Below are 62286 nucleotides of genomic sequence, written 5' to 3'. Positions count from 1 at the left end.
GGGGGGGGGTTAAATAAAGATGACCCTCGGGTTTATAACTCCCAAGGGAAAGGTATAGGTTGTTAGGCAAATGGAAAACCAAGGTTGGGCCTTGCTGGAGGATTTTTATTCAAAGCAAACTGTCAAGAGGGTCCCATACCCCTCACCGTTTTAGGGATGCAAAATCAAGGAACATAACACCGGTATGACGGAAACTAGGGCGGCAAGAGTGGAACAAAACACCAGGCATAAGGCCGAGCCTTCCACCCGTTACCAAGTATATAGATGCATTAATTAAATAAGAGATATTGTGATATCCCAACATAATCATGTTCCAACATGGAGCAATCTTCAACTTCACTTGCAACTAAAAACGCTATAAGAGGGGCTGAGTAAAAGCAGTAACATAACCAAACAACGGTTTGCTATGAAGGGTGAAAAGGTTAGAGGCTGACATGGCAATTTGGGAGGCTTGATCAACAAGTGATAGGTAGCACAGCATAGCGATAGAACAAAGCAACTAGCATAGCAATGATAATAGTGAGATCTAGGGTAACGATCATCTTGCCTGAAATTCCGCTAGGAAGAAGAACCAGTCCATGAAGAAGACGAACGGGCGTAGTCGAATGAATCCTCACAATCGCAACATTACCGAAACTATTAAGAAGAAGCAACACCAAAAAGAAGCAAACAACATGGTAAACGAACAAGCATAAACATGGCATGATGCATAATCAAGTATGATGCATGTCCATTTTAATGAGGCATGGCATGGCAAAGTGCAACAAACCACACTACAAGTTAAGTGGAGCTCAATATGCAATGAGGTTGCATATTGACGAAACTTCACAACAATTATTTAGTTCATCTCGTTTAAGCTACTCAACAATATTAAATGTTGTTAAACATGGCAAGAGGTGAAGCATAATAAAACTACCTAGCTAGGCAATTTAAATGAGGCCAGAAATAACAAACAACAATTCCAGAAAATCCTCATATGTTATTTAGCAATTTAAAGCAAACAACAATTTTAAGCATTTTAAATGTTGTTATCATGATGCGGATGACATATAGAAGTATATGCAATTTTATGAAAATGTTAACATGAGCATGTTATGAAGCATTTGGTCACCATGGCGGATCGAAAAGGGGTGCCATGGCAATGACAACGAAAATGGTGCCACGGCAACATTCCGATGATCCGACAACCCGTCGAGATGTTGGTGCAAGAGGAAGTGTGGATGTACGGAACATGCAAAAGATGGTGGGGTGATCCCGGTTACCAGGTTCCCCATGGGTCGACGGCTTGGCAAACGAGGAGGAATGTGCAATGACAACTCGGACACGGTTCAAACATGAGCATCTCATACAACACGCATTCATTCTCGGAAGGTCGTCTCATCGGTTATACCTTTGAAGCGTGCGTTTTCGGGGCGGAACGAGTTCTATGCGGTGTAGATGGAAGTAGACGTTCTCGCAACGGTAGTGGAAGTAGTGGTACACGGTGACGGTAGTGGAAGTAGTGGTTCATGTTTCTTAGATGTTCGGGGTCGTCGGGCTTGCCGGTCTTGTCAACTCGAAGGGGTAATCGGCATTTTGTAGTTCCATATCCAGGGTCGTCACGTAGTCGTTCTCGGCGATGGAGTCAACCTTGAAGTATCCAGGGCTCAGGGCATCGTGGTACTTGGCGAGTCCGCGTAGTCGTAGATGGATCGTAGGGGAACTTGGCGTCAACGGCAACAACAAGCAAAGGTGCATGAAGACAGCGGGTAGCAGGGTTGTCCAGGAGGTGCGCAAGGACAGTAGAGGCCACCGACAGGGGACGGTGGCTTCTGGGGCTGATGTAGGGGACTCGGGTAGGAGGTGAAGAAGAAAGCAGCGGCGTGATCTCTGGCGAGAAGGTGAAGCAGAGGAGGCTGGGGTCGAGCACGACCTAGCAGCGGGCCGATGCGGCTGGAGAGGCGACGTTGCAGGGGACAAGGAGCGTGTCCTTCTCCGCAACTGAAGAAGGGCTTCGATGCAGAGGAAGCCGGCGCACGGGTGTGGTGCAAGACGGCCGCACGGGTCGGAGGAGGAGGTGAGCGGGCGCGGCTCCATGGCGAGGCAGCGACGTAGAGAAGGGTCGGCGAGGCGAATGACGGGGTCGGACGCGGGCGTCGGGGCCCTGCTTCGTCGAGGTAGAAGGAGGCCGGCGAGGTGGCGTCCATGGCAGCGGAAGGGAAGCTGCAGGTTAGCCGTGCAGCGGCGGGCGAGGGACTCCGGGACGGCGCGGAGGTCGAGGATAAGGACGGTGGCAAGGGGAGGCTCGCGAGGCAGGAGGCGCGGCAAGGGAAGAAGGCGCGTGCAGTCGAGCTCGCCGGAGGGCGCAGGGAGGAGGAAGATGGGGATCGAGCCGAGGCTCCCCCTGGCGGCGCGGTCGGGAGGAGGACGAGGTGGATCGAGAGAGATGAGAGGTGGCGGCGCTGGGGATCGGGCGCAGGGAGCTCCTCTCCCTGGCTCGATGTGTGCGAGTGGCGGCGGTCAGGAGGGAGATGGGGATCGAGAGGAGAGTGAGGGATCGGGCTAGGGTTGAAGGGCGCGCTCTGGGCCTTGGGAAGCAAAAGGCCGGAGCAGCTCCCGCTGCTGGCATTTCTCCCCCCTCTCTCTAATTCTCTTTAACAGAAGAATAAAGAGAAGAAAAGAAAGGCTACGAGGTTTCAAAAAAAAAACAATGGCATTGATGCAACATAGCAAGCAGTAACATAGCCAAACCTTATTTTCAAGTTAAGATGCACCATGATGATCTACACGAAATTCTAGTTAAGTTACATATAAAGTTCATTTAATTCGGAACTATGGCCTAGAAGATATGAGCAACACAAGTTAAACATGGCATTGATGCAAAAATACATTCAAACATCAAGCACACACCTCAAAACAAGGATGTAACAAGATAATATGAAACTACATGCAATTCTAAGCAAGTTTCATATAGAGCATGCTCTAAATGGAGCAACAGTGCAACACATACACTCCAAACAAGATATAACAACAATCTGCCCAAAACAGCAAATAGGCACGTCGCAATCATCAAAACAACATGCTATAGGAATCATATGAGCACAAACTTTACATGCACTTCATTTATAGATAGCAAACTTCAACTAACATTAAGTTTCAGGTTCATGGGCATCAATATTAAACCAATATGATCAATGCAAAAAACATCTTTATAACACAGGAGCATATGCATGAGCGGAGTTAATATGATGGCATGTTGGAGGCATGAAACAAAGATGCTACAAAAACTATACATGGCAACCAAGGGTATTGTATCAAACTACACATAACAAATAGAAAATAACATCATGGCATCATATACATATCGCTCATGGATTAGTAGGAACCAACAAGACAAGTTTGAATATTGAAACAATTTCAGCAAGTGTAAAACAGCAACATCATGATAGCATGTTTGCAAGCATGGAACAGAGTCATGTGAAGTCCAAAATTAACAACCATGGCATGTGAACAAAGTGCTCATAGCATATCAAAACATTTAGTTGGAGCATCTCCAGAATATGCATGTATTAACTAATATCAAGCTCACAACATGGCATCATGAAGTTAACAGAAAATTGGAACAACATGTAAGCATGTTCATGGCAATGAAACCATACTCTACAAGACATATATGAGGCATAAAAAGGCATGGAATGATAGAGCATAACATGTACAACAAAACATGTCAACTAAGCATCTCCAGATTATGCACGGATTAATTGATAGCATCAAGCAAAGATAGCATCATGATATGACAGAAACAGACTTGACAGAAAGTTAACAACAAGTAACCCATTTCACAAGCTTGATGCACTCACTATAGGGAAATATCAAAATACATGGATTGCACCCCTATAAAGACAGCACGATTATTCTCCTAAAACATGTAGACATGATGCTCAAAAGAAAATCACACAAAAAGATATAAAAATGATAAATAGGCAAGTTACAACAGTTTTTAGCAGTTAACAGCAACATGCACTTTTTCAACAGAGATTAACATGTCAGGATGTACCCTAACATGAATGCAAAGCACACCAACATGTAGATCATGAAGAGCAGAACATGTGCGTATCAAGATCATCATCATAGGATCAACAAGTACAAAGTTACACCACTCACAAGATGCATACATGATGTTAACAATCAGCAGATTCCAGCAGTTTATATCACATCGCAGTTTTGCAACAAAGATTAAGACATGAATATGGACAGTAACATGAACGCAAATGCAACTATCATGAAGAGCATCAAGTAGTGAACATTTTGACATATCATATGCGTAAATCGGAGCTATATGCATGGAGATATGGCATGATGAACAAGTGCACATGAAGTAGAATATTTCGGGACAGAAGAAAATTTCACCTCCGGGTCTAGGGTTGACCTAGGCACGGAAATCGAGGCAATGACCGAGCTCGCCGGAGACAAGGGAGATGACCGGTGACGGCGTGGCTCCGGCGACGTGGTGGCCGGGGACAGGCGTGGACGTCGAGGAGGTGGATCCGGGGCCGGATCGGCCGGATCTGAGGCACGGGGAGGCGAACTCCGGCGGGGAGGCGGTGGCCGGAGCTGGCGCAAGCGGGCGCGGTAGCGAAGGCGATGGAGGTCAGCGACGCTGCATGGGTGCGGCAGAAGGCGGTGCAGCGGCGAAGGCGAGCGAGACGGCGGCGGCAGCGGGGCGCTCGGGCGCAGGCGTAGGAGGCCAGCGGCGCGGACGGGCCGGGAGGGCATGGCTCGAGCTTCGGCGGGCCCGGGCGGCGCACGGTGGAGGGTGACGGTGAGGCGACACATGGCGGCGGAGGATTGGGCGCGGGGCGGCGGAGGCTGAGGTGGCGGCGCGCGATTGGTCCGCCCGCGGCATGAGGGGAGATGGACTAGGGTTTGCACCTCAAAAAATGGAGGGGAAGGTTTTTATATAGGTAGAGGGAGCTAGGAGAGTCCAAATGAGGTGCGGTTTTCGCCCACATGATCGTGATCCAACGAAGGAGAGCATGGCGAGGGGTTAGATGGGCTAGTGGGCTGTGAGGAGGGGTGCTGGGCTACAAAGAGAAAGGGGTCTAACGGTTAACGCGGTTAACTGTTGGGGCATCAAACGACCTTTTAATGGAACGAATTTTGACAAGCGGTCTACCGGTGATGTACCAAGACCACTCATCAACTCTCGGCCCATTCTGAGAATGTTATTCTGCGTCTCACAAAACGAGATCTGAGAGGTGCCGCGGGCGCGTACGAGTGTGTCTGTGCTCAGAACGTACAACAGAGAGAACAGGGGAAAACCGAACGGATGCAAGTTTTCAAAAACATGCAGATGAAATGTAGATGGTGACATGGCAAGATGCCACACGCAAGAAAACGACATGGCAACAACGACAAAGAAATGGAAGACACCTGGCGCATCGGTCTCGGGGCGTTACAATGGGTAAGCACTGTGCTCATGCGTCGTGCTAGCTCACACTTCCCTTCTCTTGTACGTTTCCTAAACAGGCTACCGTTTCCCGCCACTCCTCTCATCGGTTTCTATAGGTTGTTTTTTCTGTAAAATCACCACGACTGCGCAAGCGCGAGAAAAATGGTGCAGGTACTGGTTTAACCGTGTGCGATGCAAGTGCGCTGTAAAATCACCACGACTGCACAAGCGCGAGCAAATGGTGGAGGTAATGGTTTAACCGTGTGTGATGCAAGTGCGCCGTAAATCACCACGACTGCGCAAGCACAAGCAAAATGGTGCAGGTACTGGTTTAACCGTGTGCGATGTAAGTGCGCTGTAAAATCACCACGACTGCGCAACCGCGAGCAAATGGTGGAGGTACTGGCTTGACCATGTGTGATGCAAGTGCAGTATAAAATCACCATGACTGCACAAGCTAAAGGCGGGTGAGTTAATTTAGAAATTAGGATGAACCATGTGCGATATACCAGCTAGCTAGAAATATAAAAACAAACTACCCGCCTTGAGCGTTGCAAAAATCGGTGGTTCCGCCACTTTTCCTTATTATCATACACACATATTCTTATTGGGCCGTGCACGATCTTGGGCACTCCTGCCCTGCATCAATTCCTTTACCCAAATTTTAGTAGCCACCGTACTTCAACCGTCGCCCACACTCCTCCATCACTGACCTTATAGTAAATTTGCAGTAGCCAAGGCATTTGAACCGTCACCCTCCCTCGTCCACCACCATCTCCACCCACCATTACTAAATTTTTTAGTAGCCATGGCGTATCCTCAAGCACCACTTCCCACAACCCCCCACCACAGTCCCCCCACTCGCCCCCTCCCCCCTCGAATTCTAGCTCGTGGCCGGCGCCGCCGCCAACCCATGCCGGTCTGCTCATTCCTCCTAGCTTAGATAATAAAGTTCAGGTTACCTAGCGATTCCCATACCGTCGCCCCACTCCCCTGAGTTTTTAGATGAAGCATGCGGTGTCCCTCCCCACCAGATCCACATCCCCTTCTCCAGAATGTCGCAGCCTAAGCTCGACCACGTATCCCAGGGAGCCCGTCAAGCGTTTGGCCAAGAAGTGGTTTATCATGGCCTCTCCGGCGGATGTTGGCAAGGTGGCCGCCGTTCGCCCCGACCTGTCGATCCCGGAGCAACACGTTAGCGTGGAAGCCGGCGAAGATGTTGACCTTGTTGCCATGTCGAAGGCTTCATGTCAGCAGGCTTGCGTATTACCGTATCTCGGGAAAGCTGGCTACGACATCAAGCTCGTCGATAGCTACAGCTTCATGCGGGCCATGCCACAGGTTATGTGGTCCATCCCCAACCCCTCTGGTTCAACCGCCATTGATCTCTTCGACGACCCTGCCGCTGATCTCCTCCGCGAAGCGGTCAAGGATGTGGGATCCTTATACGCCATCGTGCCCGTTTTATCATTTTTGAAGGACACGTTCTACGTCGGCGGCTTGGAATCCTCAATTGCGAAGTCAGATCTCATCGACCATGACCACGACCACGAGGAGGGCACCCACAAAGGTTCTTCCACCATGGGTCTGTGCTCTTCCAACTGGAAGGATCCCGTCCATGAAATGTGAGGCAACATCCTATCAGCAAATCTTTCCTTTTCTAGCTTGCCAACCCATACCCTTTGTTGTAGTAGCATTTGCCGTGCGGTTCTATAACCGTGCCATGTTTAATTATTTCAGTTATGCAAAAATGTATTGTTCAATAGGGTTGTGTGATGTTTAAGTATGAATTGTCCACTTCAGTTTCACAAATGGCTATATTTGGTTGTCTATAGTGAGTAGATGCCTTGTTTATCTGTGTTTGGTTGTTAGGTTGGCTGCAGTGATTATTTTTCCAGCTATCGAGTCGATGCCTTGTCTATATGTATTTGGTTCTTAGTTTGGTTGCTGTGAGCATTTGTCCAGTTATCAAACAGATGCCTTATTTATCTGTATTTGGTTGTTAGGTTGCTTTTTTTAGCATTTGTCCAGTTTTTAAGCAGATGCCTTGTTTATCTGTATTTGCTTGTTAGGTTGGTTAAAGTGAGCATTTGTCTAGTTTTCAAGCATATGCCCTGTTTATCTGTATTTGCTTGTTAGGTTGGTTCTAGTGAGACTCTGTCCAGTTTTCAATGGCTATATTTGGTTCTTATATTGATCATTTATGCCTTGTTTATTTCAGTCATTCACAATATGTTGTTCATTATGTGCAAGTCGGAACTATGCCGCTCGATTACATCAATACCAATTTGAACGGCTATATTTGGTTCCAGTTATGCCTCGTGTAGTTAACACATGCCCTTTATTTCAGTTTTACATATTTATCCAGTGATGTTTAAGCATTATCTACGTTCTATTGATTTTCAACAATACCAGTTTGAATTGCAATATTTGATGCCTGTTAAGCCTGATGTTGGTAACATTGCCTTCCATTTTATATATGCTTTAACAGCATGCTATGTTTGTAATGACAGGTTTGAACTCTGAGGGACAAAATCGGGTGGTGGATCTTATCGGTAATTAAAACTAGTCTCTGACCATCTGTTTCCAGTTTCTAAAGAACATATCTGATGATATACATTTTTCTGCTGTTCCTTTGCTTCTGAAACTCACTTCGATTATGTTCTGATAAAATCACGTGATAATATTTAGAGGAATGTTTAAAAGCGGGTACAGTTGTGGAGCTCGATCAAGGGCACCTATTTCAGTCAAGTGCGATGGCAGGTAATTAATTCACAGTTGTGACCAGCTTTCCATCTCTCCTTCCATTTGAACTTCAGTCGCACTTTTCATATGGGTTTTTGGGATGCCCCGTCCCACTTTGATTCCTTATACTCTCTTGATTTACTAGTAGTTTGCTGCACTTCCATCCTTGTTACAGACCACTTAGCTGCTCTTACTGGACGGATTTTATCAAATTGCTCGGCTAGGTTTATGATTGGGTTATTCCATCGATGAGGCTCATACACCATGTAGTACTTCTCATGCTACCCCCCCCCCCATGGTTTGCCCTAAGGCATTGTTTGACCCTCTGCTTTTCATCTTAATAAGCTGCGTTTAAGAATGTAGGGTGGAAACAACTTTCCCCTGTGTTCCCTATTATATTCTTCTTCTGTTGGTTGCTTACATTTTGTACATGTTATATGTACATCGTAATTCATAAAAGGCATCAAGTTGGGTGTTGTTCTTTGCACATTATCAATGCCTGGCTACCTGCTGTCATTTCTAACTGCTCAACTCGAATAATCTAGGAAAATGTACGTTTTCAGAAATGCACAAATGCACCGTTAACAATAGTATGCCATTGATTGATGGCATGTTATGTGTAAAAGATCTACACTAGAAACATCTTCCCGTTGAAGTTTTCTGTTGCCATTTTAACTTAACGTCACCTATTGTATTTTTGCCTGGGTACCTGATGCCTCTTCTATGTTCTAACTACCAAACTGGCTGCAGGTGCTTTTAGTACTCCATTCTCACAGACCATGTTCGGTACGACAGGTCCTACTAAAAACAGTGAAACTTCATTCGTGACAAATACAGGTAAATTAGTTGAACACTGAGTGCTTGGCTTTGGCTACCTGCCACCAGTTCTAATAACTGCAAAACTCTTTTCAGGTGCTCCAACTTTCACAGGTCTGCCTAATTATCTCTGTTACTACCCATCAGTTGCAAATTCGGATTAAGTATTTTAAATTCGTTGAACACCTGCATTCGTTTTCAAACCTAGACAAATCTACATCTTTTAAGATTGATGATCCCTAGTATGGTTCATTGTTAGAGAACACCAAATAAACTAATGAAGGGGCTATAATCATCATTTTAACATTTCACAGGTGATTCAGTCTCACGGCCTGCTAAAATCCCTTGGATCATATCTTCCACAAATGCAGGTAAATGAACTGAACACTCTCAACCGTTTTCATACCATATAGAAAGTCCATCTGCGCATATTGATACCTGAAATTCTTAGTTGTCACCTGGCAGAGAAACTCCATCACCGATAGTAATATTCTGCCTGCCATGTTTTATAATTCAGCAGGTTGATATATATATCTGTTCTCGTCATACCTCTAGGTTTCTATGGCAAACTATTTCCCAAAACCGAGGAATTTTCCCCCTCTTGCATTTATCAGCTGCTTTCTTTTTTCTACTTGTTTTATACCCACAATAGTTGCAGGATTGCACTGGCATCTGGAAGCTGATAAGCATACACACCACAAATCATATAATACACCTAGTTGGTTACATGCACATGCTCATTTTTGTGGGCTTGTTGGGCAGGTGCTTTTAGCACTCCATCTTCGCAGATAATGCTTCATACGACAGGTTCAACTAAAAACATTGAGACTTCATCAGTGACAAGTGCAGGTAAATAGTTGAACACTGAGTCCTTGGCTTTGGCTACCTACTATCTGTTTTAACTGCAAAACTCCTTTCAGGTGCTCCAACTTTCACAGGTTTGCCTAATTATCTTCATTGGAACCCATCAGTTGCAAATTCAGGTTAAGTATTTTTTAAATTCGTTGAACAGCTGCATTCATTCATCATAGAGAACATAAGGAACTAATCAACGGGCTATATGCATAATATCTAACTGTCAAACTCTTCACAGGTGATTCAGTCTCACAGCCTGCTAAAATGAAAATCCCTTGGATCATATCTGCCACAAATGCAGGTAAATTAACTGAACACTCAACCGTTTTCGTAAGCATGAGCTACGTCTACACATATTGATACCTGAAATTGTTTGTCAGAGAAATTCCATTACCGATAATAGTGTTCTTCTACCCATATTGATTTCTCCTGTCCTCATACCACTTGGTTGCTTCGGCAAGCTATTTCGAAACTGTGGTGGATATCCTTTTCTGCCTCTTGCATTTGTTGGCTGCTTTCTTTCTTCTACCTGTTTTAGGCCTATAACAGTTGCATGATTTTACTTGCACGGTGGGTTGCCTGTACATGTTCATTTTTACGGTTATAGGTCTTCGCTAAGAACTCCAGGATCTCATTCAAAAATGTTAGTCTGAGTTTAGGCTCTTGATTTCCAATCTGCACTAGCCCTTCCCTCGCATTTTTAAATGTTTTGACTGTTAAGAGGACATTATACATAAAAGGTGAATAAATGAATGTTAATACTAATACTTATTTGGGTGATACTAAAGGGTGTTAATACTTGGCAGACCCAGTCGATCTAAGAGAGAGGCTGACAACTGCTGAGGAAGACGATCGCGATAAAAAAGGCAACGGACTAATAGATTGGTAATGCTTGGTATAACTGGCTTTCTGCTCAGTCACGCATTTCCTAAGAAGTACGTACAATATTAACTGGTGGAGTACTTGTTGGAATGCAGGAGCTAGCGTCTGAAACTGAAGCTGGTACTGGCGCCATGAACTTGATAGCCTGATTGAGTCGGGCCTTACTCGCTGTGCTCCTTCAAGTCGAATAGTTGCAATTGTGTTGGAGGATACCATTAAGGAGGTGTTTGGATTAGAGAGTGGTAACGTCAATGGTAAAGGAATTAGATCACGCTGGTATCGGGACGTAATGGATAAATCCTTGTTTTGTTTGGTTCATGCCTGTAAATGAATCTAGTTAGACTTCATGATTGTTGCGGCCGGTGGCTGAAAAAGGAGAGCAGACAAGGGAGAGGCCGGAGGATCAAGGACAGAAGGAGGGAGGACTAGCCGGCCATCGGAGACGGGAAGGCACATCTGATTGATTTCTGATTGTAAGACCGAGACTTGTGATCCATCGGCTCGATTGCAGTAGTTGAAGAAACAGAGGGAACCGAAAGCAACTCTCAAGTTCAGAGGGTGAGCAAATCAGAAATCTAATTTTGTTCATATATATATAAGTAATGAGCTGCAGAGTGAACATCTACTGCTGCACAATCTATTTTTTGTGAAAACACACAGTGCCTCGTCAAAATGAAACAGCGACAAGCAATTGAAACCATAGGCTTAACTTGTCATTAGCTTTGGAGTGCATGACTGACACAGGTTTAGTGCATTAACTTTGATAGCTGAATGCCTGAATGGCCCGGGAACCATTCAGGAGTTATCTACGAGTGCATCACTTACAGCCATATATAAAGCTACCACACACTGAAAAACAACACCTAAGATAATCGGATGAAGCAACAAAGCAAAATTTTAAGACCAGGTAACAGAGTTGGTTGTTCTTAGAAAGGATAATCATGTCGACGAGCACCGCGGATCCAGGCATAACCATGGCAATCATGCTGAGGGGGAGTTTTGGCTGCTGAGCATTAACCCTGCAGAGATTGCAAATTGAAAAACTCTGGTAAGCATCGTAATGTGCTGCAAATGTATAGTCATTGTATGAGTAAATTTGTTGCCGTTGGAAGATAAAACGTAATACATAGTAAAGGCAGAGAAAAAAAAACAAAGTACTCCTCGAACATAATTTAACCTAGAAACTATCTTTATGACAGTGTAATTCAGATGGGACAACTAACTTTACATAAACTAGAAACTATCTTTTTGCTACGCACTGGATACAGATGCAAAATACAAGGGCATAGTCAGCAATTTTTTTGATAAAAACTGCATAAAAAGGGCAACTTAGGTAAGTAAGCTTGCATAAAAACATTCAAACTGTTTATCACCCACTACACCATTAAGCTCCTATTTGATACAGATATGAGGGTTTGCCCATACAAATTCACTGTTAAGCATATTTAGCTAATAACCGGGATGCGTATGCATCAGATAGTTGGCCTATCAATGCCACATTTGAACCACACTAGAGAGTTTGCACAACATGAAAAAGCTGACGACTTGACTTTAGTATGAAACTTTACAAGGATTAGTAGTTATGTCCTTGTTGCATCTACTCCCTCCGTTCCTAAATATTTGTCTTTCTAGTGATTTCGACAAGTGACTACATACGGAGCAAAATTAGTGAATCTACACTTTAAAATATGTCTATATACATCCGTATGTGGTAGTCATTTAAAATCTCTAAAAAAACAAATATTTAGGAACGGAGGGAGTACAAAGCATGCTAATTAGGCGTGTACAACATACTCACCAGAGCTAAGATAAACAGAGTTCCACGGAAGAATAAGCCTTGAAAATGTTGTATATGTTTGTGCATCCATCGTCACTTGATGAGGCCCCGCCATCTGACAGCTTCACAATCATTTTTTTGAGCCTTGGCGCACATTTGAGTATCAGTTTCAAGAAATCAATGTCATGATCGTCTCCTCCACAACCACTGATCTCCACTTCTTCGATTCGAGTCAAGGAGATAGTTTGGGATCTCCACCCCGTGGACTCACATGGACAATGAGGTGAGCATCCTTCTTTCACCTAAAACCAAATATAATATATATGTGAACTTCTTTTTTCGGGAAAAATATCGTATGTGATTTTTTGTGAGAAAAAACATTATATGTGATTAATACACAATGTATCATTAGAGTATGTAATCAGAGCAGAAAATTACCGATGATCTCTGTAGAATGACCTTAAGCTTCTGCATAGCACTACAAATTCTATTCATCCCTAGGACATGAAACGCGAGCGCTCCAAACACATGTCCATTTGTTTCGAGATGTAGCTCCAAAACAGAAAACTCGGCAAACATATGCTTCTCTATCTCGTGCATAAATGTCTCCTCTTCACTGACAAAAATAGGATTCTGGAAAAACAATTTGGTACGATATGTATCATTCACACATTTAGTTTGGTCAGAGCTTGCTATAAGTTGAGTGGGAGAAGGACGTACGGCGCTGGCATGAATCTGCAGCGAAGGCAGCTGTCCTGGTCTCTCAGCCGTCTGCAGAGTCACCTGCTCGAGTCGCCAAACACCGAACACGATGGACAGCTCGAAGTAGCAGCATCTCCACGCGACCATCTCCACCATTGGTGCCAAGACCGAGATGCTGACCTTCTCCATTGCCGGAAAAGACACGGTCAATTGCCTAAGCGTGGGGGCAACGATGTTGACGCCATCCATCCAGTCGGTTTGAAGCAGGACAAGCTCCTGCAGCGACGCCGAGCTGACCGCAAGCGTGGCGCTCACAGCGAGGTCGTCGTTGTCGGAATAAACGTTACTCAGGCAGAGCGTGCGCAAGCGCGGGGAGCAGGAGGGCAAGGCGTCAATGTCGGCGGTGCATGCCCACAGGTGCAGCTCCTCGAGTGCGGGGAACTCGACGCCGGTTGGCACGTGGAGGATGACGTCGACGGGGTGAAGGTCCAGCAGGATGGAGGTGGCGCGGTGGAAGCAAGGCAGGTCGACGATGAGCGGACCGTCGAGTAAGTTCGTGGGGAGCTCAAACTCGAACTCCTCCGGCTCGAGCCGCGCGGCGGCGCGGAGCAACGAGTTGACGCTGGCAGCGTCGACCAGGCGCTCCTCGGGGATCGGCCATGGTAGCCGCTCGTTGGGGAAGCGGATTTTGATGAGGGAAACCACGGGCAGGGGTCGAGGTAAGCGGTCGAGCACCGCTTCGAGCGAGTGGAACGGGACGTCGCTGAAGACGATCTGGCGGAGGCTGGGCCAGAGGCTGCGCCACCGGCGGGAGAGGACCCCGGTGCGCGCGGCAGCGCTGACGCAGGGTAGGCCGGCGAGGACGAGGAGGAGGAGGTCGTCGGGGAGGTCACTGATGAGATCCGGTCCGCCGCCTTGGGCTAGCAGCCGGGGGGAACGCCGACGAGGTCCCCACCTTAGATGCATCGAAGCTCCGGAAAACCCCACCGTTCCCCTCCCACCAATTAGCTACTACCTGTCAAAAAAAAACAATATTAGCTATCAATGGAGGAAATGGACCATGAACATTGGTGTTAGGTACTATAGTTCTCTCTCTTTCGTTTACACACACCAGGTCTCGAATACGACTCGGAAAGAAGAAAGAAACACAAAGTAAAGCAGTCGTGCCGTTTCTGATCCAAGGATGGTTCACTCCTTCACCGCCCTGCTTTTTATAGCGTTAACCCATTTTGGGCCCACGAACCTGCTAGCTGGCTCGCGAATCCGAGTTGGACGTTCGATGACGCGCCCTTCCCCTTGATTGGTCAATGTGGCACCATCGGCTGCCATGACAACACTTTCCCTTGATGTCGTTGCATCTTCAATCGGTGTGGCTGCTTTCCAGCCGTGTCGTTTCTAATCCGGGGATGCTTTGCTCGTTCCACGCCTTGTGTTTTATGTCATTACCCCATTATGGGCACGAACTTGCGAGCTGGCTCGCAAATCTGAGTTGGACGTTCGATGACGCGCCCTTCCCCTTGATTGGTCCATGTGGCACCTTCGGTTGCCATGGCATCACTTTTCCTTGATGTCGTTGCATCTTCAGTTGGTGGCACTTGTTTTCAGCCGTGTCATTTCTGATCCAAGGATGCTTCACTCCTTCCATGCCTTGCTTATAATGGCATTATCCCATATTTGGCCCACGAACCTGCGAGCTGGTTGGCGAATCCGAGTTGGACGTTCGATGACGCACTCTTCCCCTTTGATTGGTCCATGTGGCACCTTCGGCTGCCATGGCAGCAGTTTTCCTTATGTCGTTGCATCTTCAATTGGTGGCGCATGTTTCCAGCCGTGCCGTTTCTAATCCAAGGATGCTTTGAAAGCGCAGGTTAACTCCCATAGGGGGGGGGTGAATGGGAGATTTTTAGAAATTTGTCAAACTCTGAAGAATTTGACGAAGATTAGAGTGAAAGGGAAGCTAAGACATCACAGAATCAGAGTACATGCAATCAGGATATGTGAGAGTGAAGAACATGCAATCATATATTCATACACGCTTGAAGAAAATGAACTGAGGAAATGAAAGATAGCGTGATGAAACTCTTCATTTCAAATTCGTCAGAACACAGATCACAAATTCTTTAGCAGCGGAATAAAGTAAAGAGAGGGTTGAGGAATTTAAAACCAGGTTGGCTCGGTGAGGACAATGAAATTTGGTAGACCGGTTCCAGTTGCTGCATCAACTGTACGTCTGGGTGAGGCGGTTGATGTTGGGAATAAACATAACAGGTAAACAGTCAGAGTCTCGCGGGCTACACCCTATGGGTGCGCTGATCGTGCACCCACAGAACAAAATTTCTAGTAATCAGTTACTCGGTGCAGGACTAGCTCCAGATCACTCAAAAAATTGCTATAAGGTGAGTTTAACACTCCTCTATGGACCCGTTTCGAGCCTTCTTCTAGGAATTGAAGGGTGAAACCCATAAGTTTGGATCTAGAGCCGACTCGTATTGACGTTCCTCCAGGATAAGAATGGCATATCTCCGAGAGAGCGGTCCATGCATCAATCTGGTTGCCCAGATTTAATGACACTTCCATACTCGGATCATGAGTATACCTCTTCCGAGAGATGAACGATTGTCACCATGTTTCTCCTCGCGCCCACTTACCCCAGATCGGTCAGGAAGAGCATTGCCAGAATCCATTGAGATTTTGTTCAAACCTTGGTTGTTTGAAAGGACGATGATGGGTATCGAGTATTACCGTAATGACTCGGGCCAAATTGTGTCTTTCACAAACTCATTCTGCAAAATCGCAATCGATTCGGGGGCTAATGTTGGGGATACACATAACAGGTAGGCCCACAAAGGGTAAAAATATCATAAAGCATGGGGTCCACACATGAGGTGTGGGTCCAGATAAATCTCATTCAGACATACTATCCACTCGGACGTACCGATGTACCATCCACTCGGATGACATGCAACCACTCGGCAGTATGACTCACTCGGATATGCAAAGACTAACAGTCGTCAAGGCAGTCGAAGCATCATCCTAGTAGTATTATGACATTATGGCATCAATGCCCCACTTTGTAATATAAGAGATGAGGGGGGTGGCGTACTCTATATAACCCACCCCCACTATGTAGCTAGGATGGCCCTAGCTCTCATCTCTCTTCCCCTCACCAATAGTCTCAGGACTTAGCTCAGACATGGAGATCTGTTCTCCCCCCTCTCTCTCAAATACACAATGTAACCCGGTGTTCTTGACAGATAAAAGAAAGCCTCTCTGGAGCATGATACGTAGGGTTGTTATCTCCACCATGAGAGGCCTGAAGTCGCTAAAATCATTCGTGTCACCTGTTTGCATCTCGATAGATCATTCACCTTTACCCTACCCCTTACTATTTTCGAAAGTTCCCACGACAGCTGAGTCCCAACTCAGAGGACACACAGTCCTCATCGTATTCCTCTTGAACTAAGACATGCAGATCTCGTCCAATCAATCATGGTAAGTCTTCAAGGTAGACTTCCAAAACATTCACAAACTTATTCACCGGCACACCACAATGACTCTTGGTGTACTCAGAACTTGACGTCTAACCATCTGGAAGAATAACTGTCTTCAAAGGTAACAGGCGTTGGATCACATAGATCAATCTTTTCAGTGATGCTCAATCACTTTGGCTCTGGGTTTTTCCTCTCTTAGGATTCTCCCAAAATCGTCAGAGGATGGGTTGCTCTCTTATGACAAGTGTCAAGTTCTCTCGGGCAGCGAACGAACAAGTGGTTGTAGGGGGAGGCTATTTATAGCCAGGGGCAGCCCGACATGAATTGTCATAAATGTCCTTCTCTCATTCGACCGTTGTTAGGATAAGGATCCACTCGACAGCTGGCACGCGGCGCAACAACAGTCGAAATTTGAACTCTCAAATTCAGGGCACTCAGTTTCCTCACTTTTAGGCAGAACACACTGGCATACTCCTAACTCCCCGGCGTGACCAAATTCTTCAATGGCCAGATGAACTTCATCACTATCGCTAGCAAATGCAGCAGCTGTACTAGAGATTTCCAAATGCTTCACTCGAAGCAGTTTTTGTGTACAAGTTTGAATAGGTTTGAGCATCACTTTGGAAATGTGAAATATATCTCACCTAGACCCCCTTCGATAGTACGGTTTTTCCTACGACTCAAATAATAAGAAAAGAAACTACGAAAACAAAGTCTTCAAGCTTCAAAGTCTTCACACCAATTTCTTCAAAGGCCGTACCAATTTCATCACCAAATTCTTCACTTGAAGAAATCCATTTTAGGGGTCGACTTTCATGTCTTAAACCAAATCTTTTGGAACTATATTACCTGTGTATACTCACAAATACATTAGTTCCTCAACCTATTTGTCTTCAATATTCCAAAACCACTAAGGGGATACTTGATGCACTTACAATATCCCCCATATTGGTGATTGATGAGAAATTGGTTAGGTGTCAATGGGAGTATAAATAATTGAAGTGCAAGTACAGAGTTTAAAGAAATTGGTTACAAGATATTGAGGAACTCCCACTGAAGATGTGTAAATGAGGAATTTTCTTTGGATTGCAAATGCACATGGCAGATTGGAATTGTGGAGATCTCCCCCTATATCTTGGAAACCAATCATGCATCACTACTGCAGGATGCTGCTAACGCGACACTACGATCAGAGACCCTTCGACGAAACTATGTGCGACACAATAATCACAAACAGTGGTGTAAAACAAAAAGGTGCAAAAAGTTTGCGATGGTGGAGACATCAAACACGCTTTAGATTTTACTTGCGTGTGCGATGCTGGGCATACGGTTGATCCAGCAGAACTGTTTGCGATGAGGAAGAACAACAAAAACGGGCAGCCATATCAATGTGTGTGTGCGATATACGACATACAGTTCACTCCGATAAACTGTGTGCTATTAGGGAATGCAATAGAAACGGTTAGCTAGATCAAGGTGCGTGTGATATACAGCATACGGTTCACTTGGACAAACTGTTTTCGATTAGGCAAGAGAATCGAAACGGTTGATCTTAACGAGATGTGTGTGATATGCAACATTTGCGATGAGCCAAAAGAACACAAACGATTCGTGTAAACCAGATGTGTGTGATACGCAGTAAACAGACCACTCGGATGAACTGTTTGCAATGAGAAATTATAACACAGATGATTACTATAGTAAGTTCGTGTGCGATTCTGTTCGTACAAAAAACTTTGAAAAATGCAAACTAGTTTCTTGTGGTGGCTAGGAGTATCGCATACGATGCGTCTGCGATTACTCGTGTGCGATGATTAGTAAGGTACACATAATGAACGGTCGCAAGGGTGATATGCTGATCATGGAGTTCGAGAAGACCCTGGTCGGAAGGCCGCCAGCTCAGCTTTTTAGCCTATATTTTATAATAATTGTATGCATAAGTAGGTCATGAGTGTTTTGTGCCTTGCCGCATGTGGCATTTTAAATTATCCTGAATATGTAAGACAATTATTAACCGTTGCCATTGTAAATTTGCCTCAATGGCGAGCAGAGCGCACGCAGGGACGCCACGCGAGCAACCACGTGGTCAACCTTCTAGCACCCAGTGGGAGACGCGACGACGCATCCATAGGACACGATGGTGATATCATGACCGTGTTTGATAATGGGTAGACACATACACGTACATCCGAGAACAAGGGCCCATGTTTCGGGCTTCCGATGCGTGGCATATGGTTGATCCAAAAGAATGATTTGCGATGAGGCAGAACAACAAAAACGGGGCTTTTTAGGCCCAGAAGGCCAGAACCATCAATAAATTTTGACTTTATTTATCGTCACATTGCATATTACAACGCAATAAGTAATTGCAAATCTGTTCACACCGACCAAACTAGTATGTGTTCACACTTAGCACCGGGCTATAAAAACTACCCACTCGAAAATTACTTCACAGTTCCTCTCCCCATCACCCACAAAACTGGTCTTTCCTGTCAAGTCGTTCTGCCATGACCGGCAGGAGGAGTTTCGAGTGGGCATATAACCAGACAACAAAGACCAAGGCTGCAGAAGCACTAGAGAGGTCCCGCCGCAAAGCGGCAGCCGCAGCCGCAACAGAGATGTTCTGGCGAGCCGCAGAGCCCTCGAACGAGCTCACAAGTGCACTCACCGTGTCGGCGATTGCGACGAGCTGGCGTTTCTGAAGTCCTTGGCCGGCGACGACGACAATCTCGCTAGCCTCATTTAGCAGCAGGAGCTAGTCGACGGCTTGATGAAGCTGCTCGAGATCAGCGATGCCTCGGTTGACAAGGCGACCGGCCTTGTCGAGCAACTCATGGGTGACAATGCGAAGCTTCCTAAGGCGCTCGCCGAGAAGGAGGATGAGGCCACCGGCTGGAAGATGCTGCATTAGCAGAGCAGTGCCTCGGGGATGACACTGACATCGGTCGTCGAGGAACTGATGGGTGACTTGAGGAAGCTCCGGATCTAGTGCGAGCAGGAGGTGGAGGAATCCGTGTCTGCTTTCAGTTAAAGTCGTGAGGAATTGAAGAAGGAGTTGGGGGATGTCATCGCCCTCCGATCCATCGAAGAGTAGATACAATAGCGATCCAGATTGTTGCATGCGATTTCCTTCTTCTCTTGCCCCCGTGTCTTCCGGGCTTTGCCGCATGTGGCATTTTAAATTATCCAGAATATGTAAGACAATTATTATCTGTGCCATTGTAAATTTGTCGTCGTACTATCAGTTGCCATTTTATTTGTCGCTATATTATCCGTTGCCCTATGTGGCAATTTAAATTAGGCCAGAATACGAGTTGAAAACACGAACAAAGCAAATGTTGTCATGGGATCACAAGCAAAAACCGGAGGTAGGCGCTTTAATTAACCCATTAATGGAGAAGTTGTGAGCGAGGCGGGCGGCGGCTGGTGCATGGAGGTCAAAGAGTTCGCTTCCCGGTGAGCATGGGCAGCCTTGCTGCTCGCACGTGTCCCGTCCAGCCTGCGAGGTGGATAGGATGCACGTGTCCCATCGAGCCTGCGTGGAGGACTGCTTGCATGCGTCCCGTCGAGCTTGCACGGCGGACTTCTCGCACTCATCCTGTCTAAACAAACAGCTGCACGCACGCAACTGAGTATGGTTAAATTTTGACATAGTTCATATAATACAACCGTTTGCGATATTAACGTGTCCGCTTTTTCTTTCAAAAAGGACTCCGTTGGCTACTAATGTGTGCGCCTCTTCTCAAACTAGACGATTTTTTTACCACATCATATATGTGCCATGTCATGGAACCATGCCAAGTTTCATGTTTTTTGGGTGAGTTTTTGATTTACTAGGATTTAAAAACCAAGATTCTCAATGTTTCAGGACAACGACAAGTTTGTAGTTCATTCTCATTCCTTAAATGAGACCTAAACATGCACCCAATGACACATGTACGATTTCCCACCCATTTTGCTTCACTGGAGCATGCACTTGTAGTTCAAATTTGAATTATGGATTACATTAAATGCGTAGAAAACTTAATTATTAGTAATAATATATACAATGGTCAAACGAACCCTAAACAGTTTCAAATTTTGGCACGACACTCCTGTTATTCTATGTTGCTGGTAGAATACAAAGTTCAAGGCTTGAAGAGGCAACGATTACTGTTTCGCCCACCAAAACCATGAGGGTTGCGAGAAGCTTAGGTTTGTAAGAGGCTTGTAATATAGCTTCACCCAAATTGGATAATTATATGTACCATGTAGTGACACCCTGCCAAGTTTCATGTTTTCCTGATGAGTTTTGGATTTACAGAGATTTATAAATCGAGATTTGCAATGTTTGTGGCCAAGGCAGGACAGCGAGACGGTTGAATTCATTCCCATTTTGTTCCATGGGACCTAAACATGCACCCCAAGGACACATGTATGTTTTTTCTAGCCATTTTGGTGCACTGGAGCATGTATTTGTAGTTTGGATTTGAATTATGGACATTAAATGCCTAGAAAACTTAATTAATGAACAAAAGGGTCAAACGAACCCTGAATAATTTCAAAGTTCAGTGCGAATCTCCCATTGTTCCGTGTTGCGTGTAGAAAAAATACGAGGCTAGAAGAGGGAGCGATTATCATTTGGCCCACAAGGGGACACATTTCCCTATCGAAACCACGAGGGTTCTTGCGACAGGCTCCGGTTTGTAAGAAGTTTGTAATAAAACTTGGCCCAAATTGGCAATGTTTTTACCACGACATATATGTGCCATGACGTGACACCATGCCACCTTTAGTGACTTTCTGGTGAGTTTTGGATTTATACGGGGATTCAAAAAATGAGATTCCAAATGTTTGAGGACGAGCTAGGACGCTGGTCAGGCTGTAATTCGTTCCCATTCCTTGCATGGAACCTAAGCATGCACCCAACGACACATGCATGTATAATTTTTCTAGCCATTTTGGTGAACTGGAGCATGTATTTGTAGTTCAGATTTGAATTATGGACATTAAATGCCTAGCTAGGAAACTTAATTAGTGTATAAAAAGGCCAAACGAACCCTGAATAAGTATAAATTTCAGCATGGATATCATGTTGTTCCATTTTTTCCCATAGAAGAAAATAAAAGGCGAAAAGAGGGAGCGACTATGTTTCGCCACAAGGGGAACACGTTTCCCCATCGGAACCATCAGGCTTCCTTGAGAGAAGATCCGGCTTGTAAGAGGTTTGTAATAAAGCTTGGCCCAAACTGGCAATGTTTTTACCACGACATATATGTGCCATGACGTGACACCATGCCACCTTTAATGACTTTCTTGTGAGTTTTGGATTTTATGGGATTTAAAAACCGAGATTCCAAATGTTTGAGGACGAGCCAAGACGCCGGTACAGTTGTAACTCGTTCCCATTCTTGGCATGGGACCTAATTAAACATGCACCCAGGGACACATGCATGTACATTTTCTAGCCACTTTGGTGAACTTGAGCATGTATTTGTAGTTCAGATTTGAATTATGGACATTAAATGCCTAGGAAACTCAATTAGTGTATAAAAAGGCCAAACGAACCCTGAATAAGTTTAAATTTCAGCATGGATATCATGTCGTTCCATGTTGCCCGTAGAAGAAAATAGAAGGTGAAAAGAGGCAGTGATTATGTTTCTACAACAAGGGGAACACGTTTCCCTATCGGAACCACAAGGCTTCTTGTTGAGAGAAGCTCCAATTTGTAAGAGGTTCGTAATAAAGCTCGGCCCAAATTGGACAATGTTTTTACCACAACATATATGTGCCATGACGTGACACCATGCCTACTTTCATGACTTTTTGGTGAGTTTTGGATTTATGGGGATTTAAAAACCGAGATTCCAAATGTTTGAGGACGAGCCAGGACCCTAATACGGTTGTAATTTGTTCCCATTCTAGCATGCATGGGACCTAAACATGCGACCAAGGATACATGCATGTATATTTTTTCTAGCCATTTTGGTGAACTGGAGCATGTATTTGAGGTTAAGATTTGAATTATGGACATTAAATGCCTATGAAACTTAATTAGTGTATAAAAAGGCCAAACGAACCCTGAATAAGTTTAAATTTCAGCACCGATATCCTGTCGTTCCATGTTGCCCGTAGAAGAAAATACAAGGCGAAAAGAGGCAGTGATTATGTTTCGCCACAAGGGGAACACGTTTCCCTATCGGAACCATGAGGTTTCTTTGAGAGAAGCTCCAGTTTGTAACAGGTTTGTAATAAAGCTTGGCCCAAATTGGACAATGTTTTTACCACAACATATATGCGCCATGACGTGACACCATGCCAACTTTCATGACTTTTTGGTGAGTTTTGGATTTACAGGGATTTAAAAATCGAGATTCCAAATGTTTGAGGACGAGCCAGGACGCTTGTATGGTTGTAATTCGTTCCCATTCCTGGCAATGCATGGGACCTAAACATGCACCCAAGGACACATGCATGTATATTTTCTCTAGCCATTTTGGTGAACTGGAGCATGTATTTGAGGTTCAAATTTGAATTATGGACATTAAATGCCTATGAAACTCAATTAGTGTATAAAAAGGCCAAACGAACCCTGAATAAGTTTAAATTTCAGCACCGATATCCCGTCGTTCCATGTTGCCCGTAGAAGAAAATACAAGGCGAAAAGAGGCAGCGATTATGTTTCGCCACAAGGGGAACATGTTTCCCTATCGGAACCACGAGGCTTCTTTGAGAGAAGTTCTGGTTTGTAAGAGGTTTGTAATAAAGATTGGCCCAAATTAGACAATGTTTTTACCACAACATATATGCGCCATGACGTGGCACCATGCCAACTTTCATGACTTTCTGGTGAGTTTAGGATTTACGAGGATTTAGAAACCAAGATTCTAAATGTTTGGGGACGATCCAGGACGCCGGTACGGTTGTAATTCATTCGCATTCCTGGCATGGGACCTAAACATGCACCCAAGGACACATGTAGAAGTTTTCTAGCCATTTTGGTGAACTGGAGCATGTATTTGAAGTTCATATTTGAATTATGGACATTAAATGCCTAGGAAACTCAATTAGTGTATAAAGAGGTCAAACGGAAGCCGTGTGCCTACCAAACCGTGGCCGTTGCCGCGTGCGATCTGAGTCGTGCGTTCTGATTGGCCAGAACCCAAACCCCACGGATTGTACGTCTGCACCGTTGGATGCTCCCAGATCGAACGGCAACCCTCAGCCCTTTCGACAGCACATGTAGTACATGGGTGTCATGCCCAATATGCGACCCTATCCTAAAGAAACTCGAAGGTCCCACCAAGGATAGAAGCGCATATTGGAGATGCTTTTGCAAGGTGGATATCATTACATCGTACCATTACATAATAGTTGGGAATACATACAAGAGGCATACAATGCCACATGAATACAACAACATCATACATAAGAGCAATATCCGACTACGGATGAAACACAAACAGAAACTCAAACGACATCCACCCTGCTAGCCCAGGCTGCCGACCAGGAACCTATCCCCTGAACGGCAAAGCAGAAGAAGAACTCAAGACAAGTAAGCATTGCTCTCACGTCACGATCCATCTGATTGCCTATACCTGCAACTGTTGTTGTAGTAATCTGTGAGCCACAAGGACTCGGCAATCCCTTTACCATGCGTATCAAGACTAGCAAATCTTAATGGGTAAGGAATGGATAGTGATGAGGTTGCAGCAAGCGACTAAGCATGTATGGTGGCTAACTTACGAATACAAGAATAAGATGAGAAGCTGCGCAAACGGTCACAATCTAGTAATGATCAAGAGGTGATCCTGAACTACTTACGTTCAAACATAACACCACCGTGTTCTCTTCTCGACCCACTCCAAAAGAGACCATCACGGTTAAACACGCGGTTGGGTATTTTAATTCGAGTCTGGTGTCAAGTTCTCTACAACCGGATATTAACAAATTCCCATCTGCCACATAACCGCGGGCACGACTCTCGAACGTTTAAACCCTGCAGGGGTGTCCCAACTTAGCCCATTATAAGCTCAGGATCCGCGGAGACAATCCTCCATCGCGGGACATCCGATTAGACTCGGGATCCCGAGGCACAAGACATTTTGACAATGGTAAAACAAAACCACCGGAATGTGCTGGCAAATCCAAATAGGAGCAGCACATATCTCGTTCTCAGGGCACAACGGATGAGACAAGCTACAAGTAAAACTATCCCTTGAGTTTCCCTGAGGTGGCCCCGCAGGCTACACGGTTCGGACCAACACTCAGAGGAGCACTGGCCCGGGGGTGGGGGGGGGGTTAAATAAAGATGACCCTCGGGTTTATAACTCCCAAGGGAAAGGTATAGGTTGTTAGGCAAATGGAAAACCAAGGTTGGGCCTTGCTGGAGGAGTTTTATTCAAAGCAAACTGTCAAGAGGGTCCCATACCCCTGACCGTGTTAGGGATGCAAAATCAAGGAACATAACACCGGTATGACGGAAACTAGGGCGGCAAGAGTGGAACAAAACACCAGGCATAAGGCCGAGCCTTCCACCCGTTACCAAGTATATAGATGCATTAATTAAATAAGAGATATTGTGATATCCCAACATAATCATGTTCCAACATGGAGCAATCTTCAACTTCACTTGCAACTAAAAACGCTATAAGAGGGGCTGAGTAAAAGCAGTAACATAACCAAACAACGGTTTGCTATGAAGGGTGAAAAGGTTAGAGGCTGACATGGCAATTTGGGAGGCTTGATCAACAAGTGATAGGTAGCACAGCATAGCGATAGAACAAAGCAACTAGCATAGCAATGATAATAGTGAGATCTAGGGTAACGGTCATCTTGCCTGAAATTCCGCTAGGAAGAAGAACCAGTCCATGAAGAAGACGAACGGGCGTAGTCGAATGAATCCTCACAATCGCAACATTACCAAAACTATTAAGAAGAAGCAACACCAAAAAGAAGCAAACAACATGGTAAACGAACAAGCATAAACATGGCATGATGCATAATCAAGTATGATGCATGTCCATTTTAATGAGGCATGGCATGGCAAGGTGCAACAAACCACACTACAAGTTAAGTGGAGCTCAATATGCAATGAGGTTGCATATTGACGAAACTTCACAACAATTATTTAGTTCATCTCGTTTAAGCTACTCAACAATATTAAATGTTGTTAAACATGGCAAGAGGTGAAGCATAATAAAACTACCTAGCTAGGCAATTTAAATGAGGCCGGAAATAACAAACAACAATTCCAGAAAATCCTCATATGTTATTTAGCAATTTAAAGCAAACAACAATTTTAAGCATTTTAAATGTTGTTATCATGATGCGGATGACATATAGAAGTATATGCAATTTTATGAAAATGTTGACATGAGCATGTTATGAAGCATTTGGTCACCATGGCGGATCGAAAAGGGGTGCCACGGCAATGACAACGAAAATGGTGCCACGGCAACATTCCGATGATCCGACAACCCGTCGAGATGTCGGTGCAAGAGGAAGTGTGGATGTACGGAACATGCAAAAGATGGTGGGGTGATCCCGGTTACCAGGTTCCCCATGGGTCGACGGCTTGGCAAACAAGGAGGAATGTGCAATGACAACTCGGATACGGTTCGAACATGAGCATCTCATACAACACGCATTCATTCTCGGAAGGTCGTCTCATCGGTTATACCTTTGAAGCGTGCGTTTTCGGGGCGGAACGAGTTCTATGCGGTGTAGATGGAAGTAGACGTTCTCGCAACGGTAGTGGAAGTAGTGGTACACGGTGACGGTAGTGGAAGTAGTGGTTCATGTTTCGTAGATGTTCGGTGTCGTCGGGCTTGCCGGTCTTGTCAACTCGAAGGGGTACTCGGCATTTTGCAGTTCCATATCCAGGGTTGTCACGTAGTCGTTCTCGGCGATGGAGTCAACCTTGAAGTATCCAGGGCTCCGGGCGTCATGGTACTTGGCGAGTCCGCGTAGTCGTAGATGGATCGTAGGGGAACTTGGCGTCAACGGCAACAACAAGCAAAGGTGCATGAAGACAGCGGGCAGCAGGGTTGTCCAGGAGGTGCGCAAGGACAGTAGAGGCCACCGACAGGGGACGGTGGCTTCTGGGGCTGATGTAGGGGACTCGGGCAGGAGGTGAAGAAGAAAGCAGCGGCGTGATCTCTGGCGAAAAGGTGAAGCAGAGGAGGCTGGGGTCGAGCACGACCTAGCAGCGGGCCGATGCGGCTGGAGAGGCGACGTTGCAGGGGACAAGGAGCGTGTCCTTCTCCGCAACTGAAGAAGGGCTTCGATGCAGAGGAAGCTGGCGCACGGGTGTGGTGCAAGACGGCCGCGCGGGTCGGAGGAGGAGGTGAGCGGGCGCGGCTCCATGGCGAGGCAGCGACGTAGAGAAGGGTCGACGAGGCGAATGGCGGGGTCGGACGCGGGCGTCGGGGCCCTGCTTCGTCGAGGTAGAAGGAGGCCGGCGAGGTGGCGTCCATGGCAGCGGAAGGGAAGCTGCAGGTTAGCCGTGCAGCGGCGGGCGAGGGACTCCGGGACGGCGCGGAGGTCGAGGATAAGGACGGTGGCAAGGGGAGGCTCGCGAGGCAGGAGGCGCGGCAAGGGAAGAAGGCGCGTGCAGTCGAGCTCGCCGGAGGGCGCAGGGAGGAGGAAGATGGGGATCGAGCCGAGGCTCCCCCTGGCGGCGCGGTCGGGAGGAGGACGAGGTGGATCGAGAGAGATGAGAGGTGGCGGCGCTGGGGATCGGGCGCAGGGAGCTCCTCTCCCTGGCTCGATGTGTGCGAGTGGCGGCGGTCAGGAGGGAGATGGGGATCGAGAGGAGAGTGAGGGATCGGACTAGGGTTGAAGGGCGCGCGCTGGGCCTTGGGAAGCAAAAGGCCGGAGCAGCTCCCGCTGCTGGCATTTCTCCCCCCTCTCTCTAATTCTCTTTAACAGAAGAATAAAGAGAAGAAAAGAAAGGCTACGAGGTTTCAAAAAAAAAACAATGGCATTGATGCAACATAGCAAGCGGTAACATAGCCAAACCTTATTTTCAAGTTAAGATGCACCATGATGATCTACATGAAATTCTAGTTAAGTTACATATAAAGTTCATTTAATTCGGAACTATGGCCTAGAAGATATGAGCAACACAAGTTAAACATGGCATTGATGCAAAAATACATTCAAACATCAAGCACACACCTCAAAACAAGGATTTAACAAGATAATATGAAACTACATGCAATTCTAAGCAAGTTTCATATAGAGCATGCTCTAAACGGAGCAACAGTGCAACACATACACTCCAAACAAGATATAACAACAATCTGCCCAAAACAGCAAATAGGCACGTCGCAATCATCAAAACAACATGCTATAGGAATCATATGAGCACAAACTTTACATGCACTTCATTTATATATAGCAAACTTCAACTAACATTAAGTTTCAGGTTCATGGGCATCAATATTAAACCAATATGATCAATGCAAAAAACATCTTTATAACACAGGAGCATATGCATGAGCGGAGTTAATATGATGGCATGTTGGAGGCATGTAACAAAGATGCTACAAAAACTATACATGGCAACCAAGGGTATGGTATCAAACTACACATAACAAATAGAAAATAACATCATGGCATCATATACATATCGCTCATGGATTAGTAGGAACCAACAAGACAAGTTTGAATATTGAAACAATTTCAGCAAGTGTAAAACAGCAACATCATGATAGCATGTTTGCAAGCATGGAACAGAGTCATGTGAAGTCCAAAATTAACAACCATGGCATGTTAACAAAGTGCTCATAGCATATCAAAACATTTAGTTGGAGCATCTCCAGAATATGCATGTATTAACTAATATCAAGCTCACAACATGGCATCATGAAGTTAACAGAAAATTGGAACAGCATGTAAGCATGTTCATGGCAATGAAACCATATTCTACAAGACATATATGCGGCATAAAAAGGCATGGAATGATAGAGCATAACATGTACAACAAAACATGTCAACTAAGCATCTCCAGATTATGCACGGGTTAATTGATAGCATCAAGCAAAGATAGCATCATGATATGACAGAAACAGACTTGACAGAAAGTTAACAACAAGTAACCCATTTCACAAGCTTGATGCACTCACTATAGGGAAATATCAAAATACATGGATTGCACCCCTATAAAGACAGCACGATTATTCTCCTAAAACATGTAGACATGATGCTCAAAAGAAAATCACACAAAAAGATATAAAAATGATAAATAGGCAAGTTACAACAGTTTTTAGCAGTTAACAGCAACATGCACTTTTTCAACAGAGATTAACATGTCAGGATGTACCCTAACATGAATGCAAAGCACACCAACATGTAGATCATGAAGAGCAGAACATGTGCGTATCAAGATCATCATCATAGGATCAACAAGTACAAAGTTACACCACTCACAAGATGCATACATGATGTTAACAATCAGCAGATTCCAGCAGTTTATATCACATCGCAGTTTTGCAACAAAGATTAATACATGAATATGGACAGTAACATGAACGCAAATGCAACTATCATGAAGAGCATCAAGTAGTGAACATTTTGACATATCATATGCGTAAATCGGAGCTATATGCATGGAGATATGGCATGATGAACAAGTGCACATGAAGTAGAATATTTCGGGACAGAAGAAAATTTCACCTCTGGGTCTAGGGTTGACCTAGGCACGGAAATCGAGGCAATGACCGAGCTCGCCGGAGACAAGGGAGATGACCGGTGACGGCGTGGCTCCGGCGACGTGGTGGCCGGGGACGGGCATGGACGTCGAGGAGGTGGATCCGGGGCCGGATCGGCCGGATCTGAGGCACGGGGAGGCGAACTCCGGCGGGGAGGCGGTGGCCGGAGCTGGCGCAGGCGGGCGCGGCAGCGAAGGCGACGGAGGTCAGCGACGCTGCATGGGTGCGGCAGAAGGCGGTGCAGCGGCGAAGGCGAGCGAGACGGCGGCGGCAGCGGGGCGCTCGGGCGCAGGCGTAGGAGGCCAGCGGCGCGGACGGGCCGGGAGGGCATGGCTCGAGCTTCGACGGGCCCGGGCGGCGCACGGTGGAGGGTGACGGTGAGGCGACACATGGCGGCGGAGGATTGGGCGCGGGGCGGCGGAGGCTGAGGTGGCGGCGCGCGATTGGTCCGCCGGCGGCATGAGGGGAGATGGACTAGGGTTTGCACCTCAAAAAATGGAGGGGAAGGTTTTTATATAGGTAGAGGGAGCTAGGAGAGTCCAAATGAGGTGCGGTTTTCGCCCATATGATCGTGATCCAACGAAGGAGAGCATGGCGAGGGGTTAGATGGGCTAGTGGGCTGTGAGGAGGGGTGCTGGGCTACAAAGAGAAAGGGATCTGACGGTTAACGCGGTTAACCGTTGGGGCATCAAACGACCTCTTAATGGAACGAATTTTGACAAGCGGTCTACCGGTGATGTACCAAGACCACTGATCAACTCTCGGCCCATTCTGAGAATGTTATTCTGCGTCTCACAAAACGAGATCTGGGAGGTGCCGTGGGTGCGTACGAGTGTGTCTGTGCTCAGAACGTACAACAGAGAGAACCGGGGAAAACCGAACGGATGCAAGTTTTCAAAAACATGCAGATGAAATGTAGATGGTGACATGGCAAGATGCCACACGCAAAAAAACGACATGGCAACAACGGCGAAGAAATGGAAGACACCTGGCGCATCAGTCTCGGGGTGTTACAATGGGTAAGCACTGTGCTCATGCGTCGTGCTAGCTCACGCTTCCCTTCTCTTGTACGTTTCCTAAACAGGCTACCGTTTCCCGCCACTCCTCTCATCGGTTTCTATAGGTTGTTTTTTCTGTTAAATCACCACGACTGCGCAAGCGCGAGCAAAATGGTGCAGGTACTGGCTTAACCGTGTGCGATGCAAGTGCGCTGTAAAATCACCACGACTGCACAAGCGCGAGCAAATGGTGGAGGTAATGGTTTAACCGTGTGTGATGCAAGTGCGCCGTAAATCACCACGACTGCACAAGCACAAGCAAAATGGTGCAGGTACTGGTTTAACCGTGTGCGATGTAAGTGCGCTGTAAAATCACCACAACTGCGCAACCGCGAGCAAATGGTGGAGGTACTGGCTTGACCATGTGTGATGCAAGTGCACTATAAAATCACCATGACTGCACAAGCTAAAGGCGGGTGAGTTAATTTAGAAATTAGGATGAACCATGTGCGATATACCAGCTAGCTAGAAATATAAAAACAAACTACCCGCCTTGAGCGTTGCAAAAATCGGTGGTTCCGCCACTTTTCCTTATTATCATACACACATATTCTTATTGGGCCGTGCGCGATCTTGGGCACTCCTGCCCTACATCAATTCCTTTACCCAAATTTTAGTAGCCACCGTACTTCAACCGTCGCCCACACTCCTCCAACACTGACCTTATAGTAAATTTGCAGTAGCCAAGGCATTTGAACCGTCACCCTCCCTCGTCCACCACCATCTCCACCCACCATTACTAAATTTTTTAGTAGCCATGGCGTATCCTCAAGCACCACTTCCCACAACCCCCCACCACAGTCCCCCCACTCACCCCCTCCCCCCTCGAATTCTAGCTCGCGGCCGGCGCCGCCGCCAACCCATGCCGGTCTGCTCATTCCTCCTAGCTTAGATAATAAAGTTCAGGTTACCTAGCGATTCGCATACCGTCGCCCCACTCCCCTGAGTTTTTAGATGAGGCATGTGGTGTCCCTCCCCACCAGATCCACATCCCCTTCTCCAGAATGTTGCAGCCTAAGCTCGACCACGTATCCCAGGGAGCCCGTCAAGCGTTTGGCCAAGAAGTGGTTTATCATGGCCTCTCCGGCGGATGTTGGCAAGGTGGCCGCCGTTCGCCCCGACCTGTCGATCCCGGAGCAACACGTTAGCATGGAAGCCGGCGAAGATGTTGACCTTGTTGCCATGTCGAAGGCTTCATGTCAGCAGGCTTGCGTATTACCGTATCTCGGGAAAGCTGGCTACGACATCAAGCTCGTCGATAGCTACGGCTTCATGCGGGCCATGTCACAGGTTATGTGGTCCATCCCCAACCCCTCTGGTTCAACCGCCATTGATCTCTTCGACGACCCTGCCGCTGATCTCCTCCGCGAAGCGGTCAAGGATGTGGGATCCTTATACGCCATCGTGCCCGTTTTATCATTTTTGAAGGACACGTTCTACGGCGGCGGCTTGGAATCCTCAATTGCCAAGTCAGATCTCATCGACCATGACCACGACCACGAGGAGGGCACCCACAAAGGTTCTTCCACCATGGGTCTGTGCTCTTCCAACTGGAAGGATCCCATCCATGAAATGTGAGGCAACATCCTATCAGCAAATCTTTCCTTTTCTAGCTTGCCAACCCATACCCTTTGTTGTAGTAGCATTTGCCGTGCGGTTCTATAACCGTGCCATGTTTAATTATTTCAGTTATGCAAAAATGTAATGTTCAATAGGGTTGTGTGATGTTTAAGTATGAATTGTCCACTTCAGTTTCACAAATGGCTATATTTGGTTGTCTATAGTGAGTAGATGCCTTGTTTATCTGTGTTTGGTTGTTAGGTTGGCTGCAGTGATTATTTTTCCAACTATCGAGTCGATGCCTTGTCTATATGTATTTGGTTCTTAGTTTGGTTGCTGTGAGCATTTGTCCAGTTATCAAACAGATGCCTTATTTATCTGTATTTGGTTGTTAGGTTGCTTTTTTTAGCATTTGTCCAGTTTTTAAGCAGATGCCTTGTTTATCTGTATTTGCTTGTTAGGTTGGTTAAAGTGAGCATTTGTCTAGTTTTCAAGCATATGCCCTGTTTATCTGTATTTGCTTGTTAGGTTGGTTCTAGTGAGACTCTGTCCAGTTTTCAATGGCTATATTTGGCTGTTATATTGATCATTTATGCCTTGTTTATTTTAGTCATTCACAATATGTTGTTCATTATGTGCAAGTCGGAACTATGCCGCTCAACTACATCAATACCAATTTGAACGGCTATATTTGGTTCCAGTTATGCCTCGTGTAGTTAACACATGCCCTTTATTTCAGTTTTACATATTTATCCAGTGATGTATAAGCATTACCTATGTTCTATTGATTTTCAACAATACCAGTTTGAATTGCAATATTTGATGCCTGTTAAGCCTGATGTTGGTAACATTGCCTTCCATTTTATATATGCTTTAACAACATGCTATAGATCCAGGCCTGGACACTTGTTAGCTTCTAATATTGACTTGTTGCTTGTAGGTACATATGTCTGGCAAGGATCCACGCATCGACCCTTTTTGCGTATGGGGCAATGAGATATTCATGAACAAGCATCAAGTGAGGAAACTGATAAGGATTATTAGCAAAAAGATACGAATGGTGGCAAGCAAATTATTTGTTTATGCTCTATCCAACACAACAGTGAGCTATAGGATGGTAACTACAAACTTTGGAGCCTTCTCTTTTTACTGCCCATAATGAGTTGTTAGACAACAATGTTTGAATCTTTTTCGTTTGCAGTGGTTCCTGAAGCAGTTCACTCAAGATTACCTCGCAAAGTACATGATTGGTGGACATGCAATTAAGGTTAAAGTATTTCATCCAGACTACAGTGAGCATCAAGAAGTCATAATCAAGACGTGAAGGATGGACGGGCAACCATCACAAGGGGTTGGCCTAGAGTTCTACACGCATATCGCATGGAGGAGGGCACAATATGGGCATTCCGCTTCAGCTTCTCCAGCAACCAGAATGTCTTTCACCTCTCTCTTTACAGTCTTTAGTACAACTGTGGTTCATCATTCTTTACTTGGTGCTTCTATAGTTCTTCAGTATATGTACATGTCACTGTTCAAAAAATCATCCAATTCAGCGAATAATCTTCTGATTTATTGCTACTTGGGGGGTGACCGACAAGGTTATGCCTTATATTCACCGTTTATCTTTTAGGCCGATTTATCGCTCTAACAAGCAATTTATTGGGAATCTACTGATAAATTGGTCCTATTTGTAGCTTTATGTTTGCAAAAACTATGTTTATTTGTGTTTTGTGGACCTTGTTACGCAATATGAACTTGTATCCTATTTTGTTTGTCATTATACGAGGATTCAAAGGCTAGGAATCAAGGTAACACTTCTGTCCAATATTGTTTTGGTGTTGAATAATGCGTATTTTAGTGTTGGGAACCTCGGATTTGCAAAAACAAAAAACCCAATTAATAGCCGACCGATAAAATTGATTAATCGACCGATTTCTAATTAATCTCTAATCCCCAGCCGACCGAGGCGATAAAGATAAGTGATGTCCTCAACATTGGTACCTGTGCATCGAATTAGGCATTCGTGGTTGAACCTATATTTGTAATAAATATGGTTGGATATAAAATAAGTGATTTCCTACTGTCAAATTCAAAACATGCAATTTTTAAATTAGGAATTAATTAGGGATTACATTGCACAGAGTTAGCAAAAGTGAAACATCTGCGATAGACGTGGAGATCAGATACATTTCTAGGATCCGCTATGTGTGCGATCAATCTCCACCGCACACATGATTAGCCAGGAAAAAACGTGTGCGATCAATCTCCACTTCACACACGATTAGCCAAGAAAAAACATGTGCGATTAACAATAGCATCGCACACAATTCTTTCTTATTAAATGTTTGCGATAGTCACCTTATCACACACGCTTTGAAATTATTGACTGTTTGTGATGTTGTGCGCATCACAAATGTTTGGTAGTTCTTGGATTAACTATGTGGGATGCATATACTAACGGAAATGCATTCATTGGATGGACTATGTGGAATGTACATACGAACGGAAACGTTTAGCGGGGGCTGACTGTGTGGGATGTACTTACAACCGGAAACGATTTCGCCAGTATAATTGTATTTTTAGCACTACTATACGTATAACCGTATTTTAGCGCTCGCCGGTCGCGCATGACCTCATTTTGCCGAGCGTCTGTGCCAGGAGGACATATCCCTGACGGTTTCTGGGTCGTGTGGGAAGGACCCCCCTATCGCAGTCACTCACTTGGAGACTGTTCCGAACACCGTCGTGAAAAGGGGTTAAAAACCGTTTGTATAGCACCAACGCGTACCAGTGCATGATCATAAGATATTTGAAGAATATGAATGCATGATAAAAATTGCTGTCCAAAAAAATTGTGCATGCATGAGCAGATACATTTAAGATCAGAGCATGCACGTCAAATGAAGCAAAAGAGTCAGACGACCAATAGTTACTAAGTTACAGCTCGTCAAGAGCACATCCAGAAAAGTTCGATAGTTACAACTTACAAAAAAACAAACCATATAACGACCTACTGGAAGAATAGCTCAAACTTCTCTCCCTTTGTCATCAAATGGACAAAAGGTGAGGACTTTGAGAACAAGCACCCCAGAAGAAAATCATCATGGAGATGTCGAGGGAGCGCCGACATTGTTGGGGTGGCGCACTGCAGAAGGACCACCAGCAGTGTCTTCGACGGCTTCATTTTCATTGGTGGAGCGTGATGAGGACTCGGAGCTCGGCATCAGAGGAGGAACTTGAGTTTTCTTGAACTTCTTCCTTGGCGGTTCAGCCCAGTGAAAGTTCATCTAGAAATCTTCAGTAGTAAGTTCTTCAGCTGATTTGAGATGCAGAAGTGTGGCCTAACTGCAATCAAATATCTCATGGAGATAGTATCTGTTCTTGCGGATGGCGTTATGCGTCACTATCGTATTTGCTTGAACAACAACGAATTGATGCTTACCCCATCGATGATGCTTGTCAAGTTTCTGATGAAGACTAATGAGCAGCTCATGGTCAGTCATGACACATGGCACTTCTAGTGAAGATGATGGCCATGAGGCTTTAGCTGCAGTATCTTGGCTTGCAGATTCATCAACTATGGAGCTGGAAATAGGTTGATGAAATTGTCCATCCGAGGGACCAATTCCTTCATCAATGACGCTCTTGCCTTCTTTAGGAACTCTGGAAAGTGTGATTTGAAGAATTTCAACTTCAGTAACATAACTCAAGTGGTTCTGACGATCAACCTTATGGTGTATTGAAGACTGGGATCTGATGAATCTCATAATCCATGGTGCGTAAAGCTTCAATTCGAATAGAGGCTGAGCAATAGTGACCAAAGTTGTTATGTTGTCAGCGTTGCCAGAGAAGTGAACAGTTGCATAGAATTGAAGAATTAGTTCTTCATTGTAGTCGCAGACATCAGTGAAGAAATTCAGCAGACCAGCATCATGAAGTACAGCCAAAACTGGCCGGGAGGAGGGAATTGATTCCATATCCACATTAGGAATATGACGATGCTGGAATACCTTCTTCTTGTCAAATAGCAAAGAGGCATAGAAGTTCATCTGTGTTCTTGTCCAGAACCTCAAACGCCTAAGTTTGGCTGAGTCATAAGGTGACTTGCCAATGAAGAAATTCTTCTCTTTGAAGAATCTGGCACTATCAAATTTTGGTCGCTTGAGGCCTTTGCCGATCTTGGGCATCACAGGGACATGTTGAAGATTTTTCCTTTTCTTTCTAACATCAAGTACTAGTTGTGGAGACCTAGTTGAGTCATTTGGATATGTGATGTCAAGAGCACGAGCAACTTCCTTAGCCTTAGCAGTTGGAACTGTGTCAGTGTCTGATAAGGGAATTGGATCGGCATGTGGAGGAGATGCATTGATGACATCAACATCTGGGGCATCATGAGCAATATCATCAACTACTGCAGTTGTAACTTCTTCAGGAATGTTGTGGAGCGTTGGTGGTTGTTCTTCAGGGCCAGTAGGAATTTCTTCAGTGTGCTGAGGCTATTGAGGCTTTTATGTGAGGAGAGTGGTGAGGGGCGAATTTGGGTGAGCTGCTTCCCAAAATTTGTCTTGGATTGGAGTAGTAGTCTCTCCATCAATATCCACTTCCTCCACTTTTTTTAATCAGCGGTGTTCGCTGAGGACTTTGAGTAGTATCTTGAGGCATTGATACATCAGCATCAACCTCAATTTCCTGATCCATTTGCTCTATGGTATCAGCAGAATGGGTATCTTCTTCTTCTTCATCAGCCTGAGCGATTTCGTAATCCACCCCATATGGAACCATTTGAATATTCTCAAGATTGCGAGAAGGGGCACTGATGAGATTGGAATTGCGTCAATGGGAATGACAATTGAAGACAATGTTGTTGTCTTCAATTTCTTCCGGGATTCAGGCACAGGTGGAGCTGATGCCTTTCTCTTCTTAACTTCACGCTCAACAACCTTTGTCTTCTTTGCTTTTTATGCAGAGGGAAGGGTGATAAGCTTCAAAGATGAAGCCGTCGATGGAGCTGCTGCTGAGGAACTGGCTGGAGCTGTTTCATCAGGCGTGACTGATGCAGTCCTCCTGGCAGGTTCTTCAAGCACGACACTTTCAGTCGCCCTGGTAATTTCTTCAGGTGCAACATTATCCATTGCCCTTCCAGATTCTTCAGGCACAACTTCTTCAGTTGCCTGGCAGTCTCTTCATTAGTTGAAGACATAGTTACACTGGCCTGTGTGGTTGGAGTGGAGCTGAAGAACAGGACAATGGTGTTATGCCAAACTTGGCGGCTTCTCTTGTTGTGGTCTTCAACTACCTTGGTTGAGGCAGTGATGAATCGTTCTTTCACGCCACATCAATGATTAGCCTATCTTTCATACTCTTCAGACAACTGAAGAATTTCAGACTGTAGTGTGACAAGCTGTTAAGGAGATATTGAAAGCATATTGTTCCTCAGTTCCTTCTCCTTTTGCACTTTCTGTTTGTGCATGAGTTTAGCTTGTGTAATCTTGTATTTCTCATTCAAAATGAATAAAGAAATCATGTGGCCTGGACCAGGTGGTAGATTGAGATCATCAAGAGGCATTTCTGGGATAGTGCACCAGATATCAATGAAGTCAAGCAATTTCTTCGGGTCCAGCAACATAGGAACTGAAGAGTTCTTGCAATTGCAGTCTACTCTTATTTTCTTCTGAGGAATTCTATGAGATCATCTTCGTTTGGGAGCCCATGTTCATCAACCTGAGGCACAATGGCCTTGCTCTTGGGACTTGGCCTAGCTCCACCGCCGGCATTTGCTTTTCGCTTTAGCTTGGGTGTTGAGGACATTGGTTGCCCACTAGCTCAAGCACTTGATGCAACAATAGAGGCTGTTTGAAAGCCCTTGGTGCGCTGGCAAGATGCGAGCACAACCAGTGTTGAAGCTTTTGCTACTGCCATTGAGGAACTTGAAGGACGAGGAGGAACTAAAGATTTTGAAATCCTAGGAGCAGAAGCCATTGAAGCTTTTAGTTTGGCCACTGATGGCATTGGATCAGACGGCCTTGTCTTGTGTGCAGGCTCCTTTTGCAAAGAATTCTTTGGAGCGATGGCACTGCCACTAGCACTGGCTTCAGCTGAAGCCTTTGCAGCCTTGTTGAATTCTTCAACAGCCTTCTTGGCTTGTTTTGACAACTAGGCCTCATGCCTTTCCCATTCGTTGGGGAATTCTTCACCCCTTCTAACACTTGTGGGATCAACATATTGTCCTTCAGCAAGTGGTGGCCTATTGCACGGAGGCTTCACCTCAAAATCCTTCATATATTTTGGAGTGGCACATTTGTAAGCCCTCCACTGATATGTCCATTATCTCTTGATTTTCTGCATGCGAGTTTTCCGCTGCTCTTTTCTTTCCTTGCCATGAACATCTTCGTCAGGCATATTGTACCCTAAGTCATCAGGGATCTCAAATGTTGTATGTTCTTACTTTCTCTTACCACCTTTCTGTGGCCTCTTTGCTTCAACCATTTTCTTCAACTGAGGTTTTAGAACTTGTGAGGACTCTGATGAAGTTTGAAGTGTTTCCTCAAGATTTGCTATAAATGAATTAAGTTGATGATAACCTAGATATCCATCGGCAAACATTGTACCTGTGAACAGAGTATAGTTGCAAGGAAATAGGGAAGAGTCACATGCATTCTCAGAGATTTTCAAAATAAACCTGTTGAGGAAATTGACCCTTGTCGTCTTGAAGAATTTCATCAAGTATTATTGACTTAGGTTCCAAAGTTCTGCAGATTGAAGCAATTTGCATAATTGAGGAATCTATTTGTTAAGCATATCAATGATGTAATACACAAGATTGGCTAAATGGAAGTGTTGAAGAATTGAAAGAGTGGTAAAAACAACACTTGAAGATTTTGGAGTGAAGTGAAGTTCAAGGAGGGGCAGTAAATAAGCATTTAATTTACCCCAGAGATGAACTTGAGAATTGGATGATGAAGCGATGGAAATCGTCAGCTCGGATCTTCCATGCCCTAACTTGGCGATGTAAGACGTCTACAACGGTGGCGGGGGTGAATAAATCCGCTACCACACCGATGAAGAAGTCGAGGCAGTGAAGCCCTTCTTCTCCGGCGGTGATGAGATCTAGTGGTGGCACTAGGGTTTGAAGAACAAGAGCAAAGGGAGCGATGGGTCTAAGTGAACTATCATTGATAGGGTCAAGGCTATTTATAGCCGCAGTGAAAACTAAGGGTTCTGAAATTTTTGGACGGATAAGCTACTGACCATTCACATCTCGGTGACACATGTCACGCATGCATTTTTGCACTTATCCATGCGTGTGAAGTGTGGGATGAAGTTATAGCGGCAACCACCAAAAAAAACTTTGATAATTTTAAAGTGTTTTCGCAATTTCTTTAGCTGTCAAGGACATAGTGAAGACTTTGAATAGTGTCAAGTAGAATGCATATGAAGAATATGTGAACAACGTGGGTTGAGCTTCACATAGAGGGGAGAGGGTCCGATCACATCCACATAGATGAAGAAATCAAATTGAAGAATTAGAAATATGTAGATGATGTTGAGGACACGCACACACACACACACAATTCTGATCACAAGATGAGTATGATATGCCGATAAGACATAAATGCCCTTCAATGATATGACCGTTAGGTGGATAAGATATTTGGGACAGCTGGCGCATAGCACAACAACGGTCGGGAATTTGAGCTCTCAAATTCCTCAGGGCTATCATGTTCCTCACTTGTAGGCAATCCACACTGGCAAATTCCTAACTCCTCAGTCCGAACAAATTCATCAGAGAACAGAGGATCCTCGTCTCTGTCATTGAAGAAATTGACTGAAATGTATGAGATTTCCAATGGCTTCACTCGAAAGGATTGGGTAGGTGTAGGCTTTGAGATGAGCATCACTTGGAAACTTTTCCTTAGTTTTACCTCGACCCCCTTTAACAGTACGGTGTTTCCTATGACTCAAGAATGATAAAATGAAACTACGAAAACAAAAGTCTTCACGCTTCATAGTCCTCGCATAAATATCAAAGTCTTCAAGGTCACACCAATTTCCTCACCTTCAAAGGCTTCAAGAAAACCAAAGTCTTCAACTGAAGACATTTATTTTTAGGGGTCGACTTTCTTCGTAAATATCAAACTCCTCATAGACTTATAGAACCTATGTACACTCATAAACACATTAGTCCCTTAACCTATAAGTATTCAATACACCAAAATCACTAAGGGGCACTAGATGCACTTACAATCTCCCCCTTTTTGGTGATTGATGATAAATAGGTTAAGTTCTCAATGGGGATAAACATATGAAGTGTAAATACTGATATTGAGGAATTTGATTTCAATATATAGAAGAACCCCCCCTGAAGATGTTCATATTTGAGGAATTTTCTTTGGATTGCAAATGCACATTGTAGAGTGATATCATGAAGATCTCCCCCTATATCTTGTAATTCATACACACATTTAACATATAACAAGAAGAATTTGAAATGCATGATGGAAAATGGTGTCTGACGAAATTCAGCATGTGTGCATTAACATACTTGAGGAAATAAGCATGCAGAAAACAGTTCAAAAGAGTCAGACCACCATCAGAGTTAAGTTTACAACTCAACGGAGCAAACACCTCAGAAGAGTAAGGGTTGTAACTTAATGAAAAAACAGCTCATATAAAAGACCCGCTTGAATACTAACTCAAATTTCTCCCCCTTTGTCATTGAATAACCAAAAGGGACGAAAATGAGGACTAACACCCCTGAAGAATATCATCATGATGTCGATGGAGGAGCGCCAGCATTGTTGGGGTTGTCCGTTGAAGTAGGGCCCGCCGCAGTGTCATTGAGATCTTCAGCTTCATCCGTCTCACGCGATGAAGAAAATGAACTAGTAACTAGCGGAGGAAATTTGACCTTCTTGAATTTATTTGAAGGAGGCCAAGACCAGTCAAAGTCCTGTCGAAATCCCATCTGCTTGAGATCTTCATCACCATAGAGGTGAGACTATAAGGCCCAAGTGCGATCGAAGATTTCATGCGCATAGTAGTGATTCTTCTTCACATTGTTTTGTGTGGCAGTCATGTTCTGAAGAATTAACCCAAATTGACGCTTGACCCACATGTGATTGCGATCGACCTTCCGATGAAGCTCATGGTCAGTCATCACACGTGGGGTAGTGGCTTGAGGAGTTGGCTTTGAGGCTTTTGCGGCAGAATATTGAGTTGCAGAGTCATCATTGGTGGTGTAAGATGTAACTTTGAGAAACCGACCATCCAATGGACGAGTGCCTTCATCAATAATAGCAGCTTTGCCTTTTCCATCAATTGAAGAAATGGTTCGTATGAGGACTTCAATAGGAGGCAGGAAGCTGAGGTGATTCTGACAATCTGCCTTGTAGTGAATTGAAGACCTGGTTCTGATGAATTTCATAATCCACGATGCATAAGGTTTCAACTCAAACGGTGATAGTGCAACATTCGCCGAAGTCCTCATGAAGAAATCATGGTAATTAATGGGAATACCATGTATAATGTTGAACATTAGATTCTTCATGATGCCAACAACTTCTTCTTCTTCTTCTTCAGAGTTGTGGCCTTTGATCGGACTGAGGGTTTTGGTTAGAATGCGGTAGATTGTCCTTGGCACATAAAGAAAATCCTTCACTAGGAAGGTGGTCCGGAGCTTGGCCTTCCTTCAAAGGCTTCATGAGATTTGGAAGTTCAGTTTCTTCATAAACCAGCCTTGTGCCTTCAGCAGGAGGACTGACTGGAATGACATGAAGCAATTCAGAGGCCGGAGCTTTGTAGTGAGTGTTCTCAGTCATCCAGTCAAGCACTTATGAATTCACATCTTCCACATTTCCAGTGAGGTGCAGAGTTGCATAGAATTGAAGAATTAGTTCTTCATTCCAGTCACAGATGTCAGCAACGAAACTCAGGAGCCCAGCTTCATGAAGTGCATTAAAGATAGGTTGGAAGCAAGGGATGGACTCCATATCAACATAAGGAATTTGACGGTGCTCAAATACCTTGTCTTTATCAAACAGAAGTGACGAATAGAAATTCATCTGGCTTGCAGTCCAGAACCACTTGCGTCAATGTCTTGCTGAGTCATATGTATTGAATTCAGAAGAAATCATGCTCAGCAAAGAAATCGTCAGCTTTGAATTTTGGCCTTTTTGCATGAGGATTTTGCTGCTTGGGCTGGAGATTTCCAGTTGACGGTCTCACAACCTCTTGTTGCATTATCTTTGGATCCGCTGGCTGAGGAATTGAAGCTTCAGGTTCTTCAGCAAGGGTTTGAGTCTCCACTTCTTCAGTTGTTTCAGCTAGAATTTCTTCAGGAACGGAAAGGAGAGAAGTTTGACGTCCTTCAGATCCCGTTTGAATTTCTTCAGTTTGGACAGGGGACTGAGGAATTGGATTTAGAGGTGTGGTCAATGATGAATTGGGGTGAATTTTTCCCAATAGTCATCATTCAGCACAGGCGTTGTTGAGCCAATATCCACATCTTCTTCCATTTCATCAATGCCTGCCTCTTCAGCTGTGAACTAGGGCATAGTAGATGATACCATTGGAGTGGAAGGGATGTCATCCACTTAAATTTCTTCATCCAACTGCTCTGAAGAAGTAGTAGAAGGATTTTCCTCATCAGTGTCATCTAGTATGGCATATTCCTCACCCAAATGAATGAGTTCCTTTGATGGCACAATCGTGATCAGAATAGCATCAATTGGATTCGTGAAAGAGCTGGACAAATTCCTCACTTTCTTGGGAGCTGAGGACTCTATAGAGATTGATGATTTACTCTTCTTCACAGCTGCCTTCTCCACAGCCTTGGTTTTCTTCACTTCTGATGCAGAAGGAAGAGTGATATTCTTCATCTTTGAGGATATTGCAGGAGGAGCAGATGAAGTGAGTTCATGTTATTCAGGCACGACTAATGCAGCCGCCCTGGCATACTCAGTTTCTTCAGGCGCAACATATGCTTCAATTGGCCTGGGTTGTTCTTCAGGCGCAACATTGGTGGTTGCCCTAGTATGCTCTTCAGGCGCTGGAATTTCTTCAGCAGCCCTGGTATTTTCAGTTTCTTCAGCAGCGTGATTTTCATCAGCTATGCTTTCAATTTCTTCCTTAGGTTGAACAGAAGCATCGGCGTGAGTAATTTGTCGTTGTGATGGTGATGCAACATTTAGCTTGAGGTTCTTGGAGAGTTTGACGAATCTGACATTGGCACCAACCAATCTGCATGGTATGTGTCAAATTCATCACCGAGACCTTTTATCTCCTTTTGCATATTAAGAAGTTCTTTAGGAGACATGTTCAGAATGTTGTTCTTCAGAAATCGCTCTTTCTTGTACTAAGCCTTCTTGACTTGTCTGGCCTTCTCAAATTTCCATTTTTCTTCACTTATGAAGGCCGTCAACATATGACTTTGACCAGGAGTGAGGTTCAAGTTAGGCAGTGGAGTGTTGGGATCTTTGTGCCACAGATCAATAATGTCGTAGATCTTCTTCGGATCCAACATAAGAGGCATAGAACTACCTTTGGCTCTAGCGGCCCTTTCTTGCCTGTGCCTGATGATTTCAGCAAGTTCTTCATCTTCAGCTTCATCGTCATCGGACATAACTTGGAACGCCACTTGCTTCTTATGAGGACTTAGCCTTATTCCTCGTCCAGCAGTGGCTTTGACCTTCAGCAAGGTTGGACCAGTTGAGGACTGTGGTGGAGCTGAGGAAGATGTAGATGCTCCAGAAGCAATTGAAAATCCCGTGGTCCGTTGACACGTTGCAAGATGTACCGGTGTTGAGGACTTTGCAACAACAGCTGAGGATTTTGCGGCAACAGAGGGGATTGGCACTGCCCTTGAAGAAGTTGCTTGAGGAGTTTTCCTTGAGGGCTTTGACATTGAAGAACTTGGTCGTGAGGGCATTGATGTCGAGGAACTTCACTTCACAGCTGATTTCTTCGGCATAGCCTTCTTAGGCTTACTGGCAGAGGTCTCAGCAGCAGCAGCTTGAGAATCCTCATTGAATTTCTTCATTGCTTCTTTGGCAACTTTAGCCAATTTGGCTTGGCGCTTAGCCCATTCCTTTGGGAATTCTTCACCGCGTCTGATGCTGGTGGGATCAGCTTCTTGGCCAGCAGCCAAAGATGGTCTTGGACATGGCACTACAAAAAAGACACATCCGTGACATTTTGGGCCGAACGATTCTATCATGCTTATGACACTTCTATGATGATAATTGTGACAAAAAATGGTATCATCATAGATGTGGTGGGCTCCTACTTCTATGACAAAAAATCATGAGAGAAAATGGGCTTTTCGTCCTAGGCAGGCCGGAGACGCACCTGCATGACATTCTTTGCGCCGTCCATGACGGAAAAAGTCGTGATAGAAGCGAGGGCGAGGAAAATTTTGGGGAGTTCCCGGTTACGGTGGGTGGTCGGGGCCAAGCGATGCACGGAGGTTTGCGCATTTCTCTCGTGCAGGAACGCATGTGTGTGCGAGGCGTTGCGCTCTTACTAAACCCGAGCGAGGCATTGGGCCCTAACTGAACCCGGGTGATTGCACTAGCTACGTTACTGAACCCGGATCGATCCCTTGCTGTTAACTGAACCCGAATGATTCCTTCGCTACTGCTGCTAACTGAAGCTGATCGAAGCTGCCTCTTGATGAGCAGTTCCCGGTGGGGGTTGGATGAACAGGATCCCGCGATAGTAGAGGCTGCTGCCGCTGGATGAACACGATCGAGGAGGTGGGGGTGGATGAACAGTAGCCCGTGGAGGGACCCCGTACGTCGAGGGCTAGTTGAACAGGACCCCATGGATGGCTGGTTGAACAGTAGCCAGTGGAGGCTGGATGAACAGGACCCCATGCAGGGCTGGATGAACAGTAGCCGATGGAGGCTGGATGAACAGGACCCCGTGGATGAACAGTAGTTGGTGGACGCTGGAGGAAGTCGACGGTGGATGAACAGTAGTAGGTGGAGGATGGAGGAAGTCGACGGTGGATAAACAGTAGCCCGTGGAGTCATGTTTTGCGGTACGCCACACCCCTCCCGATGAATAGGACCCCCGTTTCGACCATAGGAGGTCAAAGAGAATTCTGTTTCCTCCGTTTTGCGATACGCCACGCTCCTCCCGATCAACAGGACCCCGTTTCGACCGTAGGAGCTGGAACAGAAGTCTATTTCCACCATTTTGCAGTAAGACAGACCCTTCCCGATGAACAGGACCCCATTTTGACCGTATGCTGGCGAACGGCAGGCTTGTTTCCTTCGTTCTATAGTATGCAAGGCCTCGTTTTGGCTGTTCTATCTAGGTCGGTCGCTCCCGATGACACAACGTATTCCGTTGCCTCCCGATGAACACGACGCATTCCGTTGCCTCCCGATGAACACGACGCATTCCGTTGCCTCCCCGTGAACACGACGCAGTTTCTCCGTTCCTACCCAGCCAATTGGCTTTCGATGAACAGGACGTCGTTGCTGCCATTCGTTGCCTGTCCATGTACACAAGGCCGGTGACGATGCCATGGACCTAGGGTAGGTTCATAGGCCTGACCTAGACACCCTATCCAAGGTCACTACCCTAGAATCAAGAACATTCAAAGTGTAACAAGAGATACCGACTGAAGTAACCTTGGAGTGCAATCCACTCGGCCAATTATCTCACTTGGATATCCCAATTCCATTCGACCAGGATGAAGTCACTCGACCATACAACAAACCACTCGGAGTGCACAAGACCTAGAGTCGCTCAGGATGGCAACGGTCAGACATTCACTCCGTAGTCTTAAAGATCATTAATAGCTCTTTATAGCTGGCGTTACCAGTAACGCCATGTCTTAATGTACATTGAACCCTGTAATGGGGGATGGCTAGGGTCCTGGCACACTCTATCGAAGCCACCCCCTCCTCTAGCACAAGGGTTCACACCCCCTTTACACACACAGTCATATTCTAGTCGACTTCCTCAGGGCCCCGAGACGTAGGGCTTTTACCTCCTCCAAGAGGGGCCTGAACTCGTAAACTCGTGTGTACAACCTCGCCATAGCTAGGGCCTTGCCTCCTCATACGTACCCCCTACTCTTACTGTTAGACCTAGTACCACGACAGTTGGCGCCCACCTTGGGGCAAAGCGTCTTGGTAACTTCTGGTGAGGTTGCAATTTTTTTGATCTTCATCAACATGGTTTCCGGCGGTGGTTTGTCTGTGGGCCGCGAGATCCGACTCGGCACACTCACTTTCATCGCCGACGACTCCGCTTGGCTTCAAGAAGCCCCCCTCGATGTCGAAGCTCTTCCGATCCGCAGGGCAGCGCATTTCCGCATGAGTGTCTGCGGCGTCCTTCTGCGGCAGCCGTTGACCCAGTATCGGTCGGCTCCCGAATCGTCCACTCACTCCTCCGTACGCTGCCGCAAGCGATCCGGTCGGTCGTGGCTCCAGCGGTGGGTAAAGCATGCGGTGGCCTACCAGTCGGCCACCCCACAAGTCGCGGCTATCGAGCCCGATGAATTTCTCTATGGAACAGTCGACTGGCTCCATAGACACTTTATCCGAGCGCGGGAGCAGTGACCCCGCGGCGGAAGTTCTCATGGTTAACTCTCGTCACAGCCCACCCGGGTTTCGCCGCAACAGCGACAATGGCGACGGTGAGGGCCCGTCGTGTGGTCATGATGAGTATGAGCCCCAACCTCTCAATTCGCAACAGAGGGAAGAGTTGCACCGACGCAACATGGAGGTGCTCCAGACCCCTATCGTGGGGGAGACTTCTGAGGCTCAAGCCTTGGAGGCTGCGCGCCTGGCCACTTTGGTCGAGCACGTGCGTCTGGAGAACCTCCAGCATTCTCTTGACGAACACATCCGTCGACTGATTCCCGAATCCACACAATGACAATTGTTTCCACCTGAACCCCAGGTATACCACACTCCGATCCAGTACCTTACAGGTGTTGCACGTATAGCAGAATCTATCCAGCCGCCCTGTTCAGAGGAAGAGGCTTGATGCAGATACGAGCGCTGCTCCGTGCAGCAAGAGAGCAAAACTCAGCCGTTTCTCAGCCGCGCAACAGGATCCACAACAGGTCAATGAGGGCAGACACAGTTCAGTCGGCGCATAGTCATGGGTCGCCTTTGCAACGTGAAGATCATGATCACCGTCGAGATCGACATCTGGGAAGAGCCCACGGAGAGTTTGATAACCGTCGTGCGCCTTCACCCCCTCCGAGGGGCGGGTCATACCCGCCCCGACGGTATGACGACAGGCGCACATATGGTAATGATTGCAAAGTTTCATTCGACCCAAGAGAGCCTGGGTTCGATGCAAGATCATTCCTCGTGCAAGGTTTGGTTGACAGGAATAGAGCATACAGAGAAAGACTGGATAGAGATCAACCCAGTGGAAGCAGAGTGCACGTTTCTGGCCCCGAGTGTTTCGAAAGAGCCATCCGAGCCGCTGAGATCCCTCACAACTTTAGGTTGGCGACGGGTGTAAGCAAGTTCACCGGAGAGTCTAAGCCCAACACTTGGTTAGAGGATTACCGAGTGGCAGTGCAATTGGCGGTGGCAACGATGAGGTGGCCATGAAACACCACCCTTTGATGCTTGAGGGTTCTGCCGGAGCTTGGTTGAATTAGTTGGCCCCTGTGTTGGGGATATAACTACTAAGGGTAAACCGCCCAGGAGGGGCCGGTTCACCCTCAACTACATTGAAGCCCATAAAGACCGAGAAGATGGCGCTTTACATATGAAGCTTAGAGGGCCAGAGCCCAAAGATAGATTAGGGCCCATAAGTTATAAACCGCCATGATCGTGTAACTTGTGTTGTAAGATAGGAAAGGGGAGACCGAGCCGAAAACTTGTATGAGCCGTCTCGGGACTCTGTAGACCGGCCGGGCGTCAACCTATGTATATAAAGGGACGACCTGGCCACGGTTCAGGGACAAGAAAACAACAACTCGAGACCCAGGCAAAGCATATTTGCTCCCTGGTCATCGAAACCCAATCAATTCCATCACAACTAGACGTAGGCTTTTACCTTCATCGAAGGGGCCGAACTAGTATAAAACTCTCGTGTCCCTTGTCCGGTTTAACCCCTTCAAGCTAACCCGTTGCGATGGCTCCACGACTAAGTCCTTTCATGAGGACATCTGATGTGTTAATTCCACGACACCCTGGAAGCATTTTCAGTTGGGAAGAGTTAGCTCGAGTGTTTACCAAAACATTCAAGGGAACCTGCAAGTGACCTGCTGGATTGGTCGAATTGCAGCATTGTGTTCAGAAGTAGAATGAGACTTTGAGAGACTATATCCAGAGATGGACTACCCTTCATCATACAATGGAGAATGTATCAGAGCATCAAGCAGTTTGCACCTTTAAAGAAGGCGTCCGCTACAAAGAGCTCAATTTGAAGTTCGGTCAGACCGGGGACATGTCTCTGACTTGGATGACGGAGATAGCCACTTGGTATGCTAACGGCAAAGAAGAGGACCGACTCCGGAGCGTCAAGAACAAATCAGTCGCCCAGGACGCCGAAGGAGGAAATTCCAGGCGGAGGCAAAAATGCAAAGTTGAACCCGTAGGTCATGTTGATGCTGCGGTTTTGAAACAAGGGAAGTTCATGGGGAAGCCTAAAGGGCCTTGGACCCCCAAAAAAGTGAAATATCAAGCGGGAAATGATGTGCTTGATTTACCATGTCATATACACACCAAAAAAGATGAAGAGGGCAACTTGATTCTTCCCAAGCATACCACTTGATAGTGCCGACTCCTGATTCAGAGTTTCCGAGAGGGTCAGCCCTGTGAGAAAGAAAAAGAATCTGATAAGGAAGAAGACAAAGAGGAAGATGACGATTACCCCAACGTCAATGCCACTTTAGTGATTTTTGTTGACGTCGAGAGCAAAAGTGGACTGAAAGTTATCAATAGAGAAGTAAACATGGTTGCTCTGGCAACGACGACATATTTGAAGTGGTCAAAAAACTCTATTACATTCGACTAGCCCGACGTCCCAGCACACGTTGCTACCCCCTGGCGGCAAGCGTTGGTGGTCGACCCAGTCGTTGGAGGCACTCAACTAACTAACATTTTGCTGGACGGTGGCAGTGGTTTTAATATTCTGTATGCTGAGGCCCTCCAAGGGATGGGCATTCTGATGTCCAAACTCAGCGAGAGCAACATGCAATTCCACGGAGTCATCCCAGGGAACAAAGCCGATTCACTCGGTCAGATCACTCTTGACGTGGTTTTCGGTGATTCAAAGAATTACCGCAAGGAAAACTTGACGTTTGAGGTGGTGGATTTTAACAATGCCTACCATGCTATTCTAGGCAGGCCTGCATATGCTCGTTTCATGGCACGACAGTGTTACGTGTACCTCAAGTTGAAGATGCCTGCCCCAGAGGTGTGATCACAATCACTGGAAATCGGCAGAGAGAAGAAGAGTGCCTCCAGAAGGGCTCAAAGATCGCTGATGAACTGATGGCAGTAGTAGAGATGCAAGAATACCAGAAGAATGCAGATCCGAGTGATTTGTTGCGTGCCAAGAAGCCTGCTCCAGAGTCTGCATTTCAGTCATCCGATGAAACAAAACCAGTTCACATTCACCCAACTGATCCCAATGCTGCTCCGACTCATATCTCAATAACACTCGACAGCAAATAGGGAGAAGCGCTCATCCAGTTCCTTCATGAGAACTGGGACATCTTCGCATGGAAACCATCTGACATGCCAGGTGTACCCAGGGGACTGGCTGAGGACCGTTTGCAAGTCAACCCGAAGGCAAAACCCGTTAAAGACCATCTCTGTCGGTCCGCCACAGAGAAAAGGAACGCAATTGGCGAGGAGATAGCTTGGCTTCTGGCAGCTGATTTCATCCGCGAGATATACCACTCCGAGTGGCTCGCAATGCTATTATGGTCCCCAAGAAAGATAAGTCACTTCGTATGTGTATCAATTTGAAACATATCAATCGGGCCTGTCCAAAAGATCATTTCCCTCTATCCCGCATCGACAAGATAGTCGACTCAAATGTGGGGTGTGAGCACTTGTCCTTTTTGGATGCTTATTTCGGGTACCATCAGATCCGACTATATGGATCCGACGAAATAAAAACAGCTTTCATCACCCCATTCGGTTGTTATTGCTATGTTACTATGCCCTTTGGCCTCAAGAATGCTAGTGCCACGTTCATGCGCATGATTCAAAAGTGCCTTCTCACTCAAATCAGTCGGAATGTGGAAGCATACATGGACGACATCATGGTAAAGTCACGCAAAGGTTCCGACCTACTGACTGACCTTGCTGAAACCTTTGCCAACTTAATAAGGTACGATATCAAGCTCAATCCGTCAAAGTGCACATTCGGAGTCCCAGGAGGAAAGTTGCTCAGTTTCCACGTTTTCGAACAAGGAATTGATGCAAACCCAGAGAAGGTTGGCACAATCCTCTGAATAAAACGCCCTCTGCATGTGCACGATGTTCAGAAGCTTACTGGTTGTTTGGATGCATTTAGTCGATTCATCTCACGCCTCGGTGAAAAGGCATTACCTCTTTACTGACTAATGAAGAAGTCTGACAAGTTTGAGTGGAATCCTGAAGCTGAAGCAGCGTTTGAAGAGCTCAAAGCCTTGCTTTCCACCCAGCCAGTGCTTGCCGCTCCAATCAGCAAAGAGCCTTTACTGCTTTCCATCGCAACCACTTGACAAGTTGTCAGCACAGTGCTCACGGTCGAGTAGGAAGAAGAAGGCAAAGACTACCAAGTTCAGTGCCTAGTGTATTATATTTCTGAAGTCTTGACTCCGTCCAAGCAGAAATATCGACATTATCAGAAGCTTGTTTATGGAGTTTACTTGGCCACAAAGAAAGTTGCACATTACTTCTCAGACCACTCGGTTTCAGTCGTCAGCGATGCTCCATTATCAGAAATTCTGAACAATAGGGATGCAACTGGTCAAGTGGCAAAGTGGGCAATTAAACTCCTTCCTTTGGATATCAAGTTTGAGGCAAATAAAGCCATCAAGTCCCAAGCAATAGCAGATTTCCTCGCTGAGTGGACCGAACAACAGCAACCGACTCAGATTCACTCGGAGCATTGGAATATGTTCTTTGATGGGTCCAAGATGTTGAATGGCTTCGGTGCAGGAGTGGTTTTGGTATCCCCAAGGCGCGACAAGCTCGGCTATGTTCTCCAGATTCACTTTGATTCTTCAAACAATGAAGCTGAGTATGAGGCACTTTTGTATGGGTTACGTATGGCCATTTCACTCGGCGTTCGACGCTTGATGGTCTACGCCGACTCAGACTTGGTGGTCAATCAAGTGATGAAGGAATGGGATATCAGGAGTCCAGCAATGAACGGTTATTGCAATGCAGTAAGAAAGCTAGAGAAGAAGTTTGAGGGGTTAGAGCTCCACCACATACTCCGAATCAAGAATCAAGCTGCTGATGATCTGGCGAAGATAGGTTCCAGTCGGAAACCTATCCCCGGTAATGTGTTCTTGGAGCATCTCCACACCCCGTCAGTTCAAGAAGATCCCTTCACGGAAGAGCCCCCATAACCAATAAGTTCAACCAATCCGACTGAGATTGAAGTCCCAACTGTAGTCGACTTGATCATGGAAGTTTTAGTGATCACCCCTGACTGGATGGTGCCGTATATCGCATAACTGCTCAGGCAGGAACTCCCAAAAGATGAAGATGAGGCCCGCGACACACTACAAAAAAAATACACTTTCGTGATGATACGTGTTTGTCACAGTTGATCACGTTTTCTGTCATGCATGTACAGCCAGGACGATTTTGTGACAGAATCAAGATAGTCATACATGTGCTGTCGTAGAAGTGTTCCATGACATTACCAAAATTATCATCACGGAAGTGTCCACTTCCATGACGATAAATCGCGCGTCACAGAAGTGCTTTCATCAAGGGTGACCGACACGTGGCATCCACCGTAACGGAACATCATTAAGCTATCGGGTCGGGTTTTGGATCCGATAACCCGTTAATAGCCCGGACCAATGAGAAATTTCCACGTGTAAAATTCTCATTGGCCGCGGAACCACGCGGCAGCTCCGCGTTGGCACCGGTGTCACTCATCCAACGGTCTAGATGGGCCTATGATATGTTGACACGTGGACGGGCCCAAAAGTGGCCCATAAAGTTTAAATGGGCCAGCCCAACTGAAGGCCCATAAGATTTAGCGGACCATAATGGGCCGGCCCAGCTAAAGGCCCACAAGATTTTGCAGACCATTATGGGCCAGCCCAGCTAAAGGGTCACAAGATTTAGCGGACCACAATGGGCCCGCCCAGCTAAAGGCCCACAAGATTTTGTAGACCATAATGGGCCGGCCCGGCTAAAGGCCCAACATTTTCTGTTAAGGCCCGTACGGCTAGTGTCAAATCGGCCCATCAACGGCCTGTCCTGAACTTGTCATCATCGCGGCCCATGGTCACTTCTGGCCCGTTAACAGTCTGCTAAGTATTTGGGCCGAATTACGGCCTGGTGTATTTCTGCCTGTTAAAGGTCCTGCTTCATCTAGGCCCATTTTACAAGCCATTGAAACTTCCGTCCCATAAACGACCGTGAAGGATTTGGGTCATATTCGGCCATGTCTGACATTCGGCCTGTTAGAGGCCCACTATAGATTTGGGACGCTTGCGGCCTGTTGTGGTTTTCGGCCTGTTAACGTCGGACGAAAACCATGGGCCATATGTGGCCCAATGTCACATCGGGCCCATTAACGGTCCATATAAAAATGATGATAATCTAGCCCGACCAAACTTCCGGCCTATTAAAGGCCCGTGTATTAGGTTAGTGCATTTACGGCCCGTCCGAATTTAGGCCTGTCAAAGATCTGCATCGTAAATGGGCCACCATTTCGGCCTACTAAGACCAGTGGGTTATTTGGCACAATCAGGGCCCAATCTCACTTTTGGTCTATTAAAGGCCCATGTTTTTATGGGCTCGAGATATTTACACCTGTAAACGGCCTATTGTTAATGAGGGCCCAAATTATGTTTAGGCCTGTTAAAGGCCCAATATGGGCACAGTCCTACCAGAAAAATATGAAAGCTTATGTTGATTTAGGCCCAGATACTTTTAGTGGGCTACATGCAAATTTCGGCCCATAATCGTTTTTAGCCCAATTGGAATGAGCCCGATGAATGTTGGCATGTTGGGCTCCTACGAAGCTTCCGGTCGAATACATTACTAAGATAAACCTACACTATACAAAAATAGCGTAATAATTACTGCAGCCTTTGGCAGCATCATAAATGTTGTATCACAACAAAATAAATTCCAACCATACAACAAAAGGCTTGTTGGCATAAAGTTTACAGTCCTTGCAGATAAAAGCACCATCAGATGTATAGAAGCACCCATCATTTGACCTGAGTGCTAATGTTTGAGCAGCACGATAAACCTACACTATACAAGGCTGTAGAATCTGATGGAGCAGCACGATCTTCACCTTTTTCGCCATTGCTCTTGAACAACGAAGCAAATGTCTGATATTCTGGTTTCAAAACCATTCATATCTTGACGACATTTGTCAACCACTATTATTGTTTCGAAAACGACGTCCATTAGGGATTGGACTTGTGTCTGGAGCATAGATATATCAGTCTGTCTAGCAGGAAGATTTTGTTCAGTAGGTGATTTGTACGAGGTTACCTTGACAACCAACCCAGAATTACGCAGGATGGTGCTTTTTTGCACTGTTAGTGGAGAGATACTGACGCACTGCAGCAAGAGGTGACATTGTGCTTGTGGTAGCCTCATCACCTTCATGTGGTTGTGGCTGTTCAATCATTTGTTCCATAGCTTCCTGAAAGTTTGAACTTGTAGATTAGTGTACCAGATAAGTTACTAATGAGACAAAAACAAACAAAGTAGGTTACACGTACATAACTTATTTTGGTGAAATACTGTAATACATTAGCATGTATTGTAGTGCCAACTACATAATAAAATCACTTTCGGAAGATATGTCCATGTAGCATGCCTACTGTATTGTCTATTTCCTCACATTCAGTGACATCTAAGGATAAAGAAACATGGTTTAAAGTAGGATGAACATAGTATGACATCATTCATATCATGGGCAAGCAGATATAAAACAAACTAGATTACAGATGAAGACCAAAAGAATATATTTCATTTCTTTTAAAGCATGTAAGGTGAAATGATACGTTAAGATAACTGTGTATAAAAGTGAACAGAGTAACTGACATTGGATGCAAACCAAGTAGTTAAATGAACACATCACAGTACCAATAAGTTCAAAGGCAGGAGGATTAAGGACTCACAACAACGGCTTGAACTGGTGTGCTCATTTCCTTCATCTTGCTGGTGTGGCAATCCTTGAAGATTTGCACTGCATTTGGTTCAGGTTCTTTTTGGTCCGCACGGGCTTTCCTCTGTATTTGGAACAAGTCCATATAGATACGATAATATGGCACAGAAAAAAGAAGGAAGTAGCAGCTATTTACAAGAGCCTCGCAGTGTGCAATATATCTACGAGATCCTGTTGTTTGTTGGAATTTCAATTTAGAACGGTTGGTTTTGTTCTTCAAACAGTTAGCCTAGAAGAAGATACACTTGTAAGGCACACACATAAATACAAGTTCAATATGTGGTCTGATCAAATACATATAGCCTACCTGATACTTTGGATCAGACCAGTGTTTAACGAGGGTTGTCCAGTCTTCATCTGTAATAGATTCCACTGGAGATGTTTGGACGATTTCATTGTTAGCCTTGCCTTCAAAGTGAGATTTTCTAAGGTGGTACCGATACTATCGCAGAGCAGACTGAAAAACATGAGTGCATGCTTGTTAGTTGCATCATCTTTTGGATCCAACTTGAACCTCATCCGTTGAAAAAAGAATGTGAGTCTTATTAGGAGGCAGCTAGAAACTATGGGACAGAGCAAGACAATATTACTAATTGCGATGAATAACATTACTTACGGATAAATGGTCAAGGAAGGTGTTAAACTGGGTATTGTCTTTCTCATTCCTGTACTGGATCCACATTGGGAGGGTACGTGCATGACACCTAACGGCAACGACTGCCTTTGATACTAACTTGGCTGACTCTATAGCATCACGTGGCCTTTTAAAACCTGCCTCAAAATGGATCTCCATTCTTCCTCCTTTTGATTTTTTTAATCTGTCAAGCATTATCCCTGATGTCTATTTCCTCTTGCACCGTGGTGCTAGTTCAACAACAAATATGGAAAGTGTTAGTGTACATCAAACTGTGAGAGTACATATAAAGGAGCATGCAACTGAAACTTGACTCGGTCAGGTACCATCTTGGTGTTGATGCTCATGAGGTTCATCTGATCTTGCCAAGTCTTGTTGTGTCAGCAGTGCTTCGGAAGTAGTGTTAGGTGTAAAGGCAGCTTGGGAACTGGTCAGTTCCGGATAAAACGAACGAGTAACTAGTTGAGATGCTGGTACAGTTGAAGCGGATGCTGCAGTTGGTGGAGCAGGTGATACTGTGTTTGTAGATTTAGCAGGTGGCCTTGGACCTTCTAATGCACTATAAGTACCAGCAGAATCTCGATGGCAGATCCTTTTCCATTTCACCCAGCGAGGAACACCACTCCCTACTATATTATTTTCCTTGCTCTTTTTTGACTTTGCCATGTCAAGCCGTACCCACAACCCAAAAGAATAAAATCGCTCTTAAGAACTCACTGATGCATGATAAAGACAAGCAATACTTTGATGTAAGACAACCATATGGGGATGGAATATGTAAGAAAAATAGGACGACATGACATATTCACAGCTACGATGTGTAAACTAAGCAGAAGGATTTTCAAGAAAATAGAAGTAATGCAAGCTAGACACCATATGAAAGATGCAACCAATATTACTCTGCCAAGTTAAAAGTGTCTTGTCATAAGTGGCAATTCGAAAAATTAGAAGCAGTACAACATAGAAATCAATGCAAGATACAACCACTATCAAACTGCCATGTTAAAGCATCCAATCATGAGTGACTGATGCGGGATACACAACATCAGTACTTTGATGTAAGAACATGGTATGATAGATAGAAGCAGTGTATTCTAGACACAGAAAGACATGTCATATGCACATATATAAAGTATAAAGTCAGCAGGTGCAATTTAATCAAAATAGAAGAAATACAGGCTAGACAACATATGCAACATGAAACCAATGATCACACTGTCAACTTAGAGCAAGCACCTGTGATGGTGGAGTACAGGAGATGAATTCATTATGTAGACTTGGGACTTCAACTTCATTAGCAGTAGCAGTGGCAAATCTAGAGAGTCTCTGTTTGCGTTGGTGCGGAGGACCACCAACATCCCCTAACTTACTTTTTTTCCTTCCTATTTTCTGATATTGCCTTATGAAGTCAAAACCACAAGAAGATGAATAAAATTAGCTCTGCATAACTGGTTGATGCATGATCCAGACGAACACTACTTTGATGTAAGGCAAGCGCAGGATAGGAGGATGGAATATATACAAAAAAAGATAACGTTTCATATTCACACATACGATAGGAGGATGGAATATGTATGAAAAAAAACAGTAAGAGGAAGGCATTTCAACAAAATTAGAAGAAATGAAAGCTAGGCACCATATGAAACATGCAACCAATATCACTCTATCAGGTAAAAAGTGTCTCGTCGTAAGTGCCATTTCAAGAAATTAGAAGCAGTACAAGCTAGAAGACAATGCAAGATACAACCTACATCACAGTCCCAAGTTAAATGTGTCTTATGGGTAAGTGACCGTTGCAGGTATTAGTTGTAAGCTACACAGATGCAATTCAACATAATCAGAAGCAATACAAACTAGACATCATACGAAAAACGCAACCACATATAATAGTTCCAAGTTAGAGCAAGCACCTGTGATGGTGGAGTAGGGGAGATGTGCTCATCATGTACACGTATGTTCTAGAAACAGGAACACATGTCATATTGACAGGCATTATGCGTAAAGTAAGAAGATGCAATTCAACAAAGTTAGAAGAAATACAAGCTAGACATCGTACGCAACATGCAACCACATATAATAGTGCCATGTTAGAGCAAGCACATGTGATGGTGGAGTAGGGGAGATGTGCTCATCATCTACACAACTACGTTGACTGTCCAGCCTTGTGTTGTCTTGCGAATCTTGTTGGGACGATGGCGGAGTAGAATATATAGAGACCCCATGTTTGAGTTGCTCCGAAGGACCACCATCATCCACTGCCAGACTAATTTCCTTCAGCTGTAATGATTTTGCATTGTGAAGTCAAACCGATAAGAAAAAGGAATAAAATTCGCTCTTCAGAACTCATTCATGCATGATACTGACGAACACTACTCGGATGAAAGGCAAACACTTGAGGTGAGGATGGAATATGTATGAAAAACAGGATGGTGTGACATATTCACACCTATGACGTGGTAACTAAGCAGAAGGCATTTCAACAAATTAGAAGCACTACAAGCTAGACACCATATGAAAGATGCAACCAATATCACTCTGCCAAGTTTAAACCGTATGGCGTTTCAACAAATTAGAAGTAGTACATGCTAGAAATCGTATGCAAGACACAACCAATATCACAGTGGTGACTTAAAGGTGCCTTATCATGAGTGACTGATGCAGGATATGCAAGAACAGTAGTCTGATGTAAGAACATCGTGTGATCAGATATAGTATGTGATACGTATCCAACGTATCTATAACTTATGAAGCATTCATGCTATTTTATTATCTGTTTTGAATGATTATGGGCTTTATTATACACTTTTATATTACTTTTGGGACTAACCTATTAACCGGAGGCCCGGCCCATATTGCTGTTTTATTGCCTATTTCAGTATTTTGAAGAAAAGGAATATCAAACGGAGTCCAAACGGAATGAAACCTTCGGGAGCGTGATTTTTAGGAATAATATGATCCGGGACACTTGGAGTTCACGTCAGAAGAGCATCGAGGAAGCCACGAGATAGGGGGCATGCCCACCCCCTGGGCGTGCCCTACCCTCTCGTCGGCCCCTTGAGGCTCCCCCGACCGACTTGTTTCGCCTACATAAGCCTACGTACCCTAAAAACGTCAGAACAGAAGATAGATCGGGAGTTCCGCCGCTGCAAGCCTTTGTAGCCACCAAAAACCTCTCGGGGAGCCCGTTCCGGCACCCTGCCAGAGGGGGAACCCATCACCGGTGGCCATCTTCATCATCCTGGCACTCTCCATGACGAGGACGGAGTAGTTCACCCTCGGGGTTGAGGGTATGTACCAGTAGCTATGTGTTTGATCTTTCTCTCTCTCCTGTTCTCTCTATGGCACGATCTTGATGTATCGTGAGCTTTGCTATTATAGTTGGATCTTATGATGTTTCTCCCCCTCTACTCTCTTGTAATGGATTGAGTTTTCCCTTTGAACTTATCTTATCGGGTCGAGTCTTTAAGGATTTGAGAACACTTGATGTATGTCTTGCCGTGCTTATCTGTGGTGACAATGGGATATCATGTGCCACTTGATGTATGTTTTGGTGATCAACTTGCGGGTTCTGCCCATGAACCTATGCATAGGGGTTGACACACGTTTTCGTCTTGACTCTCCGGTAGAAACTTTGGGGCACTCTTTGAAGTACTTTGTGTTGGTTGAATAGATGGATCTGAGATTGTGTGATGCATATCATATAATCATGCCCACGGATACTTGAGGTGAGAATGGAGTATCTAGGTGACATTAGGGTTTTGGTTGATTTGTGTCTTAAGGTGTTATTCTAGTATGAACTCTATGATAGATTGAGCGGAAAGAATAGCTTCATGTTATTTTACGACGAACTCTTGAATAGATAGAAAGAAAGGATAACTTTGAGGTGGTTTCATACCCTACCATAATCTCTTCGTTCGTTCTCCGCTATTAGTGTCTTTGGAGTGACTCTTTTTTGCATGTTGAGGGATTGTTATATGATATATCTATGTTATTATTGTTGAGAGAACTTGCACTAGTGAAAGTATGAACCTTCGGCCTTGTTTCCTACCATTGCAATACCGTTTACGCTCACTTTTATCATTAGTTACCTTGCTGTTTTTATATTTTCAGATTATAAATACCTATTTCTACCATCCATATTGCACTTGTATCACCATCTCTTCGCCGAACTAGTGCACCTATACAATTTGCCATTGTATTGGGTGTGTTGGGGACACAAGAGACTCTTTGTTATTTGGTTGCAGGGTTGCTTGAGAGAGACCATCTTCATCCTACGCCTCCTACGGATTGATAAACCTTAGGTCATCCACTTGAGGGATATTTTCTACTGTCCTACAAACCTCTACACTTGGAGGCCCAACAATGTCTACAAGAAGAAGGTTGTGTAGTAGACATCAAGCTCTTTTCTGGCACCGTTGCTGGGGAGGTGAGTGCTTGAAGGTATATCTTTAGATCTTGCAATCGAATCTTTTTGTTTCTTGTTTTATCACTAGTTTTTAAAAGAAAACTACAAAAAAATGGAGTTGAGTTGTCTCATGCGCTTCATATTTTTAATATCTTTCGTGAGTATGATGAAAAGGAAAATTGTGCTCAAGTGCTAGAAAAAGAAATCTATAGAATGTTTGACACTAAATCTTTGAGTGATGAGCATGATTGCAATGTTGTTAGTATGAATTCCTTGAATATCCATGATGCTAATGATACGCAAAGCCACAAGCTTGGGTGTCACGCCCCTAGTCCTCGTATGCAGTAGGCTAGCCCTTCATGTGTGCATCATGTTTAACTTTCAAATGAACTTGAAATGGGGATTGCCCAAACCCTAGCACCTAATGAATTCACTAGGTTCAACAAAAATTTCTCAGTGATTCCAAATGGCTTCTAAAAATGTTCATCATTTCTGGAAAATGCTGGAGACATAACCAGGGGTGTTGCACATTTTTTCCATGACATATTTGGGCTCTGAATTAAATCTTATAGTATTTGCATTTGGGCATTTAAATGCTATTAAATATTTTAAATGCTCAAATAATCATAAACTAAAATGTTTACTGTTGGATATATTCCAAACAGTAGTCATGATTAGTTTCATGATTTTTGGAAAAGCCCTGACATTTTTAATAAAGCCCAGAAGTTACAGAAAAATAGAAAAGAGGAAACAAAAGAGAGAGAGAGCAAACTCACCTGGACTTACCTGCAGCCCACCTGGCCCAGCACTGTAGCAGCCCAGCCAGCCCACCTGGCAGCCCACTGGCCGGCACAGCACTGTGCTGGCCCGTGCCAGCCACCTGCTTCCTCTCGCCAGGCAGGCAGAGAGGAGCGCGCCGGCGCGCGCGCGAGCGCCATGCCACCTCCCTGCTTGCCTGCCTCACCGAGGCGCCTCGAGGCCCTTCCGACGCCACGGAGACGACCACGCAACCCCCCAGGCCCTCTCACTCTCTCCCCGAGCTCCTCTCCTCCTCTGGCTCTCTCGCATGCAACCACCAAGCACTGTCGCTGCCGCCAATGAACACCACCGCGGCCATCGCCTCTCCCCCGACTCTCTGTGCTGTCCTGAGGCTCTGCCTCGACGCCACGGAGCCCCAAGACGAAGCACGCGCTCGCGGGACGCCCGAAGCGATGCCATCATCCTCATCCATGCCGTCGGCCGCCGGAGATCCCCCTCGCCACCCCGCTTGTTCCGACCCCTCCCCGAGCTCACCGACTCGACCGTCGTGACCTACGTGAGCTTCTGATCATCCTCCCCCTCTCCGTTCTCTCTCTAGCACGCCGTAGCCACCACACCCCTCTCGCCCGACTGCGCCGCCGCCTGCACTCGCCGCCGACACGGCTCCGGCGACCATTTGGTCCGGGCGTCGTGTACAACATGCTCGCTGCCTCGCGTAGCTGCTGTAGGTGCCACGAACGCGATACCACGGCCACTGCAGCCCCGTAGCCAGAAACACCCGAACGCCGGCGCCGCCTCGAGCTCGTTTCCGGCGAGCTCCGGCCATCCCCGCTGTTGCCGCAAGCCTCCCTGGATGCGGGCGAGCCCCAGCTCCCCGCGCGTGCTCTCGGCCGCCCGTTTGGTCGCCGGAGACGCAAACCCGAGCACCTCCGCTGTCTCTGGCGTCGCCGGCGATGAGCCGTGGACCAAGTCCAGCGAGGTTGACTCGTTTGACCTGGGGTTTGACCCCCCCAGGGTCACTGGCGCGTGGGCCATGCCCCTATTTAGTTTAGGTGTGAGTTTAATTAGCACTAATTAACTTAGTTAATTAGTTGACTCACTGACAAGTGGGCCCAGGCTCTAATTAACCTAGGTTAGTGCTAACCTAACGCTAACTAACTCTGTTAGTTAGTTGTTACACTGACATGTGGGTCCCAGCCGTTAGGTTTGATGTGGGCTGGCGCCTTTGACCTGCTGACGTCACCCTGACGCAATGCTGACGCAATAAGTATTTTCTGGATTTATTTTTATACAGGAAATTCCAGAAAATGCTCTAAACTTCTAAAATTCATAGAAATTTAACCGTAACTCAGAATCAAATAAATTATATATGAAAAATGATCAGAAAAATCCAATCTAATCATATGTACCATTTTCATGCATGTTAGAACAATTTAACCTTTCTGTTTACGTGAAACAAGGTAATGCACTAATATGACCTTTTAAAATGGGTTTTCATTTGAATCTTTGGTTCAAATGGACTCATCTTAACCTGTTCTAGCTTGCATTAGCCCAAAACACATTCATATTGCCATGTCATAGCATGCATCATATTGTGCATTGCATTGATCGTGTTTCTTCTCTGTTTGCCGGTGTTGTTCCCCCTCGGTAGACGTTGTATCGACGTTGTGATCGTTGACACTGATGAAGACTCAATGCTATCTTCAGAAGTGCCAGGCAAGCAAAACCCCCTTGTTCATTCCGATACAATCCCACTCTCTCGCCCCTGCTCTCTTTTACTGCATTAGGACAACAACAATTCATTTGTTACTTGCTAAGGTAGCTGAACCCCTTTATCCTCTGCATGACCTGTCATTGCCACAGTAAATAGATGAAACCCACTAGCATGAGTAGGAGTTGTTTGAGCCCTATTGTGCCTACTCGTTCATGATTGTTTGTCATGCCTGCTACTGCTTAGAGTTGAGTCAGGTCTGATTCATCGGGGATGAATCAGAGGTGTGTGAACATGTCCTACTGTGTTTGAGCTAAGTGTGTGAACACGATTTGGTAAAGGTAGCGGTGAGAGGCCATGTAGGAGTACATGGTGGGTTGTCTCATTGAAGCCGTCCTTAGGAACT

General features: G+C 45.5%; 2 protein-coding genes across 2 annotated transcripts; one reads left to right on the top strand and one right to left on the bottom strand.

The window, feature by feature from the left end:
* Positions 1 to 7949: 7949 nt before the first annotated feature.
* On the top strand, positions 7950 to 11382 carry LOC123042009 (uncharacterized). The gene is made up of 10 exons (XM_044464540.1): positions 7950 to 7986; positions 8123 to 8194; positions 8927 to 9013; positions 9089 to 9106; positions 9307 to 9363; positions 9755 to 9841; positions 9913 to 9975; positions 10086 to 10148; positions 10654 to 10732; positions 10825 to 11382. The coding sequence occupies exons 2-10, from the start codon at positions 8188 to 8190 to the stop codon at positions 10829 to 10831; spliced, it is 468 nt and encodes a 155-aa protein (XP_044320475.1). The 5' UTR covers positions 7950 to 7986; positions 8123 to 8187; the 3' UTR covers positions 10832 to 11382.
* A 38-nt stretch (positions 11383 to 11420) lies between these two features.
* On the bottom strand, positions 11421 to 14377 carry LOC123042008 (FBD-associated F-box protein At5g22730-like). The gene is made up of 5 exons (XM_044464539.1): positions 14320 to 14377; positions 13227 to 14223; positions 12945 to 13139; positions 12528 to 12808; positions 11421 to 11748 (listed from the first exon to the last, which is right to left on the bottom strand). Exons 2-4 carry the CDS (start codon positions 14172 to 14174, stop codon positions 12533 to 12535), a joined length of 1419 nt encoding a protein of 472 aa, XP_044320474.1. The 5' UTR covers positions 14175 to 14223; positions 14320 to 14377; the 3' UTR covers positions 11421 to 11748; positions 12528 to 12532.
* Positions 14378 to 62286: the final 47909 nt, after the last annotated feature.

The sequence above is a fragment of the Triticum aestivum genome, chromosome 2B (genome assembly GCF_018294505.1).
Source record: "Triticum aestivum cultivar Chinese Spring chromosome 2B, IWGSC CS RefSeq v2.1, whole genome shotgun sequence".
NCBI lineage: Eukaryota > Viridiplantae > Streptophyta > Magnoliopsida > Poales > Poaceae > Triticum > Triticum aestivum.
Note: the sequence above shows the minus strand (reverse complement) of the source record. Positions and strands in the feature narration are given on the sequence as shown.

Coding starts and splice junctions, on each gene's coding strand:
- LOC123042009 (XM_044464540.1), top strand. Junction 9,364..9,754: donor CATATCTTCCACAAATGCAG/GTAAATGAACTG, acceptor CTTGTTGGGCAG/GTGCTTTTAGCACTCCATCT. Junction 9,842..9,912: donor TTCATCAGTGACAAGTGCAG/GTAAATAGTTGA, acceptor AACTCCTTTCAG/GTGCTCCAACTTTCACAGGT.
- LOC123042008 (XM_044464539.1), bottom strand. CDS start 14,174: ATGCATCTAAGGTGGGGACCTCGTCGGCGTTCCCCCCGGCTGCTAGCC. Junction 13,140..13,226: donor TGCAGATTCATGCCAGCGCC/GTACGTCCTTCT, acceptor TTGTTTTTCCAG/AATCCTATTTTTGTCAGTGA. Junction 12,809..12,944: donor TCATTCTACAGAGATCATCG/GTAATTTTCTGC, acceptor ATTTGGTTTTAG/GTGAAAGAAGGATGCTCACC.